The sequence below is a fragment of the Capra hircus genome, chromosome 10, assembly GCF_001704415.2.
Source record: "Capra hircus breed San Clemente chromosome 10, ASM170441v1, whole genome shotgun sequence".
Classification (NCBI taxonomy): domain Eukaryota; kingdom Metazoa; phylum Chordata; class Mammalia; order Artiodactyla; family Bovidae; genus Capra; species Capra hircus.
This window is the reverse complement of record NC_030817.1, coordinates 3,465,786-3,537,874: the sequence shown is the minus strand read 5'-3', so window position 1 is coordinate 3,537,874 and position 72,089 is coordinate 3,465,786. Positions and strand designations below refer to the sequence as shown.

General features: G+C 42.0%; 1 protein-coding gene across 2 annotated transcripts; it reads right to left on the bottom strand.

Annotated features, from left to right (window-relative positions):
* Positions 13,782–70,683, bottom strand: GALC (galactosylceramidase). 2 transcript variants are annotated; one of them, XM_018053888.1, is made up of 17 exons: positions 70,379–70,683; positions 58,387–58,455; positions 58,066–58,129; positions 56,431–56,544; positions 51,750–51,889; positions 49,668–49,706; positions 45,313–45,443; positions 37,861–38,016; positions 36,835–36,959; positions 35,278–35,405; positions 28,992–29,081; positions 28,192–28,278; positions 26,029–26,179; positions 24,606–24,786; positions 19,052–19,215; positions 17,597–17,673; positions 13,782–15,623 (listed from the first exon to the last, which is right to left on the bottom strand). In XM_018053888.1, exons 1-17 carry the CDS (start codon positions 70,586–70,588, stop codon positions 15,477–15,479), a joined length of 2,073 nt encoding a protein of 690 aa, XP_017909377.1. In that variant the 5' UTR covers positions 70,589–70,683; the 3' UTR covers positions 13,782–15,476. The 2 variants fall into 2 exon arrangements, with proteins under 2 accessions (XP_017909377.1, XP_017909378.1); XM_018053889.1 differs by lacking the exon at positions 70,379–70,683 and adding an exon at positions 61,374–61,621.

Here is a 72,089-nt window from a genome sequence, read left to right as displayed (position 1 = left end):
ATTCAGTTATACATATATTAATACATGTATCTATTATTTTTCAAATTCTTTCCCCACTTAAGTTATTACTGAATACTGAGCATAGTTCTCTGCCATCATACAGTAGATCTTTCTCAGTTATCTATTTTAAATACAGCCGTGTGTACATGTCAGTCTTAATTCTCAATGTGTCCCTCCTTCCCAACATTAAATTGGGTTGGCAAAACAAACGAAAAAAGATATTTGTTCTTCCATAAAATATTACAGGGATTCCCAGGTGGCTCAGGGGTAAATAATCTGCCTGCCAAGGCGGGAGATGCAGGTTTGATTCCTGGATCAGGAGGTTCCCCTAGAGGAGGAAATGGCAACCCCCTCTAGTATTCTTACCAGGAAAACTCCACAGACAGAGGAGCCTGGTGGGCTACAGTCCACGGGGTCACAAAGAGTTGGCACGACTGAGCAAGTGAGCACAAGATCCCAAACAAAAACCTGAGGGGACATTTTGACCAACTGAAAACTTCTTTACAGATCTTTTCTGGCTATTCTTGAATATCCATTTATCTAGTGGAAAGTGAAAAGTGAAGTCGCTCAGTTATGTCCAACTCTTTGCGACCCCACGGTCTGTAGCCCGCCAGGCTCCTCTGTCCATGGGATTCCCCAGGCAGGAAGGCTGGAATGGGTTGGCATTTCCTTCTCCAGGGGATCTTCCTAACCCAGGGATTGAACCCAGGTCTCCCACATTGCAGGCAGACGATTTACTGTCTGAGCCACCAGGGAAGTCCCATTTCTCTAGAGGAACTTCAGAATTGGTTTTTCAAGTTAAGGAAGTTTTATTGGAATTACAATCTGAGAATTTCTTAATTCATTAATAAGTTTAGAGGGAGTGCCATCTTTACAAACTTATCTTCCAGTCTCCATTTATCCGAGTCTCCTATGATCAAGAATTTTCTTCCTAGAGGACGTGCAGGCACAGATTCCAGTTCCAGCTCTGTCACTCCCTGGTGGGGTGACCTTGGGCAAGCTACTCCTCTATGCTTTTACTTTCTCATCAGTAAAATGTGAATAGCATAGCATTTGTCTTTCAGGATGTTGGGAGGATGAAATAATTTGCCTGCCACATAGAAACCATTGTTCACTTGGTGCTCTAAACTTGTTGTTACATCTGTTCAATCATAGTGGTTATTGCTGTAGGCATCCTGTCTATTTCCAACTTTAAAAACTGGTTCTAGTGTTTCGCCATTAAGCATAATGAAAACCTATGTAAATTTCCCTGAGATGGTCTATTTCCATTTTACTGGGTTTTTTTTTTATCCAGGCCATATATTGACTTTCGTCAAATGCCTTTGCCACGTCTCGTGAAATCATGATACCTTTCCCCCTCCTTTACCCATCAAAACAGAAAATTCCTTCAGCAGATTTCCCAAACTAATCCATTTTTGATTTGTTGAAATAGCTTCTCTACACCACGGTGCTAACATTTTCTGCACTGTTCTGCTTTATTTGCTTACACTGCATCTGGGGTTTTTATATCAATGTCCTTAAGAAAAATTAAATTGTTACCTAATTGTTTTCAAGTGCTACCTTCACTCAGCATTGTTTATCAATGGTGTGCCTGCTTCATAAAGATAATTCAGAAGCTTCACCCCTTTTTCTGTACTCTGGAACACTTTTAAACCACCTTAGAAACCATCTGACCCTCAATCATTTCAAATCATCCAAGTGGACATTATTTGTGTGTGATGTTTTATGGCAAATGGCTCAATTTCTTCCATGATAATTGGTCATATTCTTTTTCTTTTCAATTCCTGTTGAGTCCGTTTTATTGAGCCCATTTCTTGCAAAAGCATTCATTTACTCTAATGTTTCCACTTGTTAGAAGGCAATCTGCGCTCAGATTTACTGGTTACAGAAGTCATAAAAATTTTTCCAGTCCACATTTGTTTAGTTTTAATTCTTTCTTTCCTTAGGTTTATTCATTAACTTTTAATTAAAAAGAGAAATAATCCATTGTTACACACACCTCACCCTGTGTGTTTCATAGAAGCCTTCCTCACCTTCCCCTCACCCATTCCACAGCCCAGTCAAATGCAGTCTCTGACCTTCCTTGTAACTGCCCTTCAAACACGAGCAGAAGCCCCCAGGCCACATGAGTCAAGGCTTGGGAAGGGGAGACAGGCAAAGGAAAACACTGGTCATAGAGGCAGGAGCTTTGTAAGGCCACAAGAGTGACCCATAGCCCTGACCACACGTCAGAATCACCTGGGATGCTTCCATCGTCAATGCCAACGGCCGGACCACTCTCCAAACCAGACCCTTCGGGACAGAGCCTGGCATCAGTGTGTTAGGTCTCCTCAGGCAGTTGTATGATATATGCATCCACAGTTAAGACAACCACACTCCAGAAACAGGCAAGAAAGGGAAAAACGAAACCTTTAAAGGAATGCGGCCTCACTGTCTCTAAGCCGCATCTGCTCAAAGACTTGGTCCTTGGACTGACGCATTCCCGTGGGTCAGCTCTGGGGATTCTGTTCCAGACACAATGGCTTAGGTCTCTCTGCAGGGCTCTGAGAAACAGGAACTCATCCTTACCACCTAACACAGGCTTCCAGCAGCAGTAGTCATGCCTCAGGTGAAAAAAAAAAAAATCCATACACAGAAAACATAAAACTTCTGTCCCAACAAGGTGGAAGAGCAGTGCCCGAGGCATTGAAAGCAGAGTCCGATCTTGCAGCTCACCGCTCCACTCCGCACGTGCACAGACGCACCGTTTCCCTGGGAAGATTTAGCATCATGAGCATAGAGCCAGGGGATAAGGTTTCAGTGTCTCTCATCTGTGACCTAGAAGTGAAACCCCACAGGATGGCATGTTCAAACTGAATGTATGGTTCAGAGGAAAGCCCCTTGACTCTCAAACCAGGTAGAAAATTTATTGCATAATTATTCTCCACTCAGTCAGTTAGTTCATTTCCTCAGTCGTGTCCGACTCTCTGTGACCCCATGGACTGCAGCACGCCAGGCCTCCCTGTCTATCACCAACTCCCGGAGTTTATTCAAACTCATGTCTGTTGAGTCAGTGATGTCATCCAACCATCTCATCCTCTGTCGTCCCCTTCGCCTCCTGCCCCCAATCTTTCTCAGCATCAGGGGTATTGTCCAATGAGTCAGCTCTTCCCATCAGGTGGCCAAAGTATTGGAGTTTCAGCTTCAGCATCAGTCCTACCAATGAATATTCAGGACTGATTTCCTTTAGGATGGACTGGTTGGATCTCCTTGCTGTCCAAGGAATTCTCAAGAATCTCTTCCAACACCACAGTTCAAAAGCATCAATTCTTCAGCGCTCAGCTTTCTTTATGATCCAACTCTCACATCCATACATGACTACTGGAAAAACCATAGCATTGACTAGACGGACCTTTGTTAGCAAGGCCAACCTCATTCTGTTCTTCCCAAAATACCCAACCATCTTAAGCTAACCTGGTAGGTCAGTCTTTTCCTATTTCATTCTTCCATTTTTTTAAGGCTAAGTAACTTTAGTGCTGAATAACATGTCAGTAGTCAGACTTTTAAAACTCCCCCACACTTAACCTAAGAGTAGTTTTATACATTTCAAATGATAAGCAATGGTAACCCTGGAGTCAGACAGACTATGTTCGCATCCTTGGGCACTTTTTCAATTTTCAGTTTTAAGTATTACCTACCTCGTGGGATGGTTATGAAGATGAAATGAGAGAATGTATGAAAAGTGCTTGACGCAGTGCCTGCCACCTCGTAAACACTATGGCCACTCACCCAACAGCTATTTACTTGTTATGTTATGTAGTATGCATCCACGGACTGGGCTGGGCTCGATGGATACGGTGATGTGGAAAATCAAACTTGATCCCTGCTTCCACAGAGCTTACAAACTAATTCTCAGTAGATGCCGGCTGTTATTATTTCAAGATGCTAAGAATGAGAATGATCCTTTCGCTGCTAAAAATAAATACTGCAAGTGGTACAGCAAGAATTTGCAACCTTTTGCTTGGGCTTGCTGATTCCCAAATGGCAGGTGTTTGTACAGTTAAGTTTCACGGAAAGAAACAAATGCAGCCCTGAAGGGCTGGATAGCTTTCTGACTTTGATTAAACTTGAAATGCCAGGGATTAGGGGGGTATAAACTCAGACTGAGACAACCAACTTCCTGTTCCCAAGAAGTCTTCACGGTGCCTTATGACTTTTATTTAAGTCACTTCCCCTCTCTGTGCTTCGGTTTCTTTCTCTGCAAACTGAAGATACTGGGCCAGATTATGTCTAAGATGCCTGCCAGCTCCAACATCTTCCAGTAATTTTAAGTGTGTGTATATGCCTTTTGTTTTTCCCTAAAAACAATGATGATTCAGGCCTGCCAGATTTAATATAGTACCGAAAATAACTAGGCAAAATGCTTTTCCACAGACTGAGATTTTAAATAAAATTAATGAGAAGCACAGAGTGGCAGAGGCTGCTAGTTGCCTGCCCCACACTCACTTTGCACTTCTTCCGGGCAACTGAGCCCAGCTTTACGTGGTGTTGACGTGCCCGGTTAAAAGAGCTTCATTTCCAGCCTCTCTGGTGACTCTGGCTAGAATGTTACTGAATTCCAGTCAATGACACGTCAATTGCTCTTTCCAGTACATCTTAAGTGGGAAGGGTCTGGTCCTTTTTCCCCTCATGAACAGCAATCAACAAAAAGAGTACGTGGGAAGAAAAATGCTACTGAAACAAGCAAGAGTCATTTTTTTCTTCCAAAGTCAGTGTTTTCAGACAAGCTTTTTACTTAAGCATCATCGTAAGTTAGCAAGCCGTGTGTACTCTCTCTGGAGGATTAGGCTGGTTCTGACGCCCTTTACACTGCTAGAGGAGGGGACCACCGTCACAGACCAACTGTAGGCTCTTCATTCAGCGTCCGTTCAGACATGTGTGTGATCGTTCAGCGTTTCCCGTGTGCTCTCTGTCCTCTATAAAAAATGGCCCAAACCCCTTGCGTGGTTCCATTTTTATTAGGAAATGTAATGCAGTAATCCAAATGGAAGATTTTATCTATATCCATTTAAGAATGCCAAAATGTACTTCTCTGATAAAGGCATCTTACTAGAGTTCTCCAGGGAAACAGGACCACCAGGAAGTACACATTTAGAGAGAGAGAGAGAAATCTATCTTCAGGAATTGGCTCACACGACGGGAAAGGCTTGGCAAGCCCCAAGTCTGCCGGGTCGGCCAGCAGGATGAAGACCCAGGGGAGAGCTGCAGTTCACATCCAGAGTCCTGGCACGTCCCCTCTTCTTCCAGGGACATCAGTCTGCTTTTAAATTAAGGCCTTCAACTGACTGCGTGAGGCCCACCCATATTATGGAGGGTGTGTGTGTGTGTGTGTGTGTGTGTGTGTGTGAGCTCAGTCATTCAGTCATCTCTGACTCTTTGCAACCCCGTGGACTATAGCCCACCAGGCTCCTCTGTCCATGGGATTTTCCAGATGAGAATACTGGAATGGGTTGCTGTTTCCTCCTCCAGGGGATCTTCCCAATGCAGGGATCAAACCCATGCGTCTTGCATCTTCTGCCTTGGCAGGCAGATTCTTTACCTCTGCACCACCTGGGAATCCCAATGAAGGGTAATCGGCTTTAAGTTTACTCACTTAAATGTTCATCTCATCTAAAAAATATCTTCACAAAAACATCTATAAAGGAATATCTGGGTATCATGGCTTAGCCAAGCTGACACATAAAATTAAACATTTTAGCATCTTTAGGTAGTTTCAGTTTTATTTGCAAGCCTTAACTATTTGCAAAGGTTATCAGAGTGCAAGGAGATCTAACCAGCCAATCCTAAAGGAAATCAACTCTGAATATTCACTGGAAGGGCTGATGCCAAAGGTGAAGCTCCAATACTTTGGCCACCTGATGTGAAGAGCCGACTCATTGGAAAAGACCCTGATGCTTGTGAAGATTGAAGGCAGGAGGAGAAGGGGATGACAGAGGATGAGATGGTTGGATGGCAACACCAACTCGATGCACATGAGTTTGGGTGAACTCCAGGAGATAGTGAAGGACATGGAAGCCTGGCGTGCTGCAGTCCATGGAGTCTCAAAGAGCTGGACACAACTTACAAGTGAACAACAACAATCAGAGTTGGTGTAAATCTGTCACAGGGGGTATGTAGGAAGGGATTTTGGGAGGCTCTGTGGCCTGGACTTGCTGGGGGAAACTGATCTTCAACTCACCCAGTCTTGCAGGAAATTCTCAAATATCCTGGGCTGTTACCAGCTACACATAAGGAGAAGCCATGTACACATCTAGTCTCCAGAGCAACTGGGCAGAGACAAGCGGGCAGAGATGCCCTGAATCCCATTTGCAGTCAGTCTGGCCATGTTCCTACCCCCGTTAGACAGTATCACAGGAAGCTAAGAATTCTTACGGGACTCAGGGCCAGAAACTGCGCGGCCCCGCCTGGGTGAATGCCACTGTGTCCCCCACATGGAAAAGCCACACACAGGCGAGCGTAGCACCACTTACCCACCTTAAAGGGAATTGCACGCTCTGCCTGTACCTGGAAACTGACCGGCTGACAGCCCAGCAGTGTCAGCAAACAGAGCAGTGAACCCAGTGCGGCGATGTCATAGCTGCCAACGTCCACACTGATCCCCAAAGCACGTGGTGCACAGCCACCCTTAACACAGCCTTAGAAACACTGCCTACCGTGAGCTCAGTGCCTGCCACCCAATTCAAAACACGAGTCAGTGCAATCTGCAAAGCAGATGCGGAAAGTAGTAAACTGCCTTTTCAGTACAATCTTCCAGTCCCTGAGTTTCATGATATTTCCCTCCCTCGGTGAGTGTGCAAATTATAACTATCACGTGGAAACAAAATCACCACATTTCTTGCCCAGGGATCCCCACCATTCCTCAGAAGCGCGTGCATTTTTTCCAGTTGAGTTAATGATTGTCGATCATGTGGGACATCAAGTTCAATTCTATCAGAGCGGGAAGGAAAGAGGGAGGTGGAGAGAAAGAAGGTGAGAAAGGAGGGGCTGAGGAAGAAGGGCCACGGAGGTGAGGGGACGTGAGGAGAAGGAAGGAGAACTCGTCTAAAACCACTTCAGGTTATCCCCGTGCCTGAAGGAAGCACAGGGCTATTTTCAGAATGATCGGATCAAAGCATAATACCTCCGACATACCTGAAAGAAACAAATACTTCCTGCAAGTGAAAGAAAAATATCAACAAGACGAAAGGAAAAATCAAATGTTGTGACGAATCCATCTATGAGCAAAGTTGTGGTTTCTGAATCATGTGATTTCTGCATCTTGATTATCACTTGATTCTAGTCTCACTTATCACAATGTTTAGACACCATGATAGCCTGAAATATTACTAATAGCTCTGTAAGAGTGATAAAGTGGTCTTTCTTAAGCAGGTCACATACCTCGAAGAATGGAATCTGCCACAAGGCTTATCTGTATTACTTTAGAATGAAGTAGACTAGCATTTGCAAAATGGTTTCATTGATGAGGCCATTTTTGCCGGAGTGAAAATGTACAAAGCATTGTTTGATCATCTGCTCTATGGAAGACAATGGATAGCAAACGGTATTGATTTGGAAAAAAAATTACCCCTTCAGGTAAGCAAAATTTGAATTCAATAAAGACATGCAGATTTTACAAGGCGCAGAATTACAGAGCAAGAGCTGGAAGGAGTCTCAGGGGCCAGCCTTGAGTCTTTGTTTTATAGAAATTGCAGCTTCAGCCCAGAAGGCTTAAGCGATTCAACCAATCAGTAAGTAAGAGCGCTGGCACTGAGCCCAGACCTTAGGACCAAGCTCAGCACTGCCGCGGTGCTCCTCCAGGTGTGACATTTAGGTGCGCCCTATGACCTGCATGCTTCTGTCCTCCACATTCCAGGATTTGTATGACAAAATCCTAACACCTAGTACAGTGGTGTTGGGACGTGGGGCCTCCAGGAGGTGATCGGGTCACAAGGGTTCAGTTCCGTTCAGTCGCTCTGCTGCTGCTGCTGCTGAGTCGCCTCAGTCGTGTCCGACTCTGTGCAACCCCAGAGACGGCCGCCCACCAGGATCCCCCAGCCCTGGGATTCTCCAGGCAAGAACACTGGAGTGGGTTGCTATTTCCTTCTCCAATGCATGAAACTGAAAAGTGAAAGTGAAGTCGCTCAGTCGTGTCCGACTCTTTGTGACCCCGTGGACTGCAGCACGCCAGACCTCCCTGTCCATCTCCAGCTCCTGGAGTCCACCCAAACCCATGTCCATTGAGTCGGTGATGCCATCCAACCATCTTATCCCCTGTCGTCCCCTTCTCCTCCTGCCCTCAATCTTTCCCAGCATCAGGGTCTTTTCCAATAAGTCAGTTCTTCCTATCAGGTGGCCAAAGTATTGGGGTTTCAGCTTCAACATCAGTCCTCCCAAAGAACATTCAGGACTGATTTCCTTTAGGATAGATAGGTTGGATTTCCTTGCAGAGAACCCCATGAGGGTAGGGGATTATTATTTTCATAAAAGGGCTCCAGAGGTCCCTAGCCCCTTCCACTGTCTGGGGACTCAGTGAGAAGGAGCTGCTATGAGCCAGAAAAGGAGTCCTCACCAGACAGCGAGATGCAGTGCCTGGATCCTGGACTTCCCCGCCTCCAGACCTACAAGAAATAAACGTCTGCTGTGAAAAAGCCGCCCCAGGGTGTGCTGTTTTGTTCTAGCAGCTCAAACAGCTCAGACAGTGTGTGAAGTAACTTCAGCCATTTACAGAGGGTTTTTATCTAGAGGCTTGGTGTCTACTTTAATAAATACAATTCATGGTCACCAGGAGCCATAAATAAGCACAGTGTATCAAAACAAACCTAAGCAGAAATCAAGTCCTTGCTGGGCACCTATTCGCATGCGTGCGCCAATACATGGAATGAAGAAGCATCAGACATTCTCTACCTAAAAAGTTAAAAGCTACTGGAGAAGATCAAGCTGCCACCTGAAACAACATCAAAGTCAACAAATATGGGATTCATACCATTAGTGTTAAAAGATTTTGGAAAAGACTCATGAAGGCTAAATATCGAGCTGAATGAGTGGAGAGTTCTGTTTTTCAGCCACGAAAGAACACTAACTGGAAATGGACCTGTTAAGCAACAGTTTCAGAGTAGACAACACATCCCAGGACTGTGAGCCCTGAAAAGGGGGAAATCACTGAGGCAAGCCCTGTGTCCCCCAGTTTCTGTGTGGAGGCATTTAGCAGATTCCAGTACACATGCATTTCCCCAGGCAGGGTCGTGTAGAGCAGTGGAGATGCGGATCGAAGTCCAACGAGGCTGAGACACCTGCAGTCTGCAGTCCAGAGCATCAGAGAGAGCAGTTACGCAGGAAAAGAGGCCTAGAAATCTGCAGAGGGGCCCACCTGCATCTCCAGCTCCAGACCAATCTATGTATTCATAGTGTGAAATTCCATGGGCCAGGCAAAGAATCAGCAGGGAAAGAACAGTGAGCAAGGACCTGTGAGCTGGACAACTAGTAAAATTCTCACAGAGGTGGGAGGTGTTCAAGAGCCGAACAACAGTGCAGCTGTAGGGTGGAGAACTCATTCGACTCCTAGAGAACGCTGTGCCTGAGGAAGAGGAGTGCTCCAGACCAGCGTCGAGGCTACTCTGGACCTGCCCTGACAAAGCTCTCAAAGCTCCAAACCATCAAACTGTCAGAGCTGAAAGGGGAAGGAGAAAACACACAGTTGTATTTGGAGACTTAAACTCCTCTCTCAGTAACTGATGGAAAGGTGGACAGAAAATCAGTAAGGGCTTAGACTTCTGAAACCAGACTATCAGCCACATGACAATCAATATTTTAAAACATCGTAGCCATTCACTACACAATCTGCATTCTTTTCAAGGGTATATGGACCAAGATAAATCGGGTCATAAACCCAGTGTAGATACATTTAAAATAACTGAAATCAAACAGCATATTCTCTGACCCACAACAAAATGAAGTTAAACATCAGTAACAAAAAAAGAAATCTAAAACATCCTCACATAATTGGAAATTAAACACCATGCTTCTGGAACTTCCCTGGCAATCCAGCAGTTAGGGCTCTGCCCTGACACTGCGGGGGTCACGGGTTCAACCCCATGTTGGGGAACGGGGACCCCACGCCACACAGCACAGCCAGAGGAAAACAAGAAAATACAAAGAAAATTAGACACCATTTTGACCTGAATGAGAATAAAAACATGACGTATCCAAATATGGGAGATGCCGCTAAATTAGTGTTTAGAGAAAAGTTTAGTATTAAATGCCTGTATTTATGAAAAAGAAGATCCAAAATCAAAAATCTAAGCTGACATCATAAGAAGCTAGCAAAAGAGAAATTTCTAAGTTAAAGAAAATAAATAACAAAGGTACAAGCAGCAATCAATAAAACAGAAAATAAAGGAGCAAAGGAAAAAAAGATCTAAGAACTCAAAAGCTGGCTCTTTGAAAGATAATTGACAAAACTCCAACTATACTAGTAAAGAGAAAAGGCATAGACTGGCCGTATCAGGAATGTCTTATAGACAATAAGGAAATACTATAAACCAGTTTATGCCACTGACAACTTATACGAAATGTAGAAATTCCTTGAAAAACACAAACTGCCGAAACTGACATAAGAAATTTAGGAGCTGGAGAGCTCTGTTTCTGCTGTTCCTCAGCAAGTCATCCTCTCTGAGCTGCTCTTCAACACTGGAACTGGGGCCTGAAAATGCTTTCTTTTGCCAGACAGCAAGGCGGGTACCACGGGGACATTCAGAAGCAAGGAGCTTCCATCCCCAAAACAGTGCCCTTTCTTCTTCCTGCTCCTATGGCGCGCTCACCACAGCCTCGGGGACACCCTGTGATGCCTCCCTTCCAGGGAGGGCTTGGGACAACCAGTGGCCCTCACCTGCCAGGTACTTTCACCAACACACCAGCAGTTTTCCCAGAAAAGTTCCACCGGCACCACAAAGGGGAACTTCCTAAAGTTCAACAACCTTCCAGGAGGCGGCTTCCCAGTGAGTCTCAAGTCCACCCCCAAAGCCAAGTTGCTGCTTGCCAGCTGCAGCGGCGCCATCTCAGCAGTTCTGGGCCATCCGCAGAACCAGGGCCACGCCCCCTCCAGTGAGATCGGAGTCTCGGCCTTGCATGGACACCCTCCTCTGGGTGTGCTCCTTCCTTGAGGACTCTGCCCAGCCAAGAGAGCGGCTGTCTCTATAGCTGCCATGTCTGTATTCTTCAGGGGTCTCCTTACCTCTTCGCAGTTAATCCTGTTACTAGTTGGTAACTCTCTATGTGAAGTTTTTCCTAGTGTAGCTTCTGCCTCCTCAGGGACCCTGACTGATACAACTGATGAACTCCACCTAAGATTTAAGAAGCTCACAAACTCTTTCAAAAAATAAAGAGGAGGGAACACTTGCCAACTGAGTTTATAAAACATCATCCTGGTACTAAAACCAGACAAAGACATTAAGAAAAAAAAAAAAAAAACTAGACCCATATTCCATGTAAACATAAACACAAAAACGCTTCACCAAATACCAAGGAATCAAATTCACTACTATATACACAGGGTAATAAACACCACTTTGTCATGATATATCTCAGGAAGGCAAAACTGTTTTAATAAAAATCAAACATGAAATACCATCTTCACAAAATAAAGGAGAAAATCACATAACTGTCTTATTAGGTATATAAAAAATCACATAACTTTTTGATAAATTGAATCTCTGAGGTGAAAGTGAGGTGAAGTTGTTCAGTCGTGTCCGACTCTTTGCAACCCCATGGACTGTAGTCTAGCAGGCTCCTCCGTCCATGGGATTCTCCAGGCAAGAATACTGGAGTGGGTTGCCATTTCCTTCTCCAGGGGATCTTCCCGACCCAGGGATTGAACCCAGGTCTCCCTCATTGGAGGCAGACGCTTTAACCTCTGAGCCACCAGGGAAGCCATTCACAATAAAATTCTCCGCACACTGGAAATTGAAGGCAGCTTTCCCTAAATAAAGGGAATCTACAGAAAAGAAACACTGTAGCTAACATCACAGTTAATAACAAGAGACACTTCTTCCCTAGGGCCAGGAATACAGCAAGGACACCTGTTCTTACCGCGCCTTCCCTGCCTCGTACCAGAAGCCCTAGCTAGCGCAGTAAGACAGAAACGAAGCAGACCAACTAGGAATGAAGAAGGAAAACGATCTGTGTTCACAGATGGTATTATCATACATGTAGAAAATCCTAAAAATTTTGTTTCTTTAAAAGCTACTAAAATAAGTGAAGCTAGTAATGCGGTGGGACTGCAGGTCAACAAAAGAAAATCAACTGTATTTTGATGCTCACACAGCAAAGAACTGAAAAATAAAATAAGGAGGAAACACCATTTACAACAGCATCAAAAAACAAAATGTTTAAGGATAAATATAACAAAATATGTATAAAAACTGTACAGTGAAAACTACAGAAATTGCTGAGAGATATTATAGAAAGCCTCAAAGCATGGAGATGGAAGACGATCACAGATTGAAGGGTCGATATTATTAAGATATCCATTCTTCCCATCTGTAATGCTGGTGTAATTCCACTCAAAATTCTAGAAAGGACTCTGCATAAATATATGAGTCAAAACCTTATGGAAATGTAAAGGGTCTAGATTATTCAAAACAATTTTGAAGGACAAAGTTGGAGCTCAAATTTTACTATTCCTCACCTCCACTGTATAATCTTAAGGGATTTGACTTAGACCATGTGTGAATGGCCTAGCAGTCTTCCCTACTTTCCTCAAGTTAAGCCCAAATTTTGCTGATGATCTGAGCCACAGTCAGCTCCAGATCTTGTTTTTGCTAACTGTATAGAGCTTCTCCATTTTCAGCTGCAAAGAATATAACCAGTATGATTTCGGTATTGACCATTTGGTGATGTCCATGTGTAGAGTCATCTGTGTTGTTGGAAAGGGTGTTTGCTAATGAAGAGAATGTATTTGCCTAAAGACAGACATACCTATCAGTAGAACAGAATAGAGAGTCTATTATTGGTTGTACACATGTATGGTCAATTGATTTTTGACAAAGGAAGTCTTTTCAACAAATGATGCTGCAGAAACTGAATATTCATACAGGAAGAACATGAACCTCAATCCTCATCTCTCTTCATGAACAAAAAGTAATGTACAGGGGATCACAGATCTAGATACAGAAACTAAATACGCTAAGATTCTAGAAGACAAGAAGAAAACATCCTTGTGAACTTGGGCCAAACAAGTATTTCTTCAGACACCAAAAACATACCTATCATAAAAGGAGAAAATGACAAATTGGACTTCCAAATTCAAATTTTGTACTTTTCAAAAGATACAGACTTGGAGAAAATCTACAAAATACATATCTGAGTTTAGAAAACAATTGCACCTGAAATGTATAGAGACCTCTTACAAGTCAATAATAAGACAAGGAACCATATTTTTTAAACAAGCAAAAGATTTGAACAAACATTTCATGAAAATATATGAAAGAGAAATAAGCCCTTGAAAAGATGCCCAGCAGCTAATGAACCTACTACAGAGTCACAAGAAAGGGTTAAAATTAAAAATAATAATAATAGGAAGCACTGACAAGAATGTAGAGCAACTGAAATTCTCAAACATTTCTAATGGGAGTATAAAATCATACAATTAACTTGGAAATGTTTGACAGCTTCTTATAAAGTTGAACACACACTTCCCAATAGGATCTAGCAATTTCACTTCTTGGCATTTACCCAGAAAAAATGAAAACATATGTCCACACAAAAGCTTGTACTCGAATGTTCATAACAGTTTTATTTGTAATTCTAAAAGCTGGGGGGACAACTTGTGGTATACCCCTTCAATGGAGCAAATCACTGATATACATAGGACATAAACAAATGTCAAAAACTTCATGATAAGTAAAAGAAATCGTTCATAAAACAGTACAAAGTGTATGATACCATTTTTATAATGTTTTAGAACAAAGAAAACTTATCAATAGTGACAGAAATCAGACCAGTGATTGCCTGGGAGCAGGGTGGGGTGAGGGCAAATGACTGCACAGGTATAAGAGAACTTTCTGGAGTGACGAAACCGTTTGATATCTTGGTTTATCCATTTACCAAGACTCACTGAACTGTACACTTAAAATGCGAACATTTTACTATATGTAAATTACACCTCAATCAAGTTAATTTTAAAAAATATGTAGTGACCTAAACTGGAAATCACTTAGACTGGTTTTAATTAAAAAATTTTCCTCTGTAACCTGATTTATTCTAAGATTTAGTTTCTTGTCTCTAATGGTAATACAAAACTTCATGTTGGTTTAGCCTACATTAAATCATTATAAATTCCAAAACTGTAGAATTAGTTCAATGAACTTTTAAACCTTCATTATAAAAAAAAAATTATTTTATCCACATGAATAACTGGTTTGCTTCATGGGGGTACACTAATGATTAGATATAAATTATAATGCATGAGAAACATTCTCACCTACACTTAAACATATTTGTACTTCAATTAAATACATACTTCTAACCACAACAAACTATTAGAGGATGCTCCAGTTCTACAAACCAGCAAAAGGTTAGGTGATCATCTATCTTCCAGGCACAAGGAGACGGAAGTATTCATTCGTTACTTTAGTTTGTCACCAGTGCCAGAAGAAAAGTCAGACCAGAAAGGCACAATGAAATCAAATGAAAAGTGTGCTACAATTCTACCTTTGGACCCACTAACCGCACTGGCTACATGCCAGGGAGCTTTCTTCCTCCTTCTAGCCACCTGGGAAAACGCTGACACAGTTGTAAGGGTCACAAGAGTAAAAGCTGGACCCAAAAGAAAAAAAAAAATGCAGGTAACCCAATTAATCTGCTAATTATTTATTACTGTAGAAATATCTTTAGAGGTAGTTATTAGTGAGCTATTTTCCAAATCATCTCACTCATCATAATTCAAAAATATATCACTTTAAAAAGGAAAAGAAAAAAATACTTTCAGAGTGCAGGCGTAACATGTTGGAGTGGTTCCCACACAGCAGAACTTCCAGGGTCTTCAGCTTCCTATGAGGCAGCGTGGCCCGCGATGGGGACACGCAGTCAGCGTGAACAGACACATCGCCGTCCGAGCGAGTTCTGGCCATCTGCACGGGCAAGTGTGATGGCAAAAGCCACCTCGGCATTAGCACGAGGCATCGGGGTCTCAACACCCTAACCACTCCCAAGGATGGGACCCGCGTACTTCGTGTCCTATGTATGGGACACATCAGGTCACGTTAAAGCTTCATCTGTTTCCCCTTGGAATTAGTTCTAAAATAATCTTCAAGAGGATCAGCAAAAATATATTTTTCTCCCCATTTCCTCTTCATTATTTTTCGCCTCTGAAAGGCTCCTATATTGATCATCAAAACGAGAACTGGCTCTGAACCAAAAGCATAAAGAAGAACAATGCAGAGTGTCCCGCGGCCCTCTATGGATTAGTGCGAAGCTTCCACACGGAAGTTGTCAAACTGCGCAAATTCAAAGGAGTGAGTCCCAATCGCGGCCCAGCCGTTTTCTGGGAAGTTCACAGAGATGTTCTTCCAGAGGGTCTTGCCATTCAGCTTGCCGGAGGAGAAACGACCCTGGAGTGGAGAGAGACACACCCCTTAAGAGACATGGGAAAATGGTCCTCTGAAGCCTGCTGCTCAATGAAAGGGCCACCCACTCAGTGTAGCAAAGATGTAGCGAATACTCTTCTCACACAAGACTCATCAAGGCAATAGGGTCCCACAACCTTGAGCAGAAGTTTGAAATGCAGGGGAAGTTTTCTCAAAGGAAATTCTCATCTATTTATATACACAGTTCCCAAGGCACAAAATCCTCAATATTTCCTGTACTCCCCCAAAATGCTGTAAAATCTGTAGGAATGTAACACTTTTCATAACATCATGATAAAATTGTAAACAAAAGCTCACTAAAATAAAACATATTTCTTATTTACACGTAGTTGCAATTACGGCCTTTTAGCTACCAGCTCTTCAGACAGGACTGCAGGGGCCAAGATGTTTATTTAAGGTGTTCATGAAAGAGAATCAGCCCAGCCAGGAGAAGAGTAATTAACCTTCATTTTATTGTTTTATCCTCATGTACAGAATATCACTTCGAGGTCATATCAAAAGCTCACCCTTATGTTAGGAAAACAGTAACCAGCATTTAAACTGGTGACTGGGAGGGGCGGGGGGAGTGGATGGAAGAAGAGAGAAACACCCACAGGAACAATGTACTGGTCACTGACAGAGAAAGATAAACATAATGCCTTGCTCAGACAGCCGCACTTCCTACTTAGCTAAGTGCCTGGCACACAGCTCTTACCATTATTACAGCTTGCTTGCGAGCAAACATTCACAGCACGCTCCTTCCGGCCCCATTTAAAACTAGCTAATTTCAAAAGGGTGAAGAGCAAAAGACCCAAAGCGCTGGGCGGAGTCAGAATAAAATCCGCTCTCGAGTCACACGCTTATCATGGAATGGGCCTTCGTTGAGCTCTTGTGTTTTATGGCTGCAGACATGGCGACGAGCGATCAGAATCACAGATTTACCAGCGATGCTCAGGCCTGAATTCAAGTTGCCTAACTCCACAGGCAGAGCCACGTACGCTCCCACTACTGCACACCTCACAGCGACCCAGCTCCGACAGTGCTTGTTGAACCGCTTCGCCACTGAGGCACTGGTGACTATTACACTGAGCCAGGGGCTTGCGCACACAAATCCCTTTAAGCACAGAAGCTCGTCTCCCCGCCCCGCCCCCGGCATCCGCTGTCCGGTCCTCTGACCGCCGCTCCCACCCGGCCAGTTAGAGCTCGCCCTCCGCTCAGACCTCGGCTCAGTCACCACCTCCAAGAGGCCTTCCCTGCCCGCTATCTGGAGAATCTGGCAGGGAAGCTACTTTATCTCATTATCCCATTTTTACCTTCACAGTTTTATTTGCTTATTTACAGCAGGAGTCAGCCAGCTCTGGCCCACAGCCCAGCCACCTATTTTTATAAATTCAGTGGAACACAGCCACCCCCGTTCATCCACCTACTGTCAAAGGCTCCATTCTCCCTACAAAAGCAGAGCTGAAGAACTGCAAAGTACATCACAGGGCGCTCAAGGCCTAAAATAGTTCCCTCTTTGGCCCTTTACAGAAAAAAAAAAAAAAAAGCTTAATAAGTCCTGTCCCAGAAGAACAGAGGCTCTGAGAGAGCAGGAACCTTGCCTGTCTAGTTCACTACTATATCCCTAGTATTTAGAACAGTACATATAGTAGACACTTGATAAAAATGTGTCCAGTGAAAAAAAATAAATATCATCTAACTCTCAAACAGCCCACAGAGCTTGCTTCCATTTTAAAGATAAGGACGCAGAGGTTCACCAATTGGGGTGAAATAATCCAGACCCACGCTAGCATCCCAAGGACTGGCGGTTTGCTGGCATCATGGCAGGTTCTCTGCCTGTTCTCCACTGCTTATCACACTTTCCCCATCTCATGTGATAACATAAAATGTTAAAAAAAAAAAAAAAAGACACAAGAAAAGAACATTTTACCTCCAGAACTGGGATCGGCAATACTTACATTCAGAGTTAAAGTGAGTGTATACCATTTTTTTGCTGTAACATCAGCATGTCCTAAACTATATATGATCCATCCAGCTGTAACACAAAAAGATTATCCTAGTTGGCATATTTTTAAAATCTAAATCACTGAATCACAGAACTCACTGGGGGTTCTTGGCTGCATCCATATGTAGTAAAGTCGGTCATAATAAAGATCGACATTTCCAAGATTTAAATCTACAACTGATTTAAAACAAAAAACACCCTTCATTGAGGAATGCACCCAACATGCAGAGATCCTGCCCTGAGCCATATACAATACATGAGCTCACAGAGAAGGAGCAAAATAAGCTTACAAACCAAACAGGGCACGTGATGCCTTAGCATGTATATTCAGGTCTGTATATACAGCTGATCGGACCAAATATGGAAGATAAGCAGGAACAGTCAAAAAACTACCATAAGATTTCCAGGTAGTGAAATGACTACAAGGTAATATTGATTGCATTAGAGAATTAGAAAATAATGTCAATTTTTGAATGTATTATATTTGAATGCCTGACAGAAACTCAGGATGAGATGTCCAATGGGCAGTTTAAGACACAGGGCAGTGGGGACTGAAGACAGAGATTTAAATCTCTGGTTCCACTACCTCATTTTGAGACCTTCAGCAAATCAGTTAACCTCTCTGGCACTCTCTTTTGGATTGGAAAATGCGAGGTACCTTCCAGCCCAGCCATGCTACGATTATGCAATTTCTATTCTAATATCCTTATTACCTACTCTCTCTTTAACTTCTATTTTATCATTGGAGCCCTTTAACCTAAGGAAGAAGCAAAGGGGGAAAACAATAGGAGAGAAGACTTTTTATTAATGCAGGATGAAAGTCAAGAGAGTTTGAATCAGAAAGAGTCACCAATAAGATCTAGTTTCAACAGAGGGGTGTGTACCCAAACCAAAGTGAAGTGGGTGGAATTCAACTTGAACAGATTCTAAGTACCTATTCTAGATAAAATACTATTATACATAAGACAGAGACTGTTAAGATGAATAATAAAGTCAAGCTGTTTTCAAGTTATTGACTAAATTAGGAAATAGGGTATCTCCATTTTAAGCAAGTTAATTCTTCCCTTTATATTTCCATAAGCACACCAGCAACATTCCTATAGTTCTGCTTTTTTTTAAATTTCCTGAGTATTCTCTCTCCTTACCCCCACACCATACTCTAATAGCCAGCTCAAGGCTACAATACCCGAGAGACTTTGCACAATTTCCTCTTTCACTGAGCTGCCTCTGTACTAATTAATTAACACTATAATTTGGAATCGTTTGGCGTTTGCTTACACATGTTGAATCTCTTCCCAATTAGATGCTCAAACATGGTGAGGTATTTCATTGCTCCCACAGGTAAAAAGCAGACACTCACAGCAACATATCACACAGTAAATGACGTGCCACAGAAGAATGCACTTACCTAGATCGCCTGTGACTCTGTAGGTTCCATTTGCAAAAATCCAGAAGAAAATCCCCCTGGCGCTTCTAATCAAAATACCACCTTTATTGACTCTTCCAGCAATGAACACGCCTCCCTTCTCAGGGGTCTCTATGTACACATCACACTTTATAGTCAGATTGGACCTGCAGAATCAGAGTGTTAGCGCTTTTAATTATGTCGTTTCAGATGCAGCACCAGCGGCTCACTGCACAGCCACACGCTTCCCAACTTCTAACTGAGGGAAGGATGTGTTTCGCTAAGTCCACATTAATAGCAGGTATGGGCGTCAAGAATCTTCACCAATGGTTTTAAATTTCACATGACTAAAGTCAAGTCATTTCATTGCCTCTTTAAAATGACTTACTATTGGAAAATAATATTTATTGTTTTCAAGTTTCCTAAGAATATATTTCCTATATTTCTATAATAAAATAACTTCTTATTCTAAGAATATAATAAGAATCCATTTTTTTCTAGGAATACATAAAAGACAGGTTTCCACGTAAGTCTGAGCAAAAAAGTTTATTTTTTACATCAGCAAAGAGAAGCAGTGAAGGCTACGTATTAGGAGCCTCTGGGAAAAGTTACTTTGAGGCTAATTTTTACATTTAACCCTAACAAGACTTCAAAATGACAGGAGAAAGACCTAACATCATTTTCTCTGTCAAGTCAGAGTCAACTCTCCCTTAACTCTGCAGCAGGCGTTTTCAGACTTGAGCCTCATGGAAGTCACCCTGGAGGGCGTGTCCGATTCCGCCTGCCAGCCCCACTCTCAGGGTCTGACTCGGCAGGTATAGGGTGGGCCCTTGAACCGGCATGTCTAACAGACTGCCAGGTGACGCTGATGTTGCAGGTCCAGGAACCTCACTCTGAGAACCATTTTCCCCTGTAGGGTATCTCTGTCTATGAAGAGACAATAACTCCCGGGTTTTGGCAGTGCTGACTGATAGAGTATATCAAAGGAGGAGAAAGATTCAGCCAACCAGGAGCTAACAGGGCATCATCAATGAGCTCTCCTCCAGGCTTCCTTTCACAAATGCTACCGGATTTCTTTTGCAGTGATTTGTTGTTGTTTAGCTGCTAAGTTGTGTCCGACTCTTTGTGACCCCAAGAACCGCAGCCCACCACGCTTCCCTGTCCATGGAATTCTCCAGGAAAGACTACTGGAGTGGGTTGCCATCGCCTTCTCAAGGGATCTTCCTGACTCAGGGATCAAACCCGGGTCTCTTTGCATTGGCAGGCGGATTCTTTACCGCTGAGTCACCAGGGAAGCCCACAGTCACCCCAGTCCAACATGACCTCTGAAAACAATTCCCCTCCTACTCAAATTTTAAGTGCAAATGGGAAAGAATTAGCTTGCACACAGCCAAGCAATGAAGCAAGCAATTTATCTAAAACTAAGAATGCCAAGAAATATATTTTTTGAAATGGGGAGAATCTGGATCTAGAATTATGTGGCTTTTACATTTCTCATCACTGAATTTTGCACAGGGCAATGTTACTTTGCAAAGGAAAATATAAAAAAGAAGCGCCTACAACAGGTACACAACCATCAGGGAATCCTAATTTAATCATTTAGTCAAAGCTGGGCTACTTTACGGGAAGACCAAATGCTAAGGAACTAGAGCCCAGTCTCTCCTGTATGTCCCCCCCTGCAGAGAGTGCTCTTCTCTGTGCAGATCACCACCAGCATGAGACCACCTGGGACCAGACTGGTTCCTCAAATCCCCTGCCTCTCTGCCAGTTCATCAGAACCTGTCAGCACCATAAACTCATTCTATTTAGTGCGACAGTGAGAGAAGATCAAATGTTTTCTTTTTTTACATCACATTCCATAATAAATTATTCTTGCATCAGAACTTACAGGCAATTTTACAGATAAGGAATAAAATAGAATAAAAATTTGGCTTCATCTTCCACAGTCATAACCTCTCAGAAGTGCTGAGAGAATAAAAACCAGCCAACATATTAAGCAAATTTAATCAAAAGGATTCAGAGTTCAGGTCTGTTCAAAAAAAGATAATTTTGTGATTGTCCTCAGATCCCAGCCAAAGCTTACTAATAACATGAAAGTTTGAAGTAGCTTTGGGAAAGTCCACCCTCTATAGTCAAATTACTGTGCTAACACTTAACTAAATCTAAACGTGAGGGAGAAGGCAATGGCACCCCACTCCAGTACTCTTGCCTGGAAAATCCCATGGATGGAGGAGCCTGGTGGGCTGCAGTCCATGGGGTTGCTAAGAGTTGGACACGACTGAGCGACTTCACTTTCACTTTTCACTTTCATGCATTGGAGAAGGAAATGGCAACCCATTCCAGTATTCTTGCCTGGAGAATCCCAGGGACAGCAGAGCCTGGTGGGCTGCCGTCTATGGGGTCGCACAGAGTGGGAAACAACTGAAGCGACTTAGCAGTAGCAGCAGCAGCAAATGTGAGGGAAATTTTGTCCTAAACACAGTTCGAAAAACTGATGGCACCCTGCATGCACAGAGCTGACTGGAACAGCACTCTGGATACACTCTAACTTTTCGTTTCCTGCCCTCAGGGAGAAGACAGTGATTAAAACAAGGCTGTGAGAGGAAGTCCAAGAAGCAGGGGCTACAGCGCAGGACAGACCTGGCCTCTGGCTCTGGTTCTGAATTTAAGAGTATGGGATCTTGAACAATCTTACCCCGACGCCCCAGTTTCCCAGTCTGTAAGGTAGGCAGAGTGCTGCCTTCAGCATAAAGCAGCCATCGGAAGCACAGACCAGTGTTCAGTGTTACCCAGCTTTCATTCCCTCCACTCCCTGCGATAAACCAGCATCACAGCCAAGGACAGAGATGAGCGTGGGATGCGTGTGCATCTCTCAACAGCTCTGGCTCCCCTGCACCCAGAATAGGATAATGAGAAACAACACAAAGTAAACAGGATGAGAGCAAATTTTATAAGGTTTTGGAATCAGGCCCGGAAGTGTGGATCGGGTTCGGCAGCAGGCGGGGGTCGCAGTGTGTTCCTGAGCAGCGAAACAACAGGAGGAGTGGGGAGCTAAGAAGGATGGAAGCAGTCCTCTCTCAACGTGCGCAACTGAGGTTTTCTGGTTCTTTTTCTTTCAGAATATGCCACTCTTTCCTTCTCTCCCCATTTCACTTCATCCTCCCCGTCCCTACCTCCTTCCCCACTGCAATAGTAAAGATTGAGTACTGCTATGTAAATACTGCAAAACCTTCAAAGTTACCAAGAGTTTTGGTTAATCCTTGGATGGTGTTCTATATCATCTGTCTATTAAAATGAAATTCTCTCAACTTTTCCAGATTCTCAGCCAGAAACAAAACATTTGGGGTTCAGAGAGAACTTCATGTAGAATATTCACAGGCCTGGGAGATAAGGATTGCCCCACAAAGTATCTATGGCAGCTGGCTTCCAGACTAGTGGTCAAAATGTAACAGGGCCCATCCCTTAGACAAATAAACTCAGTCACCTGTCTTACAATAAGACCATTAGTTAAAAAAAAAAAAGGGAAATCACAAAGCCCACTGACATGACCAGAATATCCAGATAAAGTGTCAAGTACAGAGATCAAATTGCCAACATCCATCGGATCATCAAGAAAGCAAGAAAGCTCTTGAAAAAACCATCTACTTCTGCTTTATTGACTATGCCAAAGCCTTTGACAGTGCAGATCACAACAAACTGTGGAAAATTCTGAAAGAGATGGGAATACCAGACCACCTTACCAGCCTCCCTGAGAAATCTGTATGCAGGTCAAGAAGCAACAGTTAGAACTGGACATGGAACAACAGACTTGTTCCAAATTGGGAAAGGAGTACGTCAAGGCTGTATATTGTCACCCTGCTTATTTAACTTATATGCAGAGTACATCATGTGAAATGCCAGGCTGAATAAAGCGCAAGCTAGAATCAAGATTGTCAGAAGAGGAACTAAAGAGCCTCTTGAGAAAGTGAAAGAGGAGGATGAAAAAGTTAGCTTAAAGCTCAACATTCAGAAAACTAAGATCATGGCATCCGGTCCCATCACTTCATGGCAAATAGAGGGGGAAACAATGGAAACATGGAAGACTTTATTTTCTCGGGCTCCAAAATCCCTGAAGATGGTGACCACAGCCATGAAGTTAAAAGACACTCACTCCTTGGAAGAAAAGCTATGACCAACCTAGATGGCATATTAAAAAGCAGAGACATTACTTTGCCAACAAAGGACCTTCCAGTCAAAGCTATGGTTTTTCCAGCAGTCATGTGTGGATATGAGAGCTGAACTATAAAGAAAGCTGAGCACAGAAGAATTGATGTTTTTGAACTGTGGTGTTGGAGAAGAGTCTTGAGAGTCCCTTGGACTGCAAGGAGATCAAACCAGTCACTACTAAAGGAAATCAGTCTTGAGTGTTCACTGGAAGGACTGATGTTGAAGCTGAAATTCCAATACTTTGGCCACCTGATGCAAAGAACTGACTCACTGGAAAAGACCCTGATGCTGGGAAAGATTGAAGGTGGGAGGAGAAGGGGATGACAGAGGATGAGATGATTGGATGGCATCATTGACTCGATGGACATGAGTTTGAGTGAACTCTGGCAGTTGGTGATAGACAGGGAGGCCTTGTGTGCTGCAGTCCATCGGGCTGCAGAGAGTTGGACACGACTGAGCGACTGAACTGAACTGAACAGAGATGCTGGTATAAACAGTATTTCTGTTGTATAAAAAGATAATCCACCAAAGTTATCCTAAATTAGGTAAGAATTCTTTATCCTAATAATTCTTTATGGTGCTATAATGGTTCCAGAAACTTTGGATAACTGAAAGTTTCTCAAGACTTATATCAGAGCTTGTGACTAGAACTGCATTTTATAACACAGATTAAGGCTCTGCAGAAGGGATAAAGACTTCCTGCAGCATTCCTCAAAGAAACAATTCAAGGCTCTCTTCCAAATTATCTTCCCTTCCCTGTCCGACTTCCAGGCTACAGATATGGCTATTTTGTGACTTCGCATTAATAGTTACTATCACAAAGCCTGAAATGCTTGTATTTTATGTCTCACGGTGGAAGTATACTAGTTAAATTCACTAGCCAACTGAATGATGATTTGCTTTTTACTATTGCCATCTACTGTCATCTTGTAAACAGATTTTGCACAAAGGCTAAAACAGTGTAATTCAAGTATGGGTCCAGCAGGTGGCAACACCAGATCAACACATCAACTCTCCAGCAAAAAAAAGCTTAACAACATGCATATCACAAAGTCTGCTTATGCATAAATTTTAAATTATAATTGGGGCCAAAGCCCTCAGATTTCACATTAAAACCAATCTTATCCTGCCACGATTACTATTAAATTGGGGAAATCTGAGGGAAGGACACTGAACAACAGGAAAACGACTGGCTGGTTTGCGCCCACTGTGGTATTCAACGGTTATCACAGGCCTGTTAGGCTCCTGGACAAGGAGAGCTGTTGTGGAGTCCTGGCTTCAGAAGGTACCCGATGACATTACAAGGTTATTTCGCCAGATCTACGGTAAAGATGAGGTCAGTTTTACATACCATGTGTAATCCCCGATAACGCTGATGGTGTTGAACGCATCGGCAGCCCACGTGATGGGCCTCTGATTGAGGACCTGCCGCAGTGTGAAGCGATGGTCTCCGGGGTCTTCCATATTCACGTAGTATTCAAACACCCCGGTCTGGTCAGCAAAATTTGGAGCTTCACTAAAAAACGGGTAATCTGTTCAGAACACAATAAATTGAGTGTTGAGTTATCAAATCCTTACAGCATCTCTCCTCTCTAATGTTTTCTGGTCCATTCTGATATACTTTTGAAAAGTTTTAAATAGGCAAATGATATTTTTTATTGTTGTTCAGTCGCTAAGTCGTGTCCAACTCTTTGCGACCCCATGAACTGCAGCATGCCAAACTGCTCATGGGATTTCCTAGGCAAGAACACTGGAGCGGGTTGTCATTTCCTTCTCTAGGGGATGTTCCCGACCCGGCATCAAGCCCCTATCTCCTGCATTGGCAGGCAGATTCTTGAACACTGAGCTACCGGGGAAATGATACTTATAAATAGTCAAAGGGTAGGGTTAGGTAATTAAAGAGCTACTGACTTTATGTCATCCTTATTAAGTATCAATACGATCAGTCTGACACACAGACTTTACACATTCAATCCATGCAAATGCTTAAGAGGAAAGATCTTGAGTTCAGGAACACGCAGACCTGGCTTCAAAGTCTAGCTCAGTCAGTTCCCCACGCATGCTGTTTAACTGCCCTGACTTCCAAGTTTTCACTGGTATGAAAGTGGTATGCACTCAGTAGAAACTGTACCTCAAATTTTGGATTTGATGAGCACACCCTCTCACACTGCCTCTGTGGGCAGTGGCAGTGAGTAGCAAAAAGCCACAGCGCCATCAGCCACACAATCTCGAGGGTAAACAACAGAGTCACTGAGCGCCATTCTGGACCCTGACGGCCGTCCTGGGCTCCCTTTCTTTACAGCATCGGGAGCGACAGGAGACGCGCCGCACCCTGTTGGGCTTTGTGTTAGAGGGTTCTGCCCAACTGCTGGGCCACGTAGGTGTTTGGAGCACACTGAAGGTAGGCTAGGCTGAGTTAACAGGTTTGGTAGGCGAAGTATATTAAAGTACATGAAGTACATTTTTTACTTACGATATTTTCAACTTATGGCAGGTTTATCAGGACCTACCCTACTGTAAGTTGAGTAAGGTCTGTACAACTTTCATTCCAACAATAACCTCTAAATTTTTTCTGGTACTGAAAATTACAGGGCCCTCAAGCTGTGAGGTTACTTGGAAGCAACAGAGAAATTGGGTTCCTTTTACCACGTAGAGATTTAGAACTAAATCAGTGTGCTTCTCACAGACCCCTTCTTGCAACAGTTTGATAGGTAGAAATCTATGCATTACTGCTGAAAATGGGAACCAAGTGAAGTGTCAGTACAAAGACCTACCAATGTTGAAGTTATCCTCATAGACAGAGGGGAAGCGCTGGGGCTTGGGAGGTGGTGGGAAGCTGCCTTTGCGGCCGGAGGTGAGCGTGGTGAGCGTGAACAGCTCGTCCTCCTGCAGTTCCAGCGTGAAGCTGCCACCGCTATCGAGCAGCTGAGAGAGAAACAACGCTGTGGTCAAGCCAGGCGCCTCGGCTCATCTCACATGAGTCAAATAGCTTTTTAAAAAATGAGCTTAAGAAATGCCAAAGTGATTTCTGTTGGAAGTCCCTAATTATTTGTGAATATGCACACTTAATACCAAGGCCCTGGACATCTTTTCTCTTAAGTTCTTTAGAAGACTTTATACAGTTACATCCTAGAAAGGATATTAGGAGAATTTCACTTCATACAAGGAAGAAGGAACAGATGACCCCCAAATCTGCTTCTATCAGTCTATGCTTTCCATTGGACTGTAAGGTCTTTAAAGCCTGTGTATAAATTCAATATATGTACCTAAGAGATCTGCTTACTTATTTTTTAGGACTTCACTAAGGTAGAAATATCGGTAAAATCTTACTGTTGACTCAGCTATTAAGCACAGAAACCTTACTATTAATTAAAAAAAAAGTCCTATCTACTCATTACATGTTCAATACATATTTCAATTAGCAAACTAGGTTTATGTTTTGGCTATGTAATCTCTTAAAGCCATAATCGCTTCATCTCTAAAATGAGTAGAAAATACATACCACATAGGGCTGTTGTATTAAATGAGACAATATTCATAAAGTTCTAAGCTCAGTGAGTGACCCAGAAGAAACATTCCCCACATCATAGGTGTCCTACGGCAAATACAAGCCTCTAAAGACAGAGGAAGCTTCCGCATAATTGGCGTCGGCGCTACATGTGCGCTCACTCCACGGAGTCCGAGCAGTTCCTCTTTTCCACTTTGAATTGAAGGTGTTCATATCACACCTTTGCTTTAATACATTGTTGGTCAGATCTATGAAATATCTAATACCACATTCTGGCTTAGGAGTAACCCCAAATGATACATTTTTCTTATGGGAAAATCATTTTCATGATGTTATTTCTAGCCATGTGTCATACAAAAAGTAGACGCTACACTAACTTCATTTATTGATAGTGACTAGTTGAGTCACAGAACATTAATAATTACCAGAAAAAGTAGGTTTGTGTCAATTAGGCAAAGTGATGTGCTTGCATGGACCAATTCAGTCTTTGAAACATTTACTGACAAGAAACCACCATTTACTAAGCTCCACACTAGGCCCCTGGGACAAAAAGGCAGGGACCTCTAAGGATGTATAAGGCAGGGACTCAATCATTGAGGCATCCGGTGCAGCAGGGACGTGCTTACTAGGCAAACACACATCCCCAGGTGGCTATGATCCTAAGACTGGTGGGAAGGCTTCAGAGAAAGCCACACTTGGGGTGAGTCTTGAAGGATGATAAAAATACAAACAAGGCATCCCAGGAGGAAGAAAAATCATGTGCAAAGTCACAGAAGTAATTAACTTGGCATACCCATGCTCTGAAAACTGCAAGAAGTTTAGTGTGAGAAAAAGATCAATTTAGAAGGACAGGCCTCTAGAAAAGAAAGCATTCTTTTACCTCGTGAGGTATTAATGAGGTCACATGTTACATAAGGAATGTAAACTGACAAAATCATTACGGCCTTTGAGCAAAGGACAGACAAAAGCCAGCTCTGGGAGCAATGTGATGTTTGGGAGAGAGACTTAAACGAGCAAGAGAGAGTTTCTGAAATCCAAGAGAGATCTAATGAGGAACTGAATACGCAGGAGCAGTAGGAATAGAGAATGAGGCATGGGCAGGAGAACTATGTGGATGATGCTGTCTGTACTTGATCACTGAGGGTGTTCAAAGAATGGGTGGGAATGACAGTCTCAAATGAGACTCAAATTTCTGACCTGGGCAACCAAGTGATGGTACCGTTCACCAAGACAAACTAAATACCAAGAGCAAACCCATCTACCAAAACATACTTCCTCGAAGAGGACTTCTATTTTTAAAAATGGGGGGGCAACTTTATCTCTATTATGCTTCAGCCATAAATCAATTACGAAATTAAAAACTAATTCATTAATCAAATTTCTGTTCCCTACTGCAATGCTCAAACTATAGGAATTTATTTAAAACTACCCATAGAGAATCCAGTTGTTTGAAGAGAAATCTCTCCGATGGTTTTCCAAGTTTGGTATACCACACCTGCAGCTCGGGTATTTGGCTCTGAGGAGGAAACACAAAGAAAGCACTGCTGAGTGATTCACCATCTTCTCCTGGAGGACTTCTAAAACCTGTACCAGCAAGAATGAACCAAGGACAAGGTGCATTCTATTTCTACCTACCAAAAGACCCACCTCAAACCTTAAGCAACAATCATTTCAAGAGTAGGAAGACATTATTCAAGCAGATACTTTATTTCCTACAAACACTGCAGACTTTTGGCAAATGTTAAAAAAGATTTATATCTTTGCTTCAAAAATACTCATTATACCTATATAAAAAGCTTTTTAAGAACTTTCTGGCATTAAAAAACAATGCTTATGCAATTAGTAGAAAATGCACTGTATATATTTCTGTATTCAAATCTAACAATAGGTAGAAATAATAAGAATTTTGTATCTTTTAATATCGAATGTTGTAAAGAGCAGTGCTGGAAAGCTTCCTCAATTACACAAATGGTGCTCTTCCCAAAAGAACAACCTTCTTGCAAGTGACTTTTGTTAGGATTCTTCAAAACCACAAAGAGCATTACCTCCTGGTGGCTTCTGTACTTCCTGACTAAAACCAGTCAGCAAAGAGAAGACACCAAGGCATTTAACAATGCATACGCAAACTCTTAATAGCTTATAATGTTTCACTTAAAGACTCCTAGCTCATGATAAAATATATAAACTCTCAAATCAAAACCAAAATAAAAGTTCCACTTATTTACTTACAAAAGAACCCTTAAGATCGAACGTAGCAAACTGATGTGATACATTGAAATAGGGAAGAAGTGGTCGTATACACCGGGAATGTTTATGACTCTAAGGAGAAAAAAAGTCATGTAAGTTATTCAGATAAGACATAGGACATTTTAAAGAAAAAGTCATTTACTGCACCTAGATTCTACGGGGTCACACAGAGTCGGACACGACTGAAGCAACTTAGCAGCAGCCGCAGCAGATTAACAGAAGTAACACACACTAGGTGACAAAGAGCGTATTTCAAATTTTTAAAGACTATTTCTAACAAAACCTTTGTTGAATGTCTGTTGTGTGTGCCTATGCAATATTGTTCTTTACAACATCAGACTTTTCTTCCATCACCAGTCACATCCACAATGTGAAATGTCTGTTCATTTCCAAGGCAAACCATTCAATACCACAGTAATCCAAGTCTAAAACCCAACCACTAACACTGAAGAAGCTGAAATTGAATGGTTCTATGAAGACCTACCAGACCTTCCAGAACTAACACCAAAAAACGGTGTCCTTTTCATCATAGGGGACTGGAATGCAAAAGCAGGAAATTAAGAGATACTAGAGTAACAAGGAAATTTGGCCTTGGAGTACGGAATGAAGCAGAGCAAAGGCTACCAAAGTTTTGCAGAGAGAATGCTCTGGTCATGGCAAACACCCTCTTCCAACAACACGAGAGAAGACTTTACACATGGACATCACCAGATGGTCAACACTGAAATCAGACTGATTATATTCTTTGTAGCTGAAGATGGAGAAGTTCTATACAGTCAGCAAAAACAAGACCAGGAGCTGACTGTGGCCCAGATAATGAACTGCTTATTGCAAAATTCAGACTTAAATTGAAGAAAGTAGGGTAAACCATTGGACCATTCAGGTATGACCTAAATCAAATTTCTTAAGATTATACAGCAGAAGTGACAGTAGATTCAAAAGATTAGATCTGACAGACAGAGAGCCTGAAGAAATATGGACAGAGGTTCATAACACTATACAGGAGGTGATGATCAAAACCACCACCCCCAAGAAAAAGAAATGCAAAAAGGCAAAATGGTCGTCTGAGGAAGCCTTACAAATAGCTGAGAAAACAAAAGAAGCTATAAGCAAAGGGGAAAAGGAAGGGCACTGCCATCTGAATGCAGAGTTCCAAAGATTAGCAAGGAGAGATAAGAAAGCCTTCCTCAGCGATCAGTGCAAAGAAATAGAAGAAAACATTAGAAGGGGAAAGACTAGAGATGTCTTCAAGAAAATTAGAGATACCAAGGGAACATTTCATGCAAAGATGGAAACAACAAAGGACAGAAATGCTATGGACCTAACAGAAGCAGAGGAGACTAAGAAGAGGTGGCAAGAATACACAGAAGAACTGTACAAAAAAGAGCTTCACGACCCTGATAACCACGATGGTGTGATCACTCATCTAGAGCCAGACATCCTGGAGTGAGAAATCAAGTGGACCTTAGGAAGCATCACTACAAACAAAGCTAGTGGAGGTGATAGAATACCAGCTGAGCTATTTCAAATCCTAAAACTGATGCTGTGAAAGTGCTGCACTCAATATGCCAGCAAATTTGGAAAACTCAGCAGTGGCCACAGGGCTGGAAAAGGTCAGTTTTCATTCCAGTACCAAAGAAAGGTATTGCCAAAGAGTATTCAAACTACCACACAATTGCACTCATTTCCCACACTAGCAAAGTAATGCTCAAAATTCTCCAAGCCAGGCTTCAACAGTACATGAACCATGAACTTCCAGATGTTCAAGCTGGATTAGGAAAGAAGAGGAATCTGAGATCAAATAGCCAACATCCATTTTATCATCAAAACAGCAAGAGAATTCCAGAAAAACATTTACTTCTGCTTCATTGACTACACTAAAGCCTTTGACTATGTGAACCACAACAAACTGGAAAATTCATCAAGAGATGGGAATACCAGACCACATTACCTGCCTCCTGAAAAGTCTGTAGGCAGGTCAAGAAGCAATAGAACCAGACATGGGACAACAGACTGATTAAAAATTGGGAAAGGTGTATGTCAAGGCTATATATTGTCACTGTGCTTATTTAACTTACATGCAGAGTACATCTTAAGAAACGCTGGGCTGGATGAAGCACAAGCTGGAATCAAGATTGCCAGGAGAAATATCAATAACCTCAGATATGCAGATGACACCACCCTTATGGCAGAAAGCAGAGAACTAAAGACCCTCTTGATGAAAGTGAAAGAGACGAGTGAAAAAGTTGGCTTAAAACTCAATGTTCAGAAAACTAAGATCATGACATCTGGTCCCATCACTTCATGGCAAATAGATGCATAAACAATAGAAACAGTGACAGACTTTATTTTGGGGGGCTCCAAAATCACTGCAGATGGTGACTGCAGCCATGAAATTAAAAGACACTTGCTCCTTGAAAGAAAAGCTATGACCAACCTAGACAGCGTATTAGAAAGCAGAGACATTACTTTGCTGACAAAGGTCCATCTAGTCAAAGCTGTGGTTTTTCCAGTAGTCATGTATGGGTGTGAGAGTTGGACCATAAAGAAGGCTGAGCATCAAAGAATTGATGCTTTTGAACTGTGGTGGTGGAGAAGACTCTTGAGAGTCCCTTGGACCACAGAAGATCCAACCAGTCCATCATAAAGGAAATCAGTCCTGAATATTCACTGGAAGGACTGACGCTGAAGCTGAAGCTCCAGTACTTTAGCTACCTGATGCAAGGAGCCAACTCATTAGAAAAGACCCTGATGCTGAGAAAGACTGAAGGCAGGAGGAGAAGGGGACAACAGAGGATGAGATGGTTGATGGCATCACTGACTCGATGGACATGAGTTTGAGTGAGCTCCAGCAGATGGTGAAGGACAGGGAAGCCTGGTGTGCTGCAGTCCAGGGGGTCACAAAGAGTTGGACATGACTGAGCAACTGACCAACAACAACACTGTATATACCTACTCAAAATAAAACTTAATGTCATTTTGACTGAGTCAGACTTTGAATTCCAGAGTCATCTGATGGCACACACAGATTAAACTTATGCTCTATTCTCTAAGTGATATACATCCAAAGGAGAAGGCAATGGCGACCCACTCTAGTACTCTTGCCTGGAAAATCCCATGGGCGGAGGAGCCTGGTAGGCTGCAGTCCATGGGGCTGCTAAGAGTCAGACACGACCGAGCAACTTCACTTTCACTCTTCACTTTCTTTCACTGGAGAAGGACATGGCAACCCACTCCAGTGTTCTTGCCTGGAGAATCCCAGGGACGGAGGAGCCTGGTGGGCTGCCGTCTATGGGGTCGCACAGAGTCAGACATGCCTGAAGCGACTTAGCAGCAGCAGCAGCATACATCCAAAAAAAGGAAATGCTTGGGATGTTTTCACCAAGAAGGCATCTCACCCAACTATAACCTTCAAATGTACAACTACAGTCAGCTAAATATATACAACAAATCTCACTGTCAACATCACTTTTTCAAAATAATCATTATCATAAAGTAAAGGGAAAAGGGAAAGTGAAGTCACTCAGTCATGTTCGACTCTTTGCAACCCCATGGACCATAACCTACCAAGCTCCTCTGTCCATGGGATTTTCCAGGCAAGAGTACTGGAGTAGGTTGCCATTTCCTTCTCCAGGGGATCTTTCCAACCCAGGGATTGAACCCAGGTCTCCCACATTGCAGGCAGACGCTTTAGCGTCTGAGCCACCAGGGAAGCCATCATTACCGCGGTGTGGATCAAAAGAAGTCTGTGACGTCACTCCTACTTTATGGGATTTAACAATCACAGAGGACTTAAAGGTTCTGGGTCGGGTTTTGTGGGAAATTTTTAAATTGTAATTAGAGATTTTAATACCTCCCCTCAATAACTGATACACAACTAGACTGAATATCAACAAAGATAGAGGTGATCTGAACAAAACTATCAAACAATTTGCCTGGATTAACAAGTATAGACCACTTCATTCATAACTGCAAAATACGTATTCTTTTCAACTGTACAAGGAACATTTACCAAAGTACACCACATTCTTAGCCATAACAGAAGTTTCCATAAATTCAAAAAGATCCAAGTCCCACAAAGTCTATTCTCTGACCACAACAGAATTATGTCAGAAATGAATAATAAAAATGTCTGAAAAAATTTGCAAATATTTAGAAATTAAATAACAAGTTTCTAAATAATCTATGCCTCAAAGGAAAAAATAAAAGGGGAAATTAGAAAGAATTTTAAATACGCAACACATCAGGATTTGTGGGATGCCACTAAAACAGAAACTTTAGCTTAAGACACTAGCAAAAGAAGAGCAAATTAAAACCAAAGTAAGCACAGGGTGTGGGATTCAGAGATAGAAACTACTATGCATAAAACAGATACTCCACAAGGGTATACTGTAAAGCACAGAGAAATATAGACATTGTAATAATTTTAAAGGCAGCATAACCTATAAAAATATTGAATCATCATGCTGTGTACCTGAAACTAATACAATATTGTAAATCAATTATATTTCAATAAAACTTTTAATTTAATTTTTTAAAAAACAAAGTAAGCAGAGGAAAGAAAATAATAGAGATGAAACGATAAATCAAACAAAACCAGAAAAACAAGAGTGTATAATTGAGAAACCAAAAAAGCTGATTCTTTGAGAAGATTAACAGAATTGAATAAACTTGTAGCCAGACTAATCACGAAACCAGGATAAGAAGAAAGAAAATACAAACTGCAATTATGACCATTAAGAGAGGTGACATCAATACAAAATACATATATATATATATTAAGAGAACAGTGGGGAATAATAGCAGCAACTTCGTGCTGGGAAATTAAACACCTTAAATGAAATGGACAAATTTGCTTGAAGGCACAAAAACCCAAAGCTCACTGAAGAAGATATGGACAAACTGTATATACCTTTATCTGTAAAGGAAGTTGAAATTATAGTTAAAAAACTTTCCCACAAAGAAAACTGCAGCCCCAGATGGCTTTACTGGGAAATTCAAGCCTCCCTGGGAGCTTGGCTCAAACAGGAAGCAAGAGCTGAGGCAGAGCTGTAAACCGCCCGCCTGGGCATTGAAGCAAGCCCCCATTACGCACACAGAACCCGTCAGCAAAGGCTGGGACACTTGCTAGTTCCAAACATGAGGAAAGCTGTGCCATCATGATCTGACCACTAAGAAAACTGAGCAGAGATTTCGATGGCCATACATGATAAAGCTTACAAACTACAGAATCTGCTCGGAAAGTCACAAAGCAAATAAACAGCAACAACCATGACAGAAAGCAACAACCACAAACACTAGACGGAGAGAGAATCGGACGTCCAGAGTGTCCAGATTATTTTAAGTAATGTGTCTAGCTTTCAACGAATGATATATATACGATATATGATACAACAAATGATAGATGATATTTGCAAAGAACAGGAAAGAATGGCCCATATACGGAGATAAAAGTCGTTGACAGAAACGATGTCTGAGAAAGCCTAGTCATTATCTATTAGATATTATACTTCCTAGACAAAAGACATTAAATCAGGTATTTTAAAATGTTCAAAGAGCTGAAGGAAGCCATAGCTAATGAGTAAAGGAGAGATTTGCTTCTAGAATGTCAGTGTGAGGAGCTCCATAAATATACTCCCAGCAAAACTGGTGAAAATTATTTAAATAATAATAATGCTAAAGTCTGGAAATGATCCTAAGGGTACACTACAAATACAGAAATATTCAAGAAAATCTATTAAAACTCAGTATGAGCATCAAGAGTATATGGCATTTAAACCACAAGCCACCCCTCCCTATCCTTCTCGGGCTGGACTGACAGAGACTCCAGGCCAAAGTAGGTACAGCCAAGAACACAGGGCTCCTTCCCTCCCAGTCCCCAGGTGAAGGCGACAATATCTTTGGGAGAGAAGCAGAATATCAGTATTTCTCATGTCCTTTCCCTTCAGCTACTTGAAGAACTGGCAGAATTTCTTTACAACCAAAGCTGCAAGAAAGATTTTCACGTAGCTGGGTAGAATGGGGAAGAAAGGCATAAAGTTGGGTCCTTCACCCTGGGAAGAATCAGAAAGGAAGAGCAGGTTCGCACAGGTGGACCCTTGGCCCCGAGAGTGACCAGGTCAGGCCACAGACTGGTCATCCCAGTCCTTGGATCCTACACAGAAAAGAAAAGCTCCTTTTTTTTTTTCAGGTGTTCAGTTACGTTTTATGCTTCCCCCCCCCCATACTAACAAAGCAAATTAATCCAATAAAAATAATAAAGAATTACCATAGTTTCAACGATGACAGTGAGGTTACCTAAGCCATCCGTCAGAGCTACATAGCTTCCTCCTCTCTCTAAATGGCCAACTGTCTTCAGGTAATACCAACCTGGTTGAGTAAACTGAGTGGTATGAGCTATAGAAAAGCAGAGAAAGACCCAAACAACATTAAAGTGGTAATAACGGGATTCTTCCAGAAATAAAAAGCTATCTACTTACTTGAAGCTGAAAGAGAACAGAGTATGCCACCCCAGAATGTGCCACTTCAGCCTGCGTATTATTTTGAACTGCTGGCAATCAAGACCCAGAAGACTAAAGAAAAAATTTCTCTCTCCTACAACTGCCTGAAAGCCTCTAGACAGGACACCCGGCCCAGAAAGAGAGCTATTACCAACAATAACTTTTTATCTGAAAGACTTATCTTCATGGCACCGCAAATATCTGTTCTTCTCTTCCTATAAATGGTCTTCTTCCCCTGTGAAGCTCCAGGTCCCTTATCTCTTTCCTTTGCTCAGGATGGCATTATAAAGCCTCAATTGCCTGACTGCAAACTTGAGTCCCATATTTTTATGTACAAAATTAAATGTGTAAATTAAATTTTTTTTCCTGGTGATCTGTCTTTTGTCAATTATTAGACTGACCAAGAAGGTTAAAAGGAAAACTTTCCCAAGTATGACTGAGTCTAACAGCTAATTTCTATTTTGGAAAAAATATTTGCCAGCCGCATGTTTCAACTTCTGAGTAATCAGCCTAGTTAAATGGTATAATTATGGGAATATTCTTAGAATGACTATAAAAAATAAACAAACCACACTCTGTTCAAGACTACTGAAAAACTGCTTTATGCCAGCAGTAAATAAAGTTATCTCCTCCCAGTTTTTGTTGATCTCTATTTAAACCACCTTAATATAACTACAAAGAATATGGTTTTCAAAAAGTTAAAAAAATATTTCAAAAACTAAGCTTTATGGTTTTAAACAAGTTTATTTTCACAATACTTATTTATTGGGCACCTCCAAAGCTTGTCCTAGAAATGTACTGAGTGATACTCCTTGTTTCACTTTGGGAGGTGACAAAATTTACCCCCAAGAAACAGTGACAAAATTATAAAAGTATGTTAGTTCATTGAAATAATGTGGAACCAACTATTTCAACATTTAAGGAGTTAGCCAATCAGGATATACAAATCCAAAACTTAGCATTTTCATATTCATTAAGGAACAACCTGAGTTTAGAATAATGTCATGATTACATGGTTAATGTCATGACTACAAATCTCTGTGAAAAATACATTAACTGGAAAAGAGAGCCTGGTATCAGAATAATCAAGAATGGAATACAGAGAGTAGCTTAGTTACCCGAAAGAGTCTTATAAAACACTAGGACAAATCTTGCTAAAACAGAGATACACTTAAAACTAACGTGTGTGTGCACACACATGCACGCGCGCACACACATGCACGCGCGCACACACACACACAGTGTTTCTACAACTCCTCTAAATGCTTTCTGCTTTGTCTCTTAGAAAGAACGGCAGGGGGTGAGAGAGGGAATCTGAACCATACCTGATACCCAGACAGGAGCTTCTACCACGTAGTGTCCACTCCATGGCTCCTGAGCAGTCATCAGTCCACAACGCCCGTACGGCAACTGTTGATAGTAACTAGCCACCAAGTTCCAAGCGATGGTGCTAAAAGATTGTTTGATAAAAGAGAAACACCAAGCAGCTTGAAATAAAAATGTAAATGTCTAGAAGCCTATAGTATAAAGACCTTAGCAAAGTTTACACAAGTATATGCAAGTGGTAAAATTACCACCCAAAACAAGAAAATTTAAGTTGCCTAAGTTCACTCACATTTTGAAAAATCAAGTGAGGGATGCAATATTTTTAATAGTGAATCATATAATAAAAAATACAAGTGTATATGAGGTACACAATTTTTACTGCACAAAAGTATAACCAGAAAGAGAGTCACGACCTACCAGTACCACAATCGTGAGTCAAATACAGATAAAAGACTTTATCTATACCTGCTTTCTTTTTGACAGTCAGCCTTCTTAATGTCCCAGTTTCATGACATAATTTCATGACCTGACTCAGCGGCTGTAAGGTTTTACAATGAGAACTCTTAAGAGTCAGACTGCAAGGGCTCAAGTGATGGTGTAAGCAGACAGGGCAGGGGTCCCCAGAGGAAGAGAACCACACATAACTCTCTTGACACAGGAGGAGCCATTTAAGGCCTAAGCCACTTTGTGATCTAAGCCTGCCCACAATGCTTGCCCCTGCAGAAGAGGTCTCAGTAGTAACTGATTTTAAGGGAACAAAAGCATCTAAGCCAGGGAAATAACTTAACCATATCTGAGATGATATATCAGACCCCAAAATCTAAGCTCTATTCCTGTTCGCAGCTTCCTGCCTTCTCTTTCTAGAGCTGACACATGTTAGGTATAGGACGGATGAACGAAATACGGCAAATGCTTAAATCACTGAGTTAAGGTTGTGAGACTATGGAAGTCCATTGTACTTTTTTCTACTTATTAGGCTTTGAAATTTTTCAAAATGAAAACCTTTAAAAGTTTTAATAACTTACGAAGTCATGTAGCCATTGACGTAATTCTGATTCAATATGCGGCCCCAGCAGCCTGCACCCATATCACTATTTACAGTGCTAAAATCTTCAGAAGACCAAAGCTTCTTCTTAGTCAACCTAGCATCCTTTACTGTAAGCGTCCCAGGGTAATGAGCTCTAGAAAAGAAAGAGGGGGAGGACATGTAAAAAGTCAGAACAGGCACTTACATATATTTATTGAGTAAATACCCTCCCTGGTAGTTCCACTGGGAAAGAATCCACTTGCAAGGCAGGAGACCCTGGTTCGATTCCTGGGTCAGGAAAATCCGCTGGAGAAGGGATAGGCTACCCACTCAGTATTCGTGGGCTTCCCTGATGGCTCAGCCGGTAAAGAACATGCCTGCAATCTGGGAGACCTGGGTTCAGTACCTGGGAAGGGACGATCTCCTGAAGAAGGGAACGGCTACCCACTCCAGCATTTGTGCCTGGAGAATTCCCTGGACTATTCCATGGGGCTGCAGAGTCAGACGCAACTGAGCAACTACAACTTTCATTTAGTGAACATACATATGTGTCCTCGCCAAGGTTTTCCATCTTAAAACAACAGGTTACTTCCAGGTAGATGTCAGGTGTGTGTGTGTGTGTGTGTGTGTGTGTGTGTGTGTGTGTGGTGTGTGTGTGTGTGTGTGTGTGTGTGTGTTCATTTAGTGAACATACATATGTGTCCTCGCCAAGGTTTTCCATCTTAAAACAACAGGTTACTTCCAGGTAGATGTCAGGGGTGTGTGTGGGTGTGTGTGGGGGGGGTGTGGGGTGGGGGGGTGGTGTGTGTGTGTGTGTGTGTGCGCTTCCCACCCCTGGGTCTCAGGACACCCTGAGGATGAGATGCACTTATAACACACAGAAGGTGGGAAATCATCAGTGGGAAAGACCTCTTCCTGGAAACCGTAACAAGAAGGGAATGATGTCGACAGATGGAGGCAGCAGAAGAGGCCTGGGACATTCCGAGAGATGAATGAGGTGGAGACAGGATTCAGACCTCCCAGGGAACGTAGCGAGCTTCGGTAGAAAGGAAGGAGTGAGAAAGAAAGTCAAAAATAAGACTTCCCCGGGCCCAGTGGTTAAGAATCCACCCTGTAATGCAAGGGACGCAGGTTCAATTCCTGGTCAGGGAACCCATGTGCTATGAGGCACTAATGACAGAAAGCCACAGGCCACCACTAGAGAAGTTATCACAGGAAGACCCAGTTCATTTGTTATAAAGAGATACGGTATTTAATAAAAATGAAAAAAAGACCAATGAGCTTATTACATTAAGTATCAATAGTATTTCCTCCCCTGCTCTACTCCTCATACAGAGAAAGATAGCTTGACATTTACTCCCCAGCAAAAAAAAAAAAAAAAAAAATACACTAAAACAAAACCAACAAAAAGCCACAGAGGACTCTTCTTTGAATAAAAATAAGAAGTCATTATCCCAGAGCAGTGGCAGTTCTCAACCTGGGTGATTCTGTCTGGTGGAGAAGGCACAGCAGGAGTTGCTACTGCTATCTAGTGTGCAGAGGCCAGAGATGCTGCTGAACATCCTGCAGCGCCCCTGACACGTCCCCACGACAAAGAGCTATCCAGTGAGAAATGTCAGCAGCGCAGAGGCAGAGAAGCCCTTCCCAGAGCAATGAACTTCTCCCTTCTTCTAGCATTTGAGAGGAGTCAGCTGGAATATAAATGTATATTTAGTGTTCCAAGGGTAAAATATTGTCATAATGATGGCTGTGGAAGTGACTGATTATTGAATATAAAAACAATTAAGAACTTTCAAATGTAAAATAGAAAAGAGGCTAACAGTATGAGAATTAGCACATGAACTCTAGGGAGAAGAGTATATACTTCTTAAGCAAACAACTACTAACAAAAAATTTAACAAAAATACAAGCAAATTAAGAGACTGAATCAAATCACAATTCTTATCTTTGTGGTTTGGAACAGTAGTATTCTTAACATTAAAAGAATGATTGTGAAGACCTATTTTAGTCTGGAAAATTCTGAAGGAGATGGAACTACCAGACCACCTTCCCTGCCTCCTGAGAAACCTGTATGCAGGTCAAGAAGCAACAGTTAGAACAGGACATGGAACAACGAACTGGTTCAAAATTGGGAAAGGAGTACATCAAGGTTGTATATTATCACCTTGCTTATTTAACTTATGCAGAGTGCATCATGCGAAATGCCGGGCTGGATGAAGCACAAACTGGCATCAAGATTGCCAGGAGAAATATCAATAATCTCAGATATGCAGATGACACCACCCTTATGGAAGAAGTGAAGAAGAACTAAAAAGTCTCTTGATGAAAGTGAAAGAAGACAGTGAAAAAGTTGGCTTAAAACTCAACATTCAGAAAACAAAGATCATGGCATCCAGTCCCATCACTTCATGGGAAATAGATGGGGAAACAGTAACAGACTTTATTTTCTTGGGATCCAAAATCACTGCAGATGGTGACTGCAGCCATGAAATTAAAAGACGCTTACTCCTTGGAAGAAAAGTTATGACCAACCTAGATAGCATATTCAAAAGCAGAGACATTACTTTGCCAACAAAGGTCCGTCTAGTCAAGGCTATGGTTTTTCCAGCGGTCATGTATGGATGTGAGAGTTGGACTGTGAAGAAAGCTGAGAGCTGAAGAATTGATGCTTTTTGAACTGTGGTGTTGGAGAAGACTCTTGAGAGTCCCTTGGACTGCAAGGAGATCCAACCAGTCCATTCTGAAAGAGATCAGCCCTGGGATTTCTTTGGAAGGAATGATGCTAAAGCTGAAACTCCAGTACTTTGGCCACCTCATGCAAACAGTTGACTCATTGGAAAAGACTCTGCTGCTGGGAGGGATTGGGGGCAGGAGGAAGAGGGTACGACAGAGGATGAGATGGCTGGATGGCATCACGGACTTGATGGACGTGCGTTTGAGTGAACTCCGGGAGACGGTAATGGACAGGGAGGCCTGGCATGCTGTGATTCATGGGGTCGCAAAGAGTCGGACATGACTGAGCAACTGAAGTGAACATTTTGATGATCTGATCTAAGTCATTTCAAAGTCATGTCTGACTCTCTGAGACCCTGTGGACTATAGCCTTTCCAGTTCCTCTGTCCATGGGATTTTCCAGGCAAGAATAATGGAGTGGGTTGCCATGTCCTCCTCCTGGGGATCTTCCCAACCAGGGATCAAACACATGTCTCTTACGTCTCCTGCACTGGTAGACAGGTTCTTTACCACTAACACCACCTGGGAAGCCCTTATTCTATATCCCAGAACTTCATTCTATGATCATAATATTCAGTTTTGACACCTCAAAGAAATGCTAATTTTAAGACTCATCTGTTATTACTCAGTCAAATGTATATCTGGTATGTCTCTGGTAAAAATAAAAAATACTCAATATAAAAAATAATACCCTGGAAAATAATATGCTATCATGCTATTAATGATCTCTAGATGCCGGGGTCCAGCCCCGGTGGATCCAGGGAATTCGAAGGGTGGACGGCGTTGGCGTGGAAAGACTTGTTTATTTATTAATATAAGATTAGATTAGGAAACTATAGTGTAGTAAGAAGATTAAGTGGAGGAAGAGGGCTGAATAGCTTGGTTTACGCGGAAGGCCAATAAAATTCCAGACAAGGAATTTGCACCATCTACGTTGGGCCACCGGGCACCCGCTTGAATATCTAAGGGTGCCTCGCCTTAAGCTCCCTTTCGTGCGGGTCTTAACAGCCAGGGCAAGAAAGTAGACCTGGCGAGCCTCTGCGCCCCAGATGGAGATTCAGCCTGAAGTTAAAGTAAAGAGCAGAGAGAGGGAAAGGGAGAGAAGAAGAAAGAGAGAAAGACACGGGGGGAGCCAGAGTCCCAAGAAACCAGGCCGAGAGACTAGTTCGAGAAACTGGTCCGAGAAACTGGCCCCCATCCTTTATTGTTCAGAAGGCCTTTTATACTTTTGATAAAACACGGAGATCAATGGGTAACACAAAATTATGTAGCGTTCGCAACCCAGATTCTTTCTATACATCATTTTGTATACAAAAGGTCTCAGGTGATTTACATTATCTTCTGGCCAAGAGGCTTGTTAACACTTTTTGGCTCTCTTCTTTAATGAATGTTAATTTTGTTTCCCCTGAAGTGTTTTTCTTTAATCTGCATCTCCTTAAAGCATTAAAGTTACATCTCTATAGAACAAAGGTGCAGTGGGATATAACAAAGAAGGTACTTAACTCAAAGATCTAATGTTGCTAATACCAGGTCTACTACTTGTTTTTCTATATACCAACTATATCTAAAAATAAAGGATATGAAAATTTGGCAGCAAGCATTGACTCAACAAATGAAACGTTTAATCAGTCTATTCTAAAGATTTTGACTCCTCGGAAGCTCCTACATTCCTAGGATGTTTTAAGCTTCCTGTGCCTCCTGCAGTCAGGAGGCCTCAAACAATCACATGCGCAGCTGTTTGAGTCCTGCAGGCAGGCTAGAAAGCCATCAGACGGGTTTTTGGATTGAAACACTCTTTCAAATGCAGAAGACTAAAGCCCTGAATTGACTTTTTCCAGAAAATGTCAGAAGAGTGGAAAAGCAGAGCACAAAAGCCGGCAGATTTTTGTTGGGGTCCATGCTTAGGAATTTCCAGAGGGGCCCCTGAAGTCTGAGCACGCCTTGCGTATGTCAGCTTCCTTCCTCATGACCTTGTCACGGGCGGGATTCCTCACACTGGCTTCCGGCACTAGATATTAAGATTATGAGTAAGTTCCAACTCTACGGTTTTCTACAGTTTCCAAATTTTCTATAAAGAGTATACATTATCTTTAAAATCCCAAAAAGCATCTCTTTCAAAGCTATAGAAATAGGTATTATATCTCTCCTTCAGAAAATAAAGAAACTGTTACATTTTAAACCTGAGTGATCTATCAAATAATCTGAGAAAAGAGGGGTAGAACTGATACTAAAATCCAGGTCTCTTGTGATGCCCAGATCTACAGTTCAACAAAATAATGTAAAAGTTCTTTAAGAATATAATTTTTCAGTTCAGTTCAGTTCAGTTCAGTCGCTCAGTCGTGTCCGACTCTTTGCAACACCATGAATCGCAGCACGCCAGGCCTCCCTGTCCATCACCATCTTCCGGAGTTCACTCACACTCAAGTCCATCAAGTCGGTGATGCCATCCAGCCATCTCATCCTCTGTCGTCCCCTTCTCCTCCTGCCCCCAATCCCTCCCAGCAGCAGAGTCTTTTCCAATGAGTCAACTGTTTGCATGAGGTGGCCAAAGTACTGGAGTTTTAGCTTTAGCATCATTCCTTCCAAAGAAACCCCAGGGCTGACCTCCTTCAGAATGGACTGGTTGGATCTCCTTGCCGTCCAAGGGACTCTCAAGAGTCTTCTCCAACACCACAGTTCAAAAGCATCAGTTCTTCAGCGCTCAGCTCTCTTCACAGTCCAACTCTCACATCCATACATGACCACAGGAAAAACCATAGCCTTGACTTAAAGGCATATAATTAGGCAAAACGTCTCTATCAGTTGATGGCATGATTTTTCAAACTTTAAATGACAAGATTAAGATCACTGAGAGTAAACCACAGTCCATCCTATCAGAAAAACATACGTGTATTACAGGAGAAACAGGGCCTATAGGCGAGGTGGACCGGAGTAGCAGCCCAGTTTCTGAAACTCCCCACAATACTCCTCCTGAAACCAAACAGACCAACCTGATGATGGAAATTAAAACCCACAGACAATATCCCCGTCAAAACCAGGTGACAGCGAGTCCCCAGGAGTCTCGCGGCACCGGGACCGGGCAGGACCAGCAGACAGAATGTGGGGACAGCGGAGGTGACAGGTGGCCAACAGGCACTCGTCCCACAGGGGCAGAGGCTACCCTGAGTGGAAGCACTGACAGCAACTGGCTAAAGGTGAAATGTCTTCACAGGCTGGAAACTGGGGCCAAGGCCCCGACAATAAATTCACGAGGAGGTTAGACACAATACTGTGGCAGTTTAAACCAGATTGGTCCAACAGGAATACAATGTGAGCTATGCAAAGTAATTTTAAATCTTCTAGTAGCTACATTTTTAAAAAAAATTTTAATCATATATTTATGATTAAATACTATCATTTAACACATGTAATCAATATGAAAAATCATTAATAACTTAGTTTTCTATTAATACATCTTTAAAATCCAGTGTGTGTTTTACACTTGTAACACTCCTCAGTTCAGACTAACCACATTTCAAGCGTTCCATAACACCTGTGGCTAGTAGTCCCCATACCGAACAATACAAACTGAAACTCTTCACTATTTCAGAAATAGGAAGGAAATAATCTAAGCTATGGATTTTCCAGAAGTCATGTATGGATGTGAGAGTTAGACCATAAGGAAGGCTGAGCACCAAAGACCCTTTTGAACTGTGGTGTTGGAGAAGGAATTTGAGAGTCCCTTGGACTGTAAGGAGATCCAACCAGTCCATTCTAAAGGAAATCAGTCCTGAATATTCATTGGAAAGACTAATGATGAAGCTGAGGCTCCAGTACTTTGGCCACCTGATGCGAAGAGCTGACTCATTTGAAAAGACCCTGATGCTAGGAAAGACTGAAGGCAGGAGGAGAAGGGGACGACAGAGGATGAGATGGTTGGACGGCATCATTGCTCCAATTCATGTCCACTGAGTCAAACTCTGGGAGATAGTGAAGGACAGGAAAGGCTGGTGTGCTGCAATCCATGGGGTCACAAAGAGTCAAACCCAACCGAGAGACTGCTGCTGCTGCTGAGTCGCTTCAGTTGTGTCCAACTCTGTGCGACCCCATAGACGGCAGCCCACCAGGCTCCTCTGTCCCTGGGATTCTCCAGGCAAGAATACTGGAGGGGGTTGCCATTTCCTTCTCCAGTGCAGGCATGCGTGCTAAGTCGCTTCAGTCGTGTCCGACTCTGTGAGACCCTATGGACAGCAGCCCCCAGGCTCCTCTGTCCCCAGGATTCTCTAGGGAAGAACACTGGAGGGGGTTGCCATAGACTAAACAACAACAAATCCTTTCTGGAATGGTAGAGTCTCACCGTGAGAATAGGCTCCTTGAATCAGAATCCAAATAGAGCAGGAACACGTAGGGTGAGGGAGAGGCAACACTGCCTTCATAATTTCTAAAATGTAAACACTAATCTAAATAAAATCATGTTTTGCATTTCTGAACACTGACACAACATTTCAAAAGTCATCAATACATTATTACATTGTCATAGAAAGATTCCAAAATACATACCTTTCAAAGAAAAAAAGGAATGAAGTATCATTTATACATGCTTTGGTTAAGTAAATACAAGAGAGCAACCTTCTGAAAATATAATCAAAAGGGGAAAAGCAGGCAAAAACAAAGGTGCCGTCGACTGTCTGAGCAACAAACCAGAAACTGTTCATTCTCAAAGTAAAACATTCCTTACCCTATTACATCAATCACCTTCAAGAGCTCAGGGTCAAGCAGCATAGAAGCAGAAATGGGCTCCCAGAGATTATCACTCGCTATGATTTTCACGTGCTGGAGACCTTGATGGTTCAGCATCCTTCTTAACACCTTTCAGAGAGAGGAGCAGAACACAGGAAGGGTTAAAAATGAGTTTCCAGCTGCTGACTTATGACCAAGTGAGCTCAAGTGCCTTCAGATTCAACAAGCAGGATGAGAGTGTCAACACTATTTCTCAATAGAAATGTGCCCCATGTGGAGAGGTAAAAAGCACTATCACTAAAATAATCTACTTCATGGGAATGTAAAAAGAAAAAAAAAAACCCAAGAGGCAAAAATATTTTAGAGGGATTTTCCCTCTGACTTTAAAATTACGTTTAGCCATAGAAAATTTGGGTGCAATGGTGGAAATTTTTTTTTTGAAAAATCAGAGCAGTAATATCCATAAAAAAAAACCACTACTCTGATATGAATTTTTACAGGAATTTTCTTATGCAGACACAGTAAATTGGGGTCAAATTAAATACACATTGCCTGGTGGGCTCTAGGGGGTTGTAAAGTCAGACACAACTAAACACACACACTCAAAATGCTTTAACTTTTCATTTTATTTTGAGCATTTTCCAATGTCTTTAAATATTCTGCCATTACTTAAAATATTACAAGTATCAGAATTCTGCATCATGCTGTAAGTAGAAACAAGAAATTTTCTATTTTTATCCTCAACGCTTTCATAGGTATACACAGCACAGGCAATAAAATCTGTCTGTAGGACGACCCACCCACCAGATTAAAGACAACAAGCTAAACTGTAACAGGAATAAATTCACAGAGCACAGAGCACTTTGTTTTGTGCTTGGGCCCCAAGAGGGCCCTGAAATAGGCACAAGACAGGGTCCTCGCTGTCCAGTGGCAAACACACTCGCCAGCACGCTAACACTAACAGGGTGTCCTAGGAAATCACAGAGTGGTCCATACTGAGATGTAGGGACTGCCAATACATGCAGCAAGACCCCGAAGAGGGGACATCATTTCACCCAGGAGCAGAAGATGCCGATTTCTAAACAGTAGTTCTCGATGGATGGCTGTGTGTGAACTTACTGCGACACCCCCATGTACTCTGAACTATCAGGCTCATAACTGCAGGTGCTCAGTAAATATTCATTAAGGGGGAACAAAGAATTTCACAAGCTCTCTTTTCACATTCTGAGTTTTCTGAACTAAAAAAATTTCCAAATAATGTGCTCTCATCAATTCCACTCTGAAAGCAATCTGAACAGATCCTTAGAGATCAACTAACTCTCAAGAGTCGGACACAACTTGGCATCTAAACAACAAACAACTCAAGATTCAGTAGGACTGAGAATTCCGAGCCTTCTGTAGGAGACCAGCTTGAATCTCATCACTCTGAGGTTCTGTCTTACTCTTACAGAGAGCAGGGAGAGCAACTCAGTCACATCTGTAGTTATCACGATGATGTATCTATTTTTTCTAATTCTATTCCTAGACCATCATCTCTAAAATCGCTTACTTTTTACTATGGTATATTCAAATAATACTCTAAAATATACAAATCTAGAAACTGTGTTTTATACATAAACTGCCAAAATGAGGATGAAAGCAGCATTCTTTGAGCAAAGCTTTATCTAATGTATTCCAAATGTTTTTGCTATGGAATCGTTCCCTTTCCACCCTCCCTCTCCCCACTCAAAAGTCTAGGCAGAAATATTACTTATAAGATAAATGAAAAGGATGCTGTTTTGCTTGAACTGAACGAGGGTCCAGAGACATCCATTTCCCTTCACTACACTCAGATCCTATAAGGGATTTTCCAGACACAACTGAAAAACAAAGTCAATTATAAATACAATGTAGTGAAGTTCCATGTCCTTCTCAAGGGGCGTTCCTGACACAGGGATCGAATCCAGGTCTCCCGCATTGCAGGCAGATGCTTTACCATCTGAGCCACCAGGGAATCCCAAATACAATGTAAACAGCAAAAATAAAAGAAAAAAATAGCCTTGCCATCTTCACATACATTGCCTATTTCTACTATATTTATTTCTACTCTTAAAGACAAATCCTTATTATTTCCAGGGGCCATCTTACTAAACTATATGGAATATATATTCATTAAGCTTATTGAATCTGAATACCTGCATTCATGTGCCATTACTGAACTCTCTCTCATGGGCCTTTTAACAAACAGGACACAGATTCTAGGAAAATATCACTACAAAAATGGCAAATACAAACTACAAGTTAGTTCCTAAGATGTGTTACTGCAGGCAAACTATAGTTTGAGAGAAAAGGAAACGAAGTCTAAAACATTTAGAACACTGATGATGAGTCTTGGAATAGGAATTAGTCTTTCAAATCAGGCAAGCTGAATTAGAATGCAAAGGAATATGCAACAGGCTCTTAATAGTAAAAACAAACAAATAAAACAACCACCTTAGTTGCAGACCATTAGCTTAAAACAAAAATGAAACTAAATTCTAATGCTTTTAAAGCTTCTTTCAAATGAAATACACACAGCTAAAGAGAAACATATGGGCTTCCCTGGTGGCTCAGCTGGTAAAGCACCTGTCCGCAATGCGGGAGACCCGGGTTTGATTCCTGGTTTGGGAAGATCCCCTAGAGAAGGAAATGGCAGCCCACTCCAGTATTCTTGCCTGGAAAATTCCAAGGACAAAGGAACCTCGTGGGCTACAGTCCATGGGGTCGCAAAGAGTCGGACAGGACTGAGCGACGTCATTTTCACTTCTTTCAAAGAGAAACATGTGTAATCCCAAGGTGGGGGTTGGTGGGGGGTGGGACTGCGAAATGTCAAGTTTGGGAAGATGAGAGTCCATCACAGCAACGCGGTCTACCTGACTATAGGGCTACACGGCATATGGGCACTAACTTGGCTTCTGCTCTGTCTTCCTGCTGCTCTCATCAGACCTGTACTCATCCTAGCCCCAACTTGCCACTAAGGACTCCTCCCCCTCCACAGCCACCCACCCCCACTGCCACACTCTCACCCCTTCGCTGGCAATGCCTGCCCCTGCAGTTAACTTTGAATTACCAGGCTCTGGCGGCATTCAATCCTCTCAATCTATGCCTTCTCCTCTGCACAACTAGTGACTAAATCGTGCCGTTAATCCAAAACACACCGGCCTACGGATGGCTCAGTGACCCTGCTAGTCTGATCCATCTTTCTCCACTTGCTCTGCCCCCAAACCCCTTTACTTCTCAGTCTTCACGTCTCCCCAATGGCATGGTCTGCCTTAGCAACTTGTGGAGTTCCTATCCATCCCAGCTTAAAGATTCCAACTAGTCTTTAAATAGAATTCTCTAATCCTCAGACACAGGCATCACCTCCTCTCTGCGCCCCCCTGACAAGCATAATTCTGCTAAATAAATCATGGTTGATATTTCAGTTGGTCATATGGGACTCTACAGTCTCCAAATCTGAACTCTTTTTGGGTAGAAAAAACACGTTTTATCCTTGTATTCCAAGCACACATACATTGTCTGACAAACTAGGTATTGAGTAAATGCTTCCTGGCTGACTGATTGAATAAATAAATGAAATAAATTTAGTGGATATGACATGCTTAAAAGAATAAGACACTTTTCAATTTAAAGAAAAAAAATGTAACCATGAAATTCTATTTTTAAGAGAAAAGACATAATAAAACAAGACAGAACTATAAAGTAAACCAGAGAATATCTCCACTTGAAAAGTTAAACTGCCATTTGTTTTCCAGTGATGGAAAGGGCTATTACTCTCAGATTTTCCTTTCCTAAAAAATAGCAATAACAGTAGCTACCCCATAAAGGGGGCAGTAAGAATTAGAGAGAGATAAATATTTAGGGAAAGTACCTCTAAAAGAAACACACTTTGCAAATATTAGTTGCTATCTATTTGCTAATCACAAATAGAAACATACAACACACTCCAATGTAACAGGAGAAAGAAAGAAACAAGAAAGAATTTCTTGTTTCCAACAAAAACAAGAATGAGATAATATACTACGAATTTGATACATGACAATGAAAGAAAAATCTGCATTTCTTGGTATTCTAAAAACCTAAATGATATAGTTGTTCCATAACAATTATCATAATTATACAAATAATGGATTTTAAAATAGGAAAATTCACCACAACTCTATAGAAAAAGGCAATTTGGGAATTAGAAGGAGTTATGTAATTTTACGTTACAACTGGCAAAATACATCACTGTGCTATAAAAAATGCAGTGTTCCTTCTACTGATTTCCATGGAACTATAAAGGAATTTTTCACTAATAACTTTAAGATAAAAAGATTTTAAAGTTGTACAGACCTTGATATAATTAACGTCAAATGCCCTCTCATTCCAAATCTGCAAAACAGAAAGTCAAAATATCAGAATTATAAGATTTTGTGTCAGAAAGAACACTACCACTAAGATGCCTCTTTTCTCACCATCTTTCATATTATCTGGAAAGCCATTTTTCTTACTATAATGTCCTACTGTTAAATTTATAGATATTTACAAGTAAACATAATTTTTAATTAAAATAGTATTTTAAAAAACCTTAACATATTTGGAGGGTATTTTTCAAAAAGTCACTTACTCCAGAGATTTCTACAAATGGAATATTAAATCATTCAATAAATATTGGCAAGACAGTGTATGCCAGGCACTACAGCAGGCACTGGACGCTTATCACTCAGGACTGTGGCAATAATTCTTACCAGTCCCTACAAGCACACCTGAAAGCCAGGTGTTAATAAGGACACTGCACAGGAGTCATGTCTTTAGCGCACACAGAGAATCACAATGATGTGTGATCTCACGAAAGCAAACTCTTAATGAAGACAGATAAAAGGAACACTCACAAATCTCTTAGGCTTAGAATCACACAACATGAGGTTTCGGGGTTGACACAGAACTTCGCTAAGACTTCCATTCTGCACCTGAGAGATGGGCATGGCTTCCAAATACTCTTCACTCAAGTGATTCTGGTGGTGGTGGTTCAGTCGCTAAGTTGTCTCCGACTCTTGCAGCCCCATGGACTGTAGCCCACCAGGCTCCTCTGTCCATGGGATTCTCCAGGCAAGAATACTGGAGTGGGTTGCCATGCCCTTCTCCAGAGGATCTTCCTGACCCAGGTTTCCTGCACTGCAGGCAGATTCTTTACCAACTGGAAAGTGATCTTATCCAAGAAACTTCCTTACCATGGCATGTGGTTAGAAGGGGTCCAAAACAGATGTGAATAACCCATTTTCTAACAGAAACATTTTCTGTGACTTTACCATAATAGAATGTTGCAAGACTCATGCCTACATTTAGTTTCACTATGGGTTAAACATATTTGGTATTTAAGAAAGTTCTCAAACACAACAAACTAACTTTCAGTTATAATCTAGAGAAGCATAACAAAAACAGTGTGTCCTCACTTCTGGCTTCCTACAGCCCCTGGTTTGCCCTCATGGCCCATGGCGGGTCCTAGGACCCTGCAGTGTACCTGCTGCAGCGTCTGCCCCTCTCACTCAGCTCCTCAAGGGTTACTAAGCGTGCTCTCCCCAGGATATATTAGTCACCATGCCTGCAACACAGTAGCAGCGCTGTAATTGCTGGCTAACTGCATGAAAGCTTTTAAAATCAGTTTTGACAGCACATTTATTAGCTGCAGTATATAGAGACCCACTGTGTGTGTATGAGGCTCCGTGGGGGCACAGTGCGGGGTGGGGCATGCCTGCAGCCAGCCAACAGACCAGCTAGAAACGCAACATGTTAGGCCTCGCATTTTTAAATCATTAAAAGGGGTTAAGTAACAGCTCAGGACAAGGGTAGGCATATTTCTAACAGCCTGCCTAATCAGACCCACCATTCGTATTTTTTACAGCCTGAAAGCTAAAAATGGATTTTACAATTTTAAGCAGTTACATTTTAAAGGGTTATATAATTACCGACATAATATTCTTCCTTAATATTGCCTTCTGATCCACAAAACTTAAAATATCTACTCTCTAGCACTTTTAGAAGTCTGCTACCCTCTACTTTAGGACCACAGAAGATTGAGGGAGCAAAATGAGACTAACCACTAAACTATAAAAGTAAACCTATTATTGTTGTAAGAATTATTAACAGAAAAACTAGGGAAAGCTTAGAAGAAGGAGAATTTGAGCTGGGGTGGTACCAAAACCAAAACCAAAACAGCGCAGGGAGGCGTAAACTACATACAGGCTTCAAAAGTGGGAAGACTCGGATGGATGGCGAGGCAGAACCAATGATGACACAGAGGCAATTTGTCAACAGACACCGACAGAACAAATCAGCCTCAGAACACAAAGATGTCAACAAAGCGCCAGAAATTACTTTAAACATTATAAATAAATGCTCAAAGCTTAATCATGTTCTGGAAAATATATTACTGACTCCGATGTAATCAATGTCCAGGTCGTGATAATGCTTGCACCCCACAATCCAGGTCACGATGTAGTAGGCGGTCAGCTGAAGATTGACGTAAGGCCAGTTGAAGCCCTTCCCCAACCATCCAGGGAACGACCATGGCAGCCCTGTGGAGACGAACAGGCAGAGCTGGAGCAGGTGTAAAGTACGGGCACCACTAAAACCAAAGCAAAGCAAAAAGGCACCAACACAGCCTAAGCACACAGCCAGCAAAGAGCTGACAACAGGGAGACGCGTGCCAGGCACGAATGCTCACACTCCCTTCCAGCTTCCAAGCACGGTAACTCCCTACCGATCCTCAGAGCCAGGTTCCGTGATTCTAAGTGCTCTTTGATAAAAGAAATAAAAACAAACAAAAACCCCTTTCTCAATATTTACCAACAGAAACAAATGTAACATATAATTTAATATCCCCACCCCTGCTAAAAAGATATTCGATGTACAATTTTTGTTCTCTGAAGGCATATCAGAGAGTTTTGAAAGGCTTATGCTTAACCTGGCGCCTCAGACAGTAAAGAATCCTCCTGCAGTGCAGGAGACCCTGGTTTGATCCCTGGGTCAGAAAGATCGCCTGGAGAAAATGGCTACCCACTCCAGTATTCTTGCCTGGAGAATTCTATGGACAGAGGAGCCTGGCAGGCTACAGTCCATGGGGTCACAAAGAGTTGGACATGACTGAGCAACTAACACTATGCTTAACTACTTCTGTGAAGCAGGTACAATACAAATTCCTCACTCACTAGTACATCTTCTTACAACTTGAAGCTATTTAAATACTAATTAGTAAGGTAATCAAATTTTGCAAAACTAGTTTTTCTTTATGGCAATATAACTGCCAGTGACTCAGTAGGGAAATACCCCTTTGTTATATGATATTGAACAAATAATCCACATTCTTCTAATACCCAAGTTATTATTAAGTTTAAAAAAAAAAGAGGAAGAAAAGAAGCACTAATTATGATTCTAAACCCTAATTCTCTTACTAATATATTAAAATAAGGTCAACATTAAGTTCCTTAACTGTTAATATATGTTACCAATCTAGTTTACCACTGGAAAAAAAAAATCAAAATAACAAAATGCTTATTTTTCTAAACTCCAGAAGAATGCCTAAGTTGTATCTACACAAGAAATGTGACATTAAAATAATGAAATGTTTTAAAACAGTGAAATGCCAAATACATTCTGAAGGCCCGCCATGAGTAAGTCTTTGTTAGGACAGGGTTTATCCTGCCAGATTTTCTGCATTTTAATGAGAACTGACCTTGAAAGCAGCCCAGGGGTTAAGTATGTGCTGAAGTCAATGAGGCTTTTTACTGCTCAATTTCTGAAAACTCTTACTAAAGTCCATTTACACAGAACACACTGATTCCTCACTTTTTTTTACTTAGAAAAACTTAACGCTTGTCCTTTGATGGTTGAAAATGATTTTTAAAATAACGTGAAGTTAACCCCTATAAACTAAGACCATCAGCAAGAAAAAGAAACGCAAAAAGATTGTCTGAGGATGCCTTACTAATTAGCTGAGAAAAGAAAAGAAGCTAAAGGCAAAGGAGAAAAGAAAAGAAGCTAAAGGCAAAGGAGAAAAGGAAAGAAGCTAAAGGCAAAGGAGAAAAGGAAAGATATACCCATCTGAATGCAGAGTTCCAAAGAATAGCAAGGAGAGATAAGAAAGCCTTCCTCAGCCACCAGTGCAAAGAAATAGAGGAAAACATTAGAATAGGAAAGACTAGAGATCTCTTCAAGAAAATTAGAGATACCAAGGGAAAATTTCATGCAAAGATGGGCACAGTAAAGGACAGAAATGGTATGGACCTAACAGAAGCAGAAGATATTAAGAAGAGGTGGCAAGAATACACAGAAGAACTATACAAAAAAAGATCTTCATGACCCAGATAACCATGATGGTGTGATCACTCACCTAGAGCCAGACATCCTAGAGTGCAAAGTCAAGTGAGCCTTAGGAAGCATCACTATGAACAAAGCTAGTGGAGGTGATGGAATTCCAGTTGAGCTATTTCAAATCCTAAAAGATGATGCTGTGAAAATGCTGCACTCAATATGCTAGCGAATTTGGAAAACTCAGCAGTGGTCACAGGACTGGGAAAGGTCAGTTTTCATTCCAATCCGAGAGAAAGGCAATGTCAAAGAATGTTCAAACTACAGCACCTTCACACTCATCTCACACGCTAGCAAAGTAATGTTCAAAATTCTCCAAGCCAGGATTGAACAGTACATGAACGGTGAACTTTCAGATGTTCAAGCTGGATTTAGAAAAGGCAGAGGAACCAGAGATCAAATTGCCAATATTCACTGGATCATCAAAAAAGCAAGAGAGTTCCAGACAACATCTATTTCTGTTTTATTGACTATGCCAAAGCCTTCGACTGTGTGGATCACAACAAACTGTGGAAAATTCTTAAAGAGATAGAACACCAGACCACTTTATCTGCCTCCTGTATGCACGTCAAGAAGCAACAGTAAGAACCAGACATAGAACAGACTAGTTCCAAATTGGGGAAGGAGTATGTCAAAGCTGTATATTGTCACCCTGCTTATTTAACTTATGTGCAGAATACATCATGAGAAATGCTAGGCTGGATGAAGCACAAGCTGGAATCAAGATTGCTGGGAGAAATATCAATAACCTCAGATATGCAGATGACACCACCCTTACGGCAGAAAGCGAACAGGAACTAAAGAGCTTCTTGATAAAAGTGAAAGAGGAGAGTGAAAAAGTTGGCTTAAAGCTCAACATTCACAAAACTAAGATCATGGTATCCGGTCCCATCACTTCATGGCAAAAAGATAGGGAAACAGTGGAAACAGTGACTGACTTTATTTCTGGGGTCTCCAAAATCCCTGCAGATAGTGACTGCAGCCATGAAATTAAAAGACACATGCTCCTTGGAAGAAAAGCTATGACCAATATAGACAGCATATTTAAAAGCAGAGATATTACTTTGCCACCTAGTTAAGGCTATGGTTTTTCCAGTAGTCATGTATGGATGTGTGAGTTGAACTATAAAGAAAGCTGAGCGCCAAAGAATTGATGCTTTTGAACTGTGGTGTTAGAGAAGACTCTTGAGAGTCCCTTGGACTGCAAGGAGATCTAACCAGTCCATCCTAAAGGAAATCAGTCAGGAATATTCATTGGATGGACTGATACTGAAGCTGAAACTCCAATACTTTGACCACCTGATGTGAAGAACTGACTCAATGGAAAAGACCCTGATACTGGGAAAGATTGAAGGTATGAGGAGAAGGGGACGACAAAGGATGAGATGGTTGGATGGCATTACTGACTCAATGGACATAAGTTTGAGTAAACTCCAGGAGTTGGTGATGAGCAGGGAAGCCTGGCATGCTGCAGTCCATGGAGTCACAAAGAGTCGGACATGACTGAACAACTGAACTCAACTGAAGCCCTATGAAAAGGACCTCAATAAATCACACAATTTAGCCTGAATGTGTAAGCCTATTTGAAATAACCAAAGTCATTTCAAATGATGAAAGTGTGCTTCTGTGTGTGTTTGAAATCTTTTATAGGTCTGTACACTGCTACAGGAGAACAGTACAAGGAGTACAGTCCCATGTGAGGAATCATCCTGCTACCAGAATTTAAGTTCCACAAGGAAAGGACTGTTCTAGGCATCCCCACCTCGGACAGTGACCACCACATCCTTGAGCTTCAAAACAAACAACAAAAATCACTTCTGTATGCGCCTCTTCTAGAAATAGGATCCACTGATGTATGTAACACACAATTTTGCAGGTTAATTGGGATATACTGTAGTTGACTATAAACTAGCACCTCTATCTGCCTCTACAAGGATTAACCATGGGTGCTGTACTGCCGATTTTCAATATCCCCTGAAAGGAGTTCAGGGTGGAGAGCAGAAATGAAGCACTCTGTGATACATACTTTCAGGAGCCCATTTTGTGAGCCCAATTCTTGTATCTCCTCATCTCTAGAAAAGCACTAAACTCCTCTATGGCATGCCTGCCCCTCGTGACCGGCAGAAACCTTCCACAAAAATGTAAACCTGACTGCACGTGCTCCCCCTCACCAAAACCCCATACCCACCAACCTCCCCTGCCTCTCTGGAGGCACCCTTTCCTCTTTCTCAAGTGCTGTCTCCTGGGCTGCAATCCCCATTTTGCCCCACAGAAAACTTAGCTCTTAACTCTCACATTGTACATTTTTTTAAGTTGACACAGCTGCATATACAATATACAATCTTATAAACACTGTCCTTTTACAAATTTTAATGAGACGTTCTGTTGAGGAAATTAGTATAATACCACACACAAAAAAGAAAAACACAGGATAGACTTAGGTTCTAAATATGATTTTGATGGCTACTAATTTTCCAACCTTAAGTCAGTGGTATAACTCTCTCAGCCTCCACTGCTTCTGTAAAATGAGAACATAACGCCTCCCTCCAGAGGCAGGATAAGCATCAGACACAATGTACATGAGCGAAGGAAGACGCGTGGCTGGCACGTGCTTGGCTGTGGCAGCGTACTGGCAGTGCTAACCACATGATTAGCACTTCAGCAGCAACAGGTACTCCACACACCCAATTCAGAACTTTAGAATTAAAAGGAAGCAGACTACAAAAGTACAGCAAACTTCACTTCCTACCTATGAGTGTGATATTAGGGTTCCGCTTCTTAGCTTCCTTCATCAACCACCATTCATATCCTCGGAAATAATTCTCATCTAATGCGTAGTGCATGTGGGAGGGCTCTGTGCCATCTGAAGGGGAGAGAGCAAACAGAAAGGAGACTCTTAATGGTGATTCATAGGCCACACTCTACACACACAAACATACTGCAGCAAAATAGCTTCCAGATCCAATTCTGACCTGGGGCGCATAAGAATAATCTTATATAACTTAAAGGTAGATGACCAGAGCACATTATTGCACTTTTCCATTACCCTGAGCATCACAAAGGTCTTAAATAATAAACCACAACTTTCTATCATAAGCCATGAGTGTTATCAGCTCGCATAGCTGAAAATGTCTGGGACTAATATCCTGCTGGGAGTTGGTCTCTCGGGTTTTCAAATCCCCACGGCCAGGTCTAAGTTCAGCCCACCCCAACTTCTAGCTTCTCAGTCCCAGACATGAGTCCTGAGCTGCTAAGCCCCAGTTTCCACACCCCGTGCCTTGAGCCTATAACATGCCTCCTTATATCAAGGGAACAGAACACTGAGAATATAGGAATGAGCACACGTTCCCAGCGTGAGAAAAGCCTATAGTAATCTCTACAGGGCGTCCAGGTGGTAAATAACACCAGTCCTCACATGTTACCACGCGTCACATGCATCTGGCCTGGGAGAGGCACCCTAGCCCTTTTCTTCTTAAACATTCATCAGAATTCACAAGAGCTACCTGCTTCTGTATCTCTATCTCTAATCCAGCTTCAGCAAATGAAGACGGCCAGTCATTATCTATTCTGCAAAAAAGGGTTTCACAATAAAATGCATACAGCCAGGGGATGGTTTTGTTATGGGGTTTTTTGTGTGTTGTTTGTTTTTAACTTGCATTTTTTCTTTCAGCATAAATTAAATACCAATACCACCACGCAGATATATTTATTTAACAAAAATTACTTACAAATCACTAACAGGAACACAGGCATATAGACAATACTCTAAAGTTCACTATAATGGAGTCTAACCAATGAAAAAAATAAGCTATATATAATCATTGAGAGAATTTTCTTCCTGAAAATCAGAGACCTAAAAAATATTTAATTGACTACATGTATTACACAAAGCCAATCAAAATGATGACACTAAAGACTGCAAATTCACTGGTTAAAATTATTTTATTTTTAAAGGACAAAAACATTGTATCTTTGAAATACCAACTATTTATATTTTGCCACATATTTTATTTAAAGCTAATAACATCTTTTTTTACATGTTTAATACACTAAAAACTATCTTAAAACTTCTCAGTAAAATTTCACTCTCTCCCTATTCTCTGTCTAGTAACTATCACTTTATAAAAAACTGTGGATTTATTTACTACTGATTCTTCAACTAAATAAGAAATCCAAAGTCCACAAGCTGCTTTGTATGAAAAAATACATGTTTTAATATAATATTTTTTAAATAACTATAATGAAAAAGGAAAATAAAGAACAATCTAAACAGTAACCAACATCAGAAATGTTGGCATTGTTCATATTCTGAAACCACAGTCTCTGAGTTTAGGCGCAGGTTCAAATATTGGAGGCAAATACCCCAGTCCCCAAATCTGCCTACCTGTTGTCTGCCCATCACCACCTATTTCAACTTTTAGAACATGCAATGAGGCACCGAAGTTTGGCTGGGGAAAGAAGTAACAACATTAACAGTATGATTCATTGTATGAAGGAAAACACTTCAAGTCAATCACTAATCACTGCCTTTGATTTTACAGATGAGAAAACCAAAGCAAAACTTCAGATAGATAGTAACTTATTCCAAAAGTAATTTACCAGATTTTTAAAAACTAGAATTGTGAAGATGCTAAAGACTATTGCTGAAATTCACCACAGTTTCTAAAATATCACAGATACCATTAAATCATTATTTGTTCACTACCTTAAAGAGATAATCCAGTATTTCAGAACGGTAGGGCTCTGGGTAATTTACTAGAAGTCGGGAGGTTGCCTAAAAAAAAAAAAAAAAAAAGAAGTTTTCAAAAGCATGAATAAAACAAATCTAACCATGAGCACTTTTTCACAGTGTTTATGTGGACGTGCCATCTAGCATGTCCACAGTTAGCCAGCTCTTGGGCAACACCAAGCTGTGGGAAGTCGTTTGCCTACCTTTGTTTTGCTTATCACTGTGTAAATAGGGCTGATGTCTGTCCAACAGCTAAAACACAGGTTCCCAACAACAACCACGTTTCCCTTCTACTGAGATGAGGGTTGGTGACAGTTGGCTGGGAGGTTAAGGTTGCTAAATCTATTAATGAATCTCATTATTACAGATTTATCTTGACGACCTAGACTCAGAGAGTGGTTATTAGAAGAAATAAAACAGTTTCTCTATCTCAAGACTGTTTGTCATCTACAATATCTGGGGGCCAAGAATGGGAAAGATGAATCTCAGGCAATTTTTCCCCTCAACATCTTGTAGGAAAATATTACAAGCAGCAATTCTTAAAGAAACCTCTACTCTCTTCAGTCTTATTAAGAGATTTATAGGTGCTATCTCTTGCTGTTAAGAATGACGACACAATGGTCCCCAGGCCAGGCTATACAGGGAACCTCACACAAGACTGGCATCAAGCACTGTTTACAACAGCTAGGACATGGAAGATGTCCATCTTCCATCAACCTAGATGTCCAACAGATGAAAGGATAAAGAAGCTGTGGTACATATACACAGTGGAATATTACTCGAGCCATAAAAAGGAATGCATTTGAGTCCGTTCTAATGTGACAGATGAACCTGGAGTATATTATACAGAGTGAAGTAAGTCAAAAAGAGAAAAACAAATATCATATATTAATGCATATATATGGAATCTAGAAAGATGGTACTGCTGAACCTATCTGCAGGGCGGCAATGGAGATGTAGACAGAGACCTGTGGACACACTGAGGGAACAGCATGGAGACACATGCATTATCACACGCGAAACAGCCAGCGGGGATCTGCTGCAACTCAGAGAGCGCAGACCAGCGCTCTGTGACACCCGAGACGGTGGGGTGGGTGGGAAGTGAGAGGGAGGCTCCAAAGGGAGGGGACGTATGTATACCCGTGGCTGATTCATGCTGTATGGCAGAAACCAACACATTGTAAAGCAATTATCCTCCAATTAAAAATAAATAAAATTTTTAAAAAGACTGGCATCAAAATGCATGGATAAAGAAAGGTAGAAGAATAAAGAGATGAAAGAATTTCCCTCCCCCCAAGAGCTTTCAGAATAAAGTTCAGATTGTTCAGTTTTATACCCAAATTCCTTAATTACTTGGATTCTAACTCACATCATCTATGTAGGTATGCTGCTGCTAAGCTGCTTCAGTCGTGTCCGACTCTGTGCGACCCCATACATGGCAGCCCACCAGGCTCCCCCGTCCCTGGGATTCTCCAGGCAAGAACACTGGAGTGGGTTGCCATTTCCCTCTCCAGTGCATGAAGGTGAAAAGTGAAAGCGAAGTTGCTCAGTTGTGTCCGACTCTTCGCAACCCCATGGACTGCAGCCCACCAGGCTCCCTCGTCCCTGGGATTTTCCAGGCAAGAGCACTGCACTGCCTTCTCCCTATGTAGGTATAACAAACTAATATATCTTTCTTCTGTCTCCATTACTGCCTTGCAAATAGATTCATCAGTACCATCTTTCTAGAGTCCATAAATATATATTAATATACAATATTTGTCTCTTTTATTTACTTCATTCTGTATAATAGGCTCTAGGTTCATCCACCTCATTAGAACTGCCTCAAATGTGTTCCTTTTTAAGGCTGAGCAATGTTCCATTATATTTATGTACCACAGTTTCTTTATCCATTCATCTGTCAAATGCACTCTACCCCCTCATCTGGCCAAATCCAGTCCAAGCTTTCCGGTCAAACTCCACCTCTTCAAGGAAGACTTCCCTCTGCTCTTCGTCAGCGATGTGACGAAGGTGCCTCTCCTGTGGACTGTGGCCTCAGCAACAGGTCCACAGAGCCACCATTAATCCCTCTATCCCCACACCCTCATCACTGTTTCACCTCTAAGATCCTTGGGGACAATGACTGGGTCCCATTCAAGTTCATATCCCCATTTATTTTTATTCAATAAGCATTTATTTAATATCTATGTTATCATTAGCTTCACCAGTACAGGCAACATAATAATAGTCTGAGTCCGTGGAGCTGGAATCCTGATTACATCATTTACAAGCAGTGTGACCAAGGGCAAATCATCATTTGCAAAGGGTCGTCTTACTCATTCGCTGTCCCAAGACTAAATTCAGATATAGAAAGGACTTAGCACAGTAGTTGGCACATAGTATGCTCTCAGGAGATAACAGGCATTGTACACACAAACTGCTTTTAAAAGCACAGTCACTTCCTCAACGAGCTTACAGACTAGTAGAGGCTCAAATTTTAAAGTGAATGAGTGCTGTATACGCAGGCTAACCTTCTCCTGACCCAAGGGAAACAATGCTCCCTGCTCTGTATCATGCTAACAACATATACTACAGCTAGAACAGTGTGTTTTGCTGTTTGGAGGTTGTTTTGCTCTCTATGCTCTTCTATCCTTAACAAAGAAAGGGCCAACTTTGAGCAATCATATGTCATTAGGATATTGCCAGCTGATAGTCACACCCAGTGCAGAAGCATTAGTTTTATCAATGGCAATAGCAGTATAGCCAAGTGTTAAAATGTACATGAAGCAATAACAAATCACCTAATTATTGATACTAATCATGCTCCCTAAATAAGGCCTGTTATAACAGCCAAGGATGGAGCCTTAGCACAAAAATTGGAAAACAGTGATGTTCCCAATACAGGGCAGGCACTGAATGTATTTTTCACTTAAAATCCTTGGATAACTTCCTCCCCCCAATGTATGAAACAGAATGATACTAACCAAAATTAATCACGTTGCAGATGCCATCCTTTGATCTTTGACATCTATCCTCACAATGTTCCAACCAGGCAGGTATCACTGTGTGCCCAGAAAAAAAAATCTGACCTATAGAGAGGTTAAATAACCTGCCCAAGGCTGTACAGTGAGTGACAAGGAGGCCCAGAACAGATCCCTGGCAATCTGGTCTTAAGTCCATGTGCACCATCCTGCTTTCCCCACCAAATATGCAGATTAAATGAGAATATTCCAAACACTTACTGCTACAAAGTGTGCTACATCCAGGGACTCCAGAAAGGAGTGATGTGCAAATATAGCATTGCAATCATTTTCATTCAATCAGTATTTACTGAACTTCTGAGATGAGTAATACATTATACACGGGACACTATCATAAAAGAGTTTCTTGTTCTGAGTTATGAAACAAACTTCATTTTAAACAGAGTTAATAAACATACAATAACAAGAGTTCCACTTTGAACAAGTTAAACAATGGATTTAACATCAAAGGAAAGGTGTTAGGACATGATGAATCCTCATTTTATGAAATACTGGCTATCCTAGGTTTAAACCACCAAAATAAAAAGGAGAATCATAGTAGTAAAGGATAAATACATTAGCACATTCGTCTACTGTTTATCTTTACCAGCACCTATGAGTAAGGCTACAACATCTGAAAATAAAAGCATAAAAATCAGCTGGTTTAGGGAAAAGATTTTTTGCCCAGAGCAGAAGGTCAGATCTGCTATCAGACTAAAAACTTAGTCATCTACTGTCTTTTCCTTTCTGGAATGCAAGGGCCTAACTGAAGTTCTGACTGCCCAGGAATCCACTTTTCAAAAATAATTATGTTTTATGGTATGTCTACTTAGAAGTAGTCACCCAAATCTCATTGGTAACTTGAAACCTTAGAGTTTTGCTAAGTTAAATGATGGAAATTCATTACACACATAATTTCCAAATAATATAAAACACTGAAACATTAATACTGAACACAGGTTTATCTACTTTTGGTTTCTTATTACAGAGGAACAAAACATATTTAGATCTATTAGAAAAAATGTCCTGTCACTAGAAATTAAGGTTTCTAAGGGTTAAGCAATCTAATTAATATATGTAATTAAAATACTAGAAATAATATGAGAAACAATTCAAGAAAAGTAGGATGTATTTTGGCTAAGAAAAGGTATGAGGTAGGGAGATATATTTCTGTTAAGGGAAATGAAAGTAATTTTGTCCTAGAGTAGAGAAAATGAATGGATATAGAAGCTAGGAGAGGGAATTTTACCTTGTGTAGTCAAGCTGGCTAAAAATTAAATTATAAGGATTTTTTTAAATAAGCTTTAATAAATAGCATACTTATAAAAAACTAAGAATTATTCTTAATCTGCTAAAAAGACAAATTTTTGTTAGACTATTCGTCTGTTCTTGATAAGCTTAGGAAAGATTCCTTACCTTTTAAGGAACCTACCTAGGAAATAAAGATTCAGATATTATCAAAATAATATTCTATGCTTCACATTATCTTTATCAAGTCTTTACTTGAAAAAAAGAAACCCTGAGTCTTCTCTATTAGAAGAGCTAAGGTTGTGGGTGGGGGTGGTTAAACTGGGTTTAAACTATGTAACTTTATACATTTGCCTGTGAAGTTCTTATCATTTTGATTAAATGGATAATTAAGTATTGTTTCACAGTGACCAATGACCCTATTTAATCAAGTGTTTTAACACCTTTTGTATTTTTGACAAACTTCCCCAAATAAATTCTAAATGAAGTCTTTTTGACCTCATATTAACTTCCTGAGATTTCTCCAGATGAGCCCTGGACATCTCAAAGATGGGTTCTTTCCCCTTATAAAAAGACATGAAACTAATTAGGCTTATTTGGCATGTTAAACTGCATAGTAAGCATTGTCAAGTAAGATGTAACACTAAACTTTCTTTAGTTGATATTTGTATTGATACATGTTATTAACATATGTGTTCCAGAAATTACATCAAATTCCTAGACATCTGCTATATCCTGGTATAATGCTATCACTTGTAATTCTAGTTATCTTAAAATGCTATACGTTACCGAAATAACCAAATTTCCTCATCAACTGAATTACAATGAACTTTATCAGATTTTTAATATGCCCGTGTTTAAGCCTTTTTGTCACTTACAGATAGTTATAGCTTTACTAATGTTTTGGCAAAAATGTTCTTCCAAAAGTACTTCATCTTCAAGAATTTTGGACAGAACTCTTCACTTAAAGTACAGGGTTCTTTCAGATCGTGTTGATGAACTGGGTAAGAATTTACAGAACTCTAAGGTCAAATCACTGCAGATGGTGACTGCAGCCATGAAATTAAAAGACGCTTACTCCTTGGAAGAAAAGTTATGACCAACCTAGATAGAATATTCAAAAGCAGAGACATTACTTTGCCAACAAAGGTCCGTCTAGTCAAGGCTATGGTTTTTCCTGTGGTCGTGTATGGATGTGAGAGTTGGACTGTGAAGAAAGCTGAGCGCCGCAGAATTGATGCTTTTGAACTGCGGTGTTGGAGAAGACTCTTGAGAGTCCCTTGGACTGTAAGGAGATCCAACCAGCCCATTCTGAAGGAGATCAGCCCTGGGATTTCTTTGGAAGGAATGATGCTAAAGCTGAAACTCCAGTACTTTGGCCACCTCATGCGAAGAGTTGACTCACTAGAGAAGATCCTGATGCTGGGAGGGATTAGGGGCAGTAGGAGAAGGGGACGACAGAGGATGAGATGGCTGGGTGGCATCACTGAGTTGATAGATGTGAGTCTGAGTGAACTCTAGGAGTTGGTGATGGACAGGGAGGCCGGGCGTGCTGCAATTCATGGGGTCGCAAACAGTCGGACACGACTGAGCGACTGGACCGAACTGAAAGTAAAACAAGAATCATAAAACTGCTAACAAAAGATCGAAATCAACAAGAATTAATTATAGGGAACTGAATGAACTGATGATGATAATTATATTTTTTATGACTTATCCAAAACACTGTTGCTTCTTGAATGTTTTACTTCTTCCAGATTTGTGGAAAACCTTTTTCCTAACCTGTCTATGACTTGTATCAATTTGTTAAGTGTATCCTTGTAAACAAAGATAAAACAAATTTCTCCCTATCTGATCCCTCCAATATTCAAAAACTCTGAGTATTCTTATTTTCATGGCAATATAGTTATTTGCATAAGTTTACTAAGAATCTGTCCTCCTCCTAACAGGACACAATTAGAAACACTGGTTATATTACCAAGGTTTTAACTAACATGTCATATTTGAGAGAGACCTACATAGACTCAGATATAACCAGACAGATTTTAAAAATTTAGGTTGGCCTATGGAGCCAATTCTTCAGTGCTCAGCTTTCTTTATAGTCCAGCTCTCACATCTATACATAACTACTAGAAAAACCATAGCTTTGACTAGACAGCCCATTGTCAGCAAAGCAATGTCTCTGCTTTTGAATATGCTGTCTAGGTTGGTCATAGCTTTTCTTTCAAAAAGCAAGTGTCTTTTAATTTCATGACTGCAGTCACCATCTGCAGTGATTTTGGAGCCCAAAAAAATAGTCTGTCACTGTTTCCACTGTTTTCCCATCTATTTGCCATGAAGTGATAGGACCTGATGCCATGATCTTAGTTTTGTGAATGTTGAGTTCTAAGCCAGCTTTTTCCCTCTCCTCTTTCACTTTCACCAAGAGGCTCTTTACTTCCTCTTCACTTTCTACCATAAAGGTGGTGTCATCTGTCTATCTAAGGTTATCGATATTTCTCCCAGCCGTCTTGATTCCAGCTTGCACTTCATCCCACATGATGTACTCTGCATATAAGTTAAATAAGTAGGGTGACAATATACAGCCTTGACATACGCCTTTCCCAATTTGGAACCAGTCTGTTGTTCCACGTCCAGTTCTAACTATTGCTTCTTGACCTGCATACATATTTCTCAGGAGACAGGTAAGGTGGTCTGGTATTCTCATCTCTTGAAGAATTTTCCAGTTTGTTGTGATCTACACAGTCAAAGGCTTTGGCATAATCAACAAAGCAGAGTAGACATTTTTTCTGGAACTCTTGCTTTTTCGATGATCCGACGAATGCTGGCAATTTGATCTCTGGTTCCTCTGCCTTTTCTAAAACCAGCTTGAACGTATGGAAGTTCATAGTTCACATACTGTTGAAGCCTGGCTTGGAGAATTTTGAGCATTACTCTGCTAGCGTATGAGATGAGTTCAATTGTGCAGTAGTTTGAACATTGTTTGGCACTGCTCTTCTTTGGGCATATAAAGAAATATGTCCAAAGCTTTCTATAAAGAAAGCTGAGTGCCAAAGAATTGATGCTTTTGAACTGTGGTGTTGGAGAAGACTCTTGAGAGTCCCTTGGACTGCAAAGAGATCCAACCAGTCCATCCTAAAGGGATCAGTCCTGAATATTCATTGGAAGGTCCGATGTTGAAGTTAAAACTCCAATACTTTGGCCACCTGATGCGAAGAACTGACTCACTGGAAAAGACCCTGATGCTAGGAGGGGTTGGGGACAGGAGGAGGAGAAGGGGACGACAGAGGATGAGATGGTTGCATGGGATACTGACTCAATGGACATGAGTTTGAGCAAGCTCCAGGAGTTAGTGATGCACAAGGAAGCCTGGCATGCTGTAGTCCATGGGGGTCACAGACAGACAGGACTGAGTGACTGAACTGAACTGATAGAGCCAATGTCAGTGAACTCTGTACCATCATTTTGGCTGCAGTCTTCAGGCAAGAATACTGGTAGCCACTCCCTTCTCCAGGCGATCTTCCCAACCCAGGGATCGAACCCAGGTCTGCCACATTGCAGGCGGGTGCATTGCAACCCATTACAGTGGGCTGCAGGCACGGCAATCTACTCCAGTGATCTTACCTGTAGAATCCCGATGGACAGAGTAGCTGGGTGGGTTACAGTCCATGGGGTCACAAAGACTTGGACATGACTGAGAGACTAAGTATGGCACATGGAGCCAATAAAGCTCCCTGGAAAAATCAGCCTGGTAACTTGCTTGCAGGGTTCCCAGAAGCCTTACCAGGTAAGTAAGAAAGGTCACTTCTTAGCAGATGCAGGAATCTCAGAATATTGGTGGACCTCGTGAAGAAAGGAATTCACCCAAATCTATCAGGATTGCAGAGAAAGTCTGATGATAAGTTCACAGCTTGGCTGCCTAGCCTTGACAGAGATTTTTAATAGCCCAATCTGTGATTCCTTGTGCAAATGTCCAACGGGGCACACTTAAAAGAACCTATATGGTCAATTATTATTTTGGCTGCACGTATATAATCAGGGCAAGTTTAATAAGGCCTTACTTATTTTGCAAGGAAATTAGCCTTATTTTGGTTATCTCTAATAAAAGGTGGAAGTAAGGGGTGATGATAGAGAGAAAATTATATTTCAGTGAAGAACTAGAGTACACTCTGCAGATAATCAGACTGTAGCCTGTCAGGCACCTCTGTCCATGGGATTTTCCAGGCAAGAATACTGGAGTGGATTGCCATTTCCTTCTCCAGGGGATCTTCCTGACCCAGGGATCAAACCACAGTCTTCTGTACTGCAGGCAGACTCTTTACCATCTGAGCCACCAGGGAAGCCCATTATCAGATTCTAGTCCTATTGATTGTCTTTGAGGTTTGTTTTCTACCTGTAAACTGGACCAAATACTGAATTCTTCTCATTTCTTCCAATATCTGAATACAGCTTGTCAAGCTAATGTTTCTTTTTCCCAACTTTCTGACTTTAAATTATTAAGAACTAAAATTTCCCTTTTCCTGAAGTTATGCAACCTAAAGTGTGATAACTTTATACAAACTCCAGAGAAATCACAACAGTTCATATCTGAACAACCTTCATGCCTGTTGCTCTGTGGACCACTCAGAAAGATCCCCAGAGATAGTCAAACTCAACTCAGGCAGATCTCCGATTGCCACCGTCTGTCCCCACTCCACCTGAAGATGTTCTACATCTAGAAATCACGACTGGCTGCCCTCAGGATTCAGAATAGGTCTACAATCTGCCCCATTAGCCATCGTTTTCTTTTGTTTTCACTGAAATGTCTATTACATAAGCTGAATCAAGTATTTGCACCATATAGACCTAATCTTGTAAGCACACTTGCATCACTGTCTCCTGAAATGAGACACAACACTTTAACGGAACTGACCGTGGTTGGGTGAGATATGGAGCAATCCACCAACCCAGGACAGACTCAAACCCACTCATAACAGATGGCCCAAAATGTTAATTGCAGTATTACCTCATCTTTGAACAGATTCCTCGGGCCCCAAGATCACTGACCTGGTTTCAAGGTGTGACCTTTTAAGCTTAGGACAATGGCTACCAATTGGATTGCAAACTATTGACTGTAGTATAATTACAGGGGTGCTACTATAATCCTTTCTAAATTACAACAGGCCCTATCCCTTACTTTCAGTAAATCAGCTATTCAGGCAGTTTAAGGTCCTCACCTCTTACGCTGATACCTGGGCATTAAGGGTGGCTTGTAGTGCAATCCCCAATGGTCAGGTTTTTCCTTTTTTGTAATGCAAATGCAGGACTCAAGCTTTGATTGCAAAGCATCCACTTCAAAGAGGGATCCACTTCCGAGACGGCTGTCTCAAATAAACAAACTGCAGCCAAAGAACCCAGAGCCAAGCTGAGGTTGGGGGGAGGGGGGAGTTCTTTGCAAGATCTTGGTCAGTTTCGCTAGCTGACCATCATTAGGGCCACTTTTTCTTTCCCTGAACTTTAAGTTCCCACACTTAAGGTTTCAGTTCACCAATGAAAAAATAAGCCGCAAGGCCCAAGGCCTCCACCCTTGACCCTAATGAAAGCAGAACCCCAGGCCCATACCCTCTGTCTCTCTACCTACCATCACCAGGTGTGACCCAGGTTTGCCATGTGCTTTCCAGGACCTATGAGTAATAAACTTTTGTTTTGTTCAAACTTTTCCAATGGTTATCGCCGAGGGCATCTTGCAATCATAAGAACCACAGAGACCAGTGCAACAACAACACTGGTTATCAATAGGGTGAGTGAGTGAGTGAGTGAGTGAGTGAAGTCGCTCAGCCGTGTCCAACTCTTTCGACCCCGGATGAGACCCACCCAAAACAGCCACCCAGCAAGCGTTCAAACTAGTTCTGAATTGCATCCAAGGACACACATTCCATCTGACTCAATTCAACAAACAACCCATTCAAGAGTTCAGCCTTGCCATTTTCAAATAAAATCAGCTCTAGCTCTGTCCTGGGGAACAAAAAAGAAAATCCCTCTCGTTCAAAGACCGGCCATCACAAACGCCATGAACTCAGAGGCTATAAACACAAGGGGAAAAAACAAAGGCAAGACAAAGGTTACAAAGAAAAAGCTGACAGGACTAAGCAAGCTGTTAGGAGCCAAGAACAATCATGCCACTATAGCAAGCTCCCAGGCTTGGGAGCCACCTGTTAGCATAACTAGGGAACTAAGGAAATTATCAGCTGTGCCCACGCAGACTTTGCATTAAGCTTGTATGGCCCTCATGTCTCCCTTAGGAACTTCCCTGGCGGCTCAGCCAGTAAAGCGTCTGCCTGCAATGCAGGAGACCTGAGTTCAATCTCTTGGTCAGGAATATCCCCTGGAGAAGGAAATGGCAACCCACTCCAGTACTCTTGCCTGGAAAATCCCATGGATGGAGAAGACTGGTAGGCTCCCTTAGGTATTTCAGAATGCCTAGATAAGAGGAACTTATCCCAACTGACACAGCCTAGAAAAGACTAAGGAGACAAGCCAATTTAGTGTAATTAGTATCCTGTGTGGGATCTTGAAACTGAAAAAGAGCATTGGGTAACTAAGGAAATATGAAAGGAAGTAAGGACTTTCATTAAGGTAACCAACATTGGTTGGGACCATACTAACGTGGGATGCTAATAATAGAAGAAAACTTGATTGAGGGTATATGACAACTCTGTATGGTCTTGGCAATTTTTCTGTAAATCTAAAATGATTTCTAAAGTTAAAAATTCATTTAAAAAAAAAAAGAAAGAAAGAAAACAAGCTTGCTCCCGAGGTCCTTGAATCAATAAAAAAGTTCTCTCAATACCTACGACGAGTATCAATTGGTGCCTTTGTTAAAATTTGTTAAAATGCAGGTTCTCAGGCCCCACACCAGAACTCTAAAGTCAGAACGGGAGCTGGCGAGAAGGCCTGAGTCTGCGTTTAAACAAACAGACCAGGTGATTTCTTGTGCACCTTAACGTTCCCCTCTCTTCACACACATAAACAGCCACCAACGAGGCCTCTTCCAGAGGGCAACTCACCCCCTTAGGCCTTTGCCATCCAAGGGCAAAACAGTCCTCAAACGGTTAAACAATCCGAGAGTATCAGCTGATACTGGTGTGCCCTGATATTAGAAAAAAAGACTTTTAAAAGCCCGTTTCTGGCTTCTCACCTTCCTAAAGAGGGCCTGAGGCACCTGTCGTCCCTTTACACAAAACCTACCGGACGCCTGCCCCCTTGGGGGCACAAGCTGCAGTCCCGATCCAGGACTCTCTGGGCCCCCGACCCCCAAAAATAACAAGCGCACTCAAAACATCCCTCCGGGGCATCCTCTTCGGCGGACGGACGCTCCTCGGGCCCCCGGCCATCTCTGGAGCGACCCTCCCGGAGTGCCCTCTTCAAGGTGAAGAGACCCTTCCCCTCAGGGACCCCTGCTCAAGTTGAGGAAGGATTTGAGCCCTCCGCCCTGTCACTATCTAGACCTGTCACTTAGTTGGTGGACCTCCGGACCCTCATCTGTTTAACCTAACCGTCTCTATGGGGTCATCTTAAACCAACAAACGCGGGGTCCAGTCGCGCGACGGCGGCGTCGAAGCAGCCACGGACGGGCGCCCGCCGCAGGCGGCGACGCGCGCGCAGCGAAACGCTGGGGCCGCGCCGCGGGGGCTTGTGGGACGGGGCGGGACGGACGCCCCCCGCGCCGCTCCGCTCCTCACCCCGCCGCCGCTGACCGCTCCGATGCCGTCGAACTCCCGGCCCAGCCCCTCGGAGTCGTCGAGCACGTACGCGCCGCTGGGTGCCAGCAGCGCGCACAGCAGCAGGGGCACCGCGGCTTGGCCCGCCAAACCCGCGGCGGCTGTCATGGCTTTCGCCCGGCGTTGCCGGGAGGCCTGAATTAGGCGCTCAGCCATTGTGTGACAGGTCATATGACTCGGGCGCCCAGGGAGGCGGGTCCGGTCGCCGCCATGATGGAGAAGGGCAGGAGGCCGCGGGTGCCGCCGCCGCCATATTGAGTGTGGGCTGCGGGTCGCTGACGCAGCCGCCTTCGTGTTGTGGGGGTGGGGAGCGAGCCTTTTCTAACGGGCCCTACGTCAAGGGTTGACTGCGGGTTTCCGCGGTTGTCGCTTCGGTGCCCCGCCTCTGGCATCACCTACTGGAGCATTTTATCGAAGAAAAAGATGGCTATCCAAGGCCAAGGGAGTCGTGCAGTGAATGGCTTACCATGTACCTCCCCAAGCATCAACATTCAGAAAACTGAGATCATGGCATCCAGTCCCATCACTTCATGGCAAATAGATGGACAAACGGGAAACAGGGGAAACCGTGACAGACTTTATTTGGGGGGGGGGGGGCGGGCGGGGGAGGCAACAAGATCAATGCAGATGGTGACTGCAGCCATGAAATTAAAAGAGATTTACTCCTTGGAAGAAAGTTATGACCAACCTGGACAGCATTTTGAAAAGCAGAGACGTTACTCTGTCAACACAGGTCCCTCTAGTCAAGGCTCTGGTTTTTCCAGTGGTCGTGTATGGATGTGAGAGTTGGACTATAAAGAAAGCTGAACCCCAAAGAATGGATGATTTTGAACTGTGGTGTTGGAGAAGACTCTTGAGAGTCCCTTGGACTGCAAGGAGATCCAACCAGTGAATCCTAAAGGAAATTAGTCCTGAATATTCATTGGAAGGACTGATGCTGAAGCTGAAGCTCCAATACTTTGGCCACCTGATGGGAAAAGCGGACTCATTGGAAAAGATGCTGATGCTGGGAAAGATTGAAGGCAGCAGGAGAAGGGGGCAACAGAAGATGAGATGGTTCGATGATATCACCTACTCAATGGACATGGGTTTGAGTGGATTCCGGGAGCTGGTGATGGACCGGGAGGCCTGGCGTGCTGCAGTCCATGGGGTCACAAAGAGTGGGACACGCCTGAGCGCCTGAACTGAACTGAAGCCTCTCAGGGCACTTGTACCATGTGCCAGTTGGTGGCTAAACTAGAAAGAGGACCCGGCTCGCAGCCTCTGTCATAGTCCCCATTCTGCTATCACCTCCAGTGGATCACTTAGCTTCCTGAGCCTGAGTTTCCCTGTTATGTAAGAGGAAACAAGAAGCCCAGCTGCAGAGGGGACATTTGATTAAATGGCATACAAACAAGGAAACAGACAACACAGTAAATCCGAGCTGAAAGTTTCACCCACTTAGCAAGTGTTAGCCGAGGAGGCAATTCATCCTGATACCTACTGTGTAGCTGCGTAGGGTACTTTCCGCTGCCAGTTGAAATGGTTCCCAGCAGATACCCCTGAATTGGTAGGAAAGTTGTGCATTGTGCTTGGATCCATGTCACATCCAGCACTGAGCTGAGATTTCTGATTTCCTTGGCATTGAAGCCAATTGGAGAGACTACTCAGAGACTGCAGAGAAAATATCTCT

Coding starts and splice junctions, on each gene's coding strand:
- GALC (XM_018053888.1), bottom strand. CDS start 70,588: ATGACCTGTCACACAATGGCTGAGCGCCTAATTCAGGCCTCCCGGCAA. Junction 51,890..56,430: donor CCCTAATATCACACTCATAG/GTAGGAAGTGAA, acceptor TCGTCTCCACAG/GGCTGCCATGGTCGTTCCCT. Junction 15,624..17,596: donor CACTCACTTTAACTCTGAAT/GTAAGTATTGCC, acceptor TCTCCACTCCAG/GGTCGTTTCTCCTCCGGCAA.